The sequence below is a fragment of the Pelophylax lessonae genome, assembly GCF_965119305.1.
Source record: "Pelophylax lessonae genome assembly, chromosome: 13".
NCBI lineage: Eukaryota > Metazoa > Chordata > Amphibia > Anura > Ranidae > Pelophylax > Pelophylax lessonae.
Window position 1 is genome coordinate 200,797,454 of NC_138780.1, and position 72,089 is coordinate 200,869,542.

Consider the following 72,089-nt stretch of genomic DNA (forward strand, 5'->3'; position numbering starts at 1 on the left):
CCCACTCACTCAAATAGTTGCAACATATGCAAAAGAGTGGTACTCATCTGGCAAAAAGGCATATAACAAGAACAAGGACAGCAAAGAGAGGGTGCTGCCCCAAAGCGCCATATCTGGGAAGCCGGGGTATATAAATGTTCTAAATTTCCAAAAAATTACCAACTCAGCAAATAATAAAATTGATACGTTTATTGAGTAGTCAAAATGACAAAAAAACACAACATAATAAAAAACAGAAACCTTCCACCTTGTCACTGCAAAGTAGACTATACAGTCATAAAAACAATACATGCACACCACTCAAACCGCTGCAACCCACCAACAGAGTAATAATGAAAAAGTAAATGTATCAATACAAATAATGATATATCACCTGGTCACAAATAATAACAATGCACATGCCAATTTGTCAATGGAGACTGGTTGTAAAGGGGCTTACCATTATTCATACCGCGGCTACACATATCCAGGCATCGGCGAACAATTGCCGATAACGCGGGAGAAGCCGTCCAGACTGAATAGTGAAAATAGTGAATAGTGAAAATAACAAGTGGAGACCAGCATCCAGGCGCTTCTTGAGAAAAAATCGCCCACCACAGAGGAAAAGAACGCCCAGGCTGAGTATTACTTGGTGAGAGTTTCGGATTTTTAGCGGGACTGCGACATTGCGGCGAACAGATCGGAGAGATCGGACCCCTAACTGACATTTTTTGACACGTTTGGGGGGACCAGTGACATTACTACAGTAATCAGTGCTAAAAATATGCACTGTTACTGTAATAATGACACTGGCAGGGAAGGGGCTAACACAGTGGGTGATCAAGGGGTTAAATGTGTACCTAGAGGCGTGTTTCTAACAGTATGGGGGTTGGGCTTTTGAAATGATCACAGAGACCTGTGATCCTATATAGTAGGATCACAGGGGCTCTGTGATCATTCCAGGGAGAAGAACGGTTGGCTGTGTTTACAATAGCTGACCGTTCTTCTCTCTCAGCGGGGAGCGATCCCGGGTGGCAGGCGGCAATCGGAGCCGCCTGCCCCCTGCATCGGTGTCTCCGCTCCCGAGTGGAGGCAGGAGCGCGCCACCACCGGTACGCACTCCTGCATGCAGTATACGACCGACATAGAGCTACGTTGGTTCGCGCAGGAGGGGCTGCCTGCCACAGTAAAACTGCGGCAGGTGGTCCAGAAGTAGTTAAAGGAACTTTATCCCCCCCCCTTGAAACCATGCAGCGCTGCATTGCAACGTACAACTGCAATATTTTCTTTTTGTTGTTCGTTTATGTTTTTATTCTTATTTCTTGTATACTTGAGGTTCAATCTCTTTCGACTCCAGGTACAAAGCTTCAGAAGCGTCACAGCACACCCAAGCAGAGAGGACCAATACGCAGATCCAAAGCTCCAGAATAACCCGGGACACAGAACCAGCTGCCATCCGACCTTCGTCCCAGTGAGTACAATACACTGCAATGCACCCACTAGTACCAATGGTCATATAAATCCTATCTCTTAACGCCCATGGACTAAATCATCCTGCCAAACAATCATTGCTATGGCAAACTGCACTATCCCAAGCCTGCACAATCCTGTGTACCCAAGAAACCCACTTTCAAAAGAGGGCTGCCCCCAAATGCACCCACAGGAATTTCCCTCACATATATACTGCATCGGGCCCCAAGAAAACAAAGGGAGTTCTGATAGCGATCCATGACTCTGCTAATTTCCAATACATAGACCAGCTTGCAGATCCGCAAGGGAGATACCTAATATTGTCATGCTCCATAGACAACACCATATTCACGATTGTCAACATCTATGCGCCCTATCAACTTTCTCCAAAGGACCCTTACCAAAGCAAGACGCCTCCAACAGGGGCACCTTCTACAGCGTGGCCACTTTAACACCATCCCAGATATATCAATGGACACCACCAACCCTTCTTCCAGAAGAGACAATCAAATGGCCAAATTCATCCACAAAAATGCCACCATCCATCTGAAAAGGGATTTACCTTTTGCTCATCTGCGCACAATACCTACACTCGTATTGTCTACTTTCTGGTAGACAAATGGCTCTTGCATAAGATTAGGCCCATAACGTGGCCCATAACATAATGGCTCTTGCATAGAGCCCATAACGTGGTCGGACAATGCTCCGGTTAGCATTACAATTTTCAACTCAAACTCCCCCTCACCTACTAAACTCTGGAGAGCCAACACAAAAAATATAAATTACCAACCAAATGTAGACTTGATTAATAAGCACCTTCAAGAATTTTTCCAAAACAACGTGGGCTCTGTGTCGGATCCCATGACACTATGGAACGTGCACAACACCTTTGTGCGTGGTATAGTGATTCAACTAAGTTCACAGGCTAGGAGAAGGAGGACGCGGCAAATCGATGACCTAACTAAACAAATATCCCTACTGGATATTCAAAACCAAACCAACCCATCCCAAGCAACATTACATAAGCTACTGGCACTTCGCCAAGAGCTAAGAGGTTTATTACTTGAATCATTTGAGCTACTCCACCGCAAACTTAAGGCAACACACTATATGACTAGCAACAAAGCGGGGAAAGCAATGGCATTGCGTTTCAGAGGCCAGCGCATAAAAATGAAAATACCCTACATCATACTCTCCACTACTAAAGCCAAGCTATTCGATCCACAATCTATAGCAGACACACTTAGCGATTATTACAACTCTCTTTATAATATTTCCAAAGACGCATCTACCCCCCAACCTTCTGATGAAGCTATAGATGAGTTTATGCAACACATCAACCTTCCTTCGCTCTCTCAGAACCAATTCGAGAAACTCAATGCCCCCTTCTCGATAGCTGAAATCACAAAAGTGCTAGCCTCACTCCCTAACAACAAAGCGCCCGGACCTGATGGGCTTCCAGGGGAATATTATAAGCAGTTCCACCATGTTATAACCCCTCACCTATGCCAGGTCTTCGATAAAGCCGCCTCCTCCTTTCCAAATGATATGCTTTCTGCCACTATTATTGCTTTTCTAAAACCAGGTAAAGAACCAGATAGGCCACAAAACTTTAGACCCATTTCCCTTTTGAATTGCGACATAAAGGTATATGCCAAAGCTTTGTCAAACAGACTTATAGATAGTCTTCCCACTCTTATAAATAGGGATCAAATGGGCTTTACTAGGGGAAGACAGTCATATGATGCTACTAGGTGGCTGATAAATGTAATTAATTTGTGAAGAAAACCAAAACACCTTCTCTGCTTCTATCTTTAGACACAGAGAAGGCGTTTGACAGAGTTAATCGGTCATATCTACAGGCTGTACTCCCAAAGTTTGGTTTCACAGACAGAATCTGCAAAAATGGCGCTATATTCTACACTCTCTGCCCAGGTTTATGTCAAAAATATGCTATCTCGCCCCTTCAATATAACGAATGGGACTAGGCAGGGGTGCCCCTTATTACCCTTAATCTTCAATTTAATAATTGAAGCCTTGGCAGAATCAATTAGAAGCAACACCCACATCTCAGGAGTACAAATTGGAGAGGTGACACACAAAACCAGCTTATTTGCGGATGACGCGATTCCCATGCTCACAAATCCGACAGACTCCCTTCCAGCCTTGCAAGATGAACTTAGGAAATTTGGAGACGTAGCGTTCTACAAAGTTAACAAATCCAAATTGCACATCATCGATGTGGGGTTGGACACCATAACGAAACACTTACTAGAACAACGATGCCCTCACCCATGGACTGACGAAGGTATAGACTATCTAGGTATCATCATTCCCAAAAACAATAGACTACTATTTAATTGTAATTTTCTCCTGTTTAAAAAAATATTTCATAAGGAATTAGACTCCCTAGGTAAATTTTAACTATCCTGGACAGGTCGCCTAGTGGCCTTTGAGATGCCTACCCTCCCCAAACTACTGTATCTTTTCAGATCTATTCCCATAAGCATTCCTAAATCGAATATCACATCACTGCAAACTATCTTGAACAGATATGTATGGAGGGGGAAAAAAATGTAGGAGCGCTTTTACCACCCTTACCAAAAGTAAATCAGCAGGCGGGTCCAAGATGACAAATCTATTAGACTACTATCATGCCTCCTTATTGGCGCCACTAAAAGACTGGTTTAGTCCTACCCCCAGTGGCGGCCCGTCCATTGGGAGCGCAGGGGCGTCTGCCCCCCTATCCATGCATCCGGCCCCCTAATCTACATGCAGGGCGCCGGAGGCATGGATTCCAATGGGGGTTTTTTTTTTTTTTTTGAAGCATGTGATTAGAGCCAGAGGTTTTAATAAGCTTCAAAAAAGGGTGGGCTCGGGCGCAGCGTGTACTTCCATAATCAATCTTCACTGTACATTTTCCACACAAAAATGGAAGGAAGCACTTAGCACTATTTATCGAGCTACAAAAAACGCAACCCTATGGGAAATGACTCAAAAATTAACTCATAGATGGTATCTCACACCCTCAGTAATAGCTTCTTTCGAAGGGAATGCCACCTCTAATTGCTGGAGGGCCTTCGGTCAAAGAGGAACTTTACTCCATGCATTATGGAAATGGCCCCTAATGCAACTATTTTGGAAAGAAATGATCGACTTCATATCTGAAGTAACCAGTGGCGGCTGGGTTCCATGGGCCGGGGGGGGAGTGTCAGATGGACCACACCATACCCCCCCCTCCGGACCACACCAGCTCCAGCCCACACACCTAACCCCCCCCCTGGTCACTGGCTCACCCACCCTGGGCAGGCAGTGGTGGCGGCGGCGGCTTCCCCCTCAGTCTCCTCCGTGGGTTGGGCTTCCCCTGTGTCTCCTCCCTCCTCCTTGGCCAATAGCATTGCTTCTCCTTTCGGCCAATCGGGAAACGAGTCTCAAGACCCACTTCCTGATTGGCCAGGAGGAGAATCGATGTGACAATAGTGAATATTCATTTGCTATTGTCACACAAATGGGTGGGCTCAGGGCGCAGTGCTCTGCGCCCCAAGCCCACCCTTTTTTGAAGCCTATTAGAGCCTCTGCCTCTAATCACGTACTTCAGGGAAAAAAAAACCCATTGGAATCCATGCGTCAGGCACCCAGCATGTAGATTAGGCGGCCAGACGCATGGATAGGGGGGGGGCGGCACCCCTGCGCCCCCAATGGATGGGCCGCCACTGGAAGTAACGGGTTCCCAATTGTCTCCCTCCCCCCAAATTAGCTATTTTAAACTTGAATATAGACACTGTTCCATCTCCTGTGAGAAAGGTGACGGCACCTATTACTAGCGGCCAGGCTTTCTATAGTGAGAGTATGGAAAGCGCAGTCACCCCCTGACATATTAGTGGTGAATGGTGATCAACTTGGACTGGTTTGGCAAATTGGCTAAATGACCCTCTGGACTGTTTATTGAAGTGAAGGGCCAAGAGGAGTGTAAGAATTATAGAACTTTTTTCAGGGAGGCATCATTTGAAGGTCACCTATGCTCTTCCCCTTTTCAACAATGTCATGAAGGGGATGCCAGTCACTGTGCGAGCTGCATCTCGCGAGTATTTATTTTTAAAAGGGAAATGGCAGAATTTATTTTTAAAGCATTTGTTAACCTACAAAAAAAAAAAAAATGGTCCTGTTTCCTTAAAGCATGTTACGCAGCACAGTGCTTTTGCAGTGTCATTTGGCCCCTTCTATCACCTAAAATACCTGGCTGATCCTGCCTGGCTATGTCCTCCCCTCTGACTACGGTATACCATGGCTGCTGAACCCTGACACTGTGGTCAGTTTACTTGCCTCTGTCATCTGCAGCTCTCCTGTCCTCTCTCTCCAGTCCCTCCCTGCCTGTCTGCTCCTGTGTCAGTGCCCGCATCCTCCCTTCCTGCTGCTGTAGTTTCTTTTAAAGTTTCATATCCTGTCTGTAGTCCGTTTAACCACTTTACCACTAGAGCATTTTGCTGTCTTACGTCTGGGCCACTTTTTGCGATTCGGCGCTGTGCGACTTTAAATGACAATTGCGCGGTCGTGCGACGCCGTACCCAAATGAAATTGACGTCCTTTTTTTCCCACAAACAGAGCTTTCTTTTGGTGGTATTTGATCACCTGTGCGATTTTTACTTTTTGCGCTATAAACAAAAAAAGAGCGTTTATTTTGAAAAAATAACAATATTTTTCACATTTTTTATATGAAATTCCCCCCAAAAAAGATGTAAAAACCTATTTTTTTTAAAATTTTTGGCCAATTTGTTTTCTGCTACCCATGTTTGGTAAAAAAAAAAATCGCAATAAGCGTATTTTGATTGGTTTGCGCAAAAGTTATTGCGTTTACTAACAAAGGGAAAGATTTATGTCATTTTTGGTGTTTTTTTTTTTTAACGAGTAATGGCGGCGATCTGCGATTTTTTTTTCGGGACTGCGACATTGCGGCGGACAGATTGGACCCCTAACTGACATTTTTGACACTTTTGGGGGTACCAGTGACATTACTGCAGTAATCAGTGCTATAAATATGCACTGTTACTGTAAAAATGACACTGGCAGGGAAGGGGTTAATTTTATTGGAGAGGGAGGGGTTAATGTATGCCTGGTGCTTACTGACGTGTGGGGGGGGGGAGGTGACTGTGTGAGACAGGGACAGATGGGATGTCCAGCTATGCTGAACACTCCGATCTGTCACTCCCTGTCACTGAGGAGATCCGCCCGCTTGTGTTTACACAGGCGGGCGGATCTCCACACTAGATCCCCGACGATCGGGCAGAGCAGCGGCGATCGCCGCTGCTCCTCCCCTGGCCCGACTCCCGCTGTGAACGAAAACAGCGGGAGCGCGCCTCCGGCGGCGCGCGAGCGCCGCCTACAGGGGAGGAGTCTGGCGACGTAGGTCTACGTCGTCAGACGGGAACGAGCCACTTTGCCGCAGTACTATTCCAGTACTCAGCGGTAAAGTGGTTAATTATCCTGTGTGCCCCTGTGTCTGTGTTTAATGAAAATAAGCCGTTCTTTACCAGTTTTCAGAGCGCCGCCACCTCTCCTCTTCTCTGCCTCTCCTGCTCCCCTCCTAACTGACGTCAGCGGGGGAATCCTTGACCCGCTCACTGCAGGCAGCTGTCAGACAAGGAGAGGAGGGAGCCTGGGGGGTCACGTGAGCGACGATCAGCGCTCGGAAAACCAGTAAAAAACGGTTTATTTTCTTAAAACACATACACAGACACAGTCACACAGGATAATTAAACAGACCAGATGGGATGGTATAAAGCGGCCTAACAACCACTTTAAATGGGAAGTTAAGATTCTGGGGGGGGAGGGGGGGAACTTGCCTCCCCTTGCCCCCCCTTGCGGACGCCCATGCTCACAGTGTGGATATTCAGCAGTCCATACGGGGGGGGGGGCAGTGCTGTTTACATGTGATCAGCTGATCACATGGCAAAGGGCCACTGTGATTGTCTGAAGGACACAGCCGTCACAGAGCATGCTGGATGCACGCCCCAGGGGGCACGTGGGAGGAAGGATTCTGGGAGGATGTCCATGGATGCCCTCCTAGAACTGAAAGCCCGGAGCTCGGATGGAAGGGGGGTTAGGGGGGGCCCTTCATGGTTTCTTGCATTGGGGCCCTGAAGTTTCTAGTTACGCCTCTGGTCCTTAGTGTAAATTGTTCACCTACTACCTACTTATTATTCCAGGGAAGGGCTAATGATGACTCCATAACTGCAGGCTGCTGGGCATTGTTCAGCCAGGAAAAAACATAATAAGACGATTATTTCATAATTTTTTCATTTGCATGCATTTTCGTGTTGTCACAGTAAAAAATTGTATTTCTTGCTAACACCTCCCTGTTTCTTCCACCTTCCAACAGACTTGTAGATTTGAGAATCCCCAAGTTTTCTGTTTCTGGCTCCGTTGACCTAAAAGAAGTTCTGCCTAAAATGGGAATAGTTGATGTGTTTTCCAACAGCGCGGATCTTTCTGGAATCGCTGGGACTCCTGACTTGAAAATTTCAAATGTGAATAGTTATTGTTTGTTTAATAATTATAGTTTTCTGGATATAAAATCAGGGGGAGGGTGAAGAGTGAGATCATCAAAGACAAAAAAGATAAGAGTGACGGTCATTCTAAATTCGGAAAAGTTGATGTGTTTTAAAATTATGGAAATCATGATCTGAACATTTACAAAGTGACCTTTTACATGTATGTGCATGTTGCACTAAATTGCATAAATGTCAGGATTTAATGCATGACGGGTAAAAAACCTTCTCTGTGCAGCAGCCCCACCAATACTTACCTGAGCTCCATCTCGATCCAGCAATGTGCACGAGAGCATCAGCTTTTTGGACACTCTCTCTCCTCATTGGCCAATCACAGCCTGTGAGCCAAGAGAGGGGGCGGGTCCGAGCTGTCGCTCCATGTCTAAATGAACACGCAGAGCAGTGGCTCGAGCCATTGCAAGCTGCTTGCTCTAGGAGCACTCGACAAGATTGAGGGGCCAGGAGGACCTGAGAAGAGGAGGATCCAATGTTGATGGGGACAAGGGCCTCTTCCTGACAACCCTGGGCTGTGGTTATGGGGGTCTGCGGGTGGGGGGCTTATTGGAATCTGGAAGCTCCCTTTAACAAGGGGGCCCCCAGATGCCGGGCCTCCCCCCCCATGTGAATGGGTATCTGGTACATCGTACCCCTACCCATTCACCAAAAAAGTGTACAAAACAAATACACACAAAAGACAGTTTTTGACAAGCCCTTTATTCAAAAATAAAAATAAAAAAATAGTGTCCCCCAATGTAAATCCTTTGTCAATCACAACGCTCGCCACACCATTCACAGATGCTTCCGCCTCTTTTGAGGCGTCCCGCCGAAGGACGCTCTTGAGCTTTGACAACTCTTTTATAGGCAAGGGGTGGAGCCACCCAGTTACATAACCCGGTGGCACCGCCCCTTCTGAGGTCACATGATGTCACGTCAAGTGACATCACTGTCAATGCTCAAGAGCATTGTGGCAAACATCGCCACTTACAGAGTATTCTGTCAGGAATGATTGTCCAACTGTATTATGTGTGTATTGTATGTGCAAACGTAACCCGTGCAGCACCTGTAGGATTTTGTATTGTGTTAGCTGCTGGCTCATGAATGTGTATTGGAAACCCCTGCTGTCCCTCTGTGGAGACCCCGTGTGGCAAATACAGCCACTGGACATTGTCCTATTGTTTGTCTGGTAGAGTAAGGTATTATGGGATGTTCAGTTTTGTGTGTGGAATGTCTCGAAGAGGGAGGGGTTTTGGCTGAGTGTAATCCCTGTGTTTTTCAATAAACAAGGCAGTCTAGTTTTGACCTTCAAACCATGTGTCTGCTGGTTATTATAGGGTTGTTAATATTATACGCTACCAGGATTATTGTATGCTCTGCCTGACTACCAGTGGAGATATCGTGGATCGTACGGCTACTCCGCTACAAGCATCAGTCGGTGGGACGCCTTTAGAAGATCCGGAAGCGTCCTTGAATTTTTTTATATTTTTTGAGTGCGGCGAGCATCGTGATTGACGATGGATTTACATCCAAGGACACTATATTTCTATTTTTATTTTTGAATAAAGGACTTGTCAAAAACTGTCTTTTGTGTGTATGGGGTATGATGTACCCGATACCCATTCACATGGGGGGGGGCTGGGATCTGGGGGCCAAGGTATAAGGTAAGAGGAGGAGGTATTATGTAGTCCATGGGAAGCTCAGCTAGGACTGACAACACCTTAAATTTCAGTGCAGCCAAGACTCTGTGTTGTCAGCTCAAAGAGGAAGTTGTGAGCCTAGTCTTGATCCAGCACTGTGCCCTAGACCAGTGGCTCTCTCTGCCCTCTCCCTCCTCACAGATTACCCATTGACTCCTTCTTCTGTCAGTCAAATTCTGTGATGAGGGATTGGGGGGCTGAGCCTGAGCTGCACTATCTGTGTCTATAGACGCAACCAGCGTGGCTCAGGATAGAGCCAGTACGAGTGCCCCCCATAGGAAGTCACTTCCAATGGGGGCACTTGCAAAAGACAGGTGCTGGCGGGGGACCCCAGAAATGGAGGATTGGGGCTGCTCTGTGCATAACCATTACACAGAGCAGGTAAGTATAACATGTTTATTATTTAAATAAAGAAAATATTTACAATCACTTTAAAGTAGAACTGTGGGCAAAACTTTTTTTTTCATTTTGGAAAGAGCAATGGAGGGTTATCACCCCTATCAGATTTTATTTTCACCATCTGTGTCCCATTTCGGAGATTTCCCTTCAAGTGATTGTAGAATTTTTTTTTTTTTAAATAACAAACATGTTATACTTACCTGTTCTGTGTAAGGGTTTTGCACAGAAGACCCCCGATCCTCCTTTTCTGGGGTGCCCTGTCGGCACTCCTGGCTCCTCTTCTTCATTTGGTGCCCCCATGAAGAGCCACTTTCCATGGGGGCACCCGTGCGGGTGCGCTCACGAGTCCTGCTGCTGCGTCCATTGACAGAGACAGCAGGACTCGGTACCGCCCCCACCCCGCTTATACTTATAACTAACAATATGCAACTATAAAGCTGGATGAAGTGCTGATATTGCTATACATAGCCTAGCTGAAGCAAACACTTCCAGGTGTACAGGGGAAATATTCCGAGACCCCCCACCACCAAAGAAGTGCAGGAGGGGGATCAGAGGGTACCTCTCCCTCCCATCCAGGAATACTGACCCCCCTACATAAGGAGAATGCTGAACAGGTAAAGTGCATGGAATACAGATAAAAACATGGAGACCCCCCCCATCCAGTAATACAGGCACCCCCCCCCCTCCAGTTAATCACTTGCCGACCGCCGCACGCCGATCTACGTCGGCGGTCAGCCCCTCACAGGCAAAGTGACGTAGGGCTACGTCACTAGCTTGTGAGGGCCTAGGGAGCGAGCGCGTGCCCCCGGAGGCGCGCTCCTGCTCCCACGTGGTCACGGACCCCCCCGCGCGTGTGACCGGCGGACCCGATGTCCGCCGGCCACTCTGCGATCGGCGGGGGAGAGGGAGAAAGTCAGGCAGCTTGTGTAAACAAGCTGCCTGTCATTCTCCCCTCTGTATGAGAGCTGATCATATGGATCTACTATGTAGATCCGTTGATCACTCTGCATACAGCTGAAGCCACAGCCAATCACAGTAAGAATCACGCCCCTAGGGACACACACAGCCCCTCCCTCTCAAATAAAGTTAACCCCTTCACTACCAGTGTATTTTTACAGTAACAGTGCATATATATAGCACTGATTACTGTAGAAATGTCACTGGTAACCCCAAAAGTGTCAAAAATGTCAGTCAAGGGTCCGATCTGTCCGCCGCAATGTCGCAGTACCGCAAAAAAAAATCGCAGATCGCCGCCATTACGCGTTAAAAAAAAAAACAACAAAAATGACAAAAATCTTTCCCTTAGTCAGTAAACGCAATAACTTTTGCGCAAACCAATCAAAATACGCTTTTTGCGATTTTTTTTACCAAACATAGGTAGCATAAAACAAATTGGCCGAAAATGTTAAAAAATTTTGATTTTTACATTTTTTTTGGGGGGAATTTCATATAAAAAAAAGGGAAAAATATTGCTATTTTTGCAAAATTGACGCTCTTTTTTTGTTTATATCGCGTGATCAAAAAATCGCACAGGTGATCAAATACCGCCAAAAGAAAGCTCTGTTTGTGGGAAAAAAAGGACGCCAAATTCGTTTAGGTACAGCGTCGCACGACCGCGCAATTGTCCGTTAAAGTCACGCAGTGCCGAATCGCAAAATACCCCCTGGTCGTTTAGCAGCCAAATCCTCCGGGGCTTAAGTGGTTAAAGGAGATCCTGGATTAGGGGGAGAGAACGGGGGTGATCAGAGGGGACCGGTCCCTCCTGTACAGAAAGATGTGAGCTCATTAGATTTCTGGCAGATCAACAGGTATTCCTCTGTACTTGCATCAATGTAAAAGGGAGAAAACATGGGGAATTGTTACATATGTTGCAGAAATGTATTGCAAATTTTTTATTTATTTTTTCCTAAACTTTACATAAAGTAACGAATCGCCATACAAACAAGATGTTCATTTGGTGTTTCTTCTCTGCAGGCTCTTCACAAAGCTAAGATAAGCGTGGATGAGAAGGGGACGGAGGCTGCTGGGACCACGGTAATGGAGGCCATTCCAACGTTACTTCCTCCGATGATTTATTTTAATCGTCCGTTCTTATATAGTATTTATAGCCACAATACCAAAAGTGTTCTCTTCATGGGTAAAGTTGTAAACCCAGCAAAATAATTCCCTGGACGTGTCATTGCTGTGCCTATAATAAAGATTATTCTTTGGTTCACAACTTCTTCACTCCTTTATGTTATATATTGCTATATATTTTGTGGGCGGTCTTTAGGGCAATGTGTCACATTTGCATTATAGCCATGTAGATGGTTGGGGTTTCTGGTGACAGCGACCCCCTCAGGCAATACCGCCCCATCTGACTCACCAAGGCCGGAGGAAAAGATCTCCAAAAAACAAAAAAACATTTATTGCACTTACTAAGGTAAACTCAACTCCCCAATCAAAACTAAGCCCCCACCACAGTGAAAGTTAAAATAATGACAGTGATGTAATCCGTTCTTACAACGCACATACCCCACATACACACAATCACCACACCGGTACATGTCAATGGTATTACTACTTCAGCCCCGGAAGGTTTTACCCCCTTAATGACCAGGCCATTTTTTTTGTGATTCGGCACTGCATAATTTTAACTGACAATTGCGCGGTTATGCGACTCTGTACCCAAATACAATTGATGTCCTTTTTTTCCCCACAATTAGAGCTTTATTTTGGTGGTATTTGATCACCTGTGCAATTTGTAGTTGTTGCGCTATAAACAAAAAAAAGAGCGACAATTCTGAAAAAAAAAACAAACAAACAATATTTTTCACTTTCTGCTATAAAACATTAAAAAAAAAAAAAAAAAGAATGTAAAAATCTATTTTCTTCACCTTTTTAGGCCAATTTGTTTTCTGCTACATATTTTTGGTAAAAAAAAATCCCAATAAGCGTATTTTTTCATTGGTTTGCGCAAAAGTTATCGCATCTACAAACTAGGGGAAAGATTTTTGCTATTTTTATTTTATTTATTTATTTTTTTACTAGTAATGGGGGCGATCTGTGATTTTTAGCGGGACTGCGACATTGCGGCGGACAGATCGGACCCCTAACTGACATTTTTGACACTTTTGGGGGGGACCAGTGACATTACTACAGTAATCAGTGCTAATAATATGCACTGTTACTGTACTAATGACACTGGCAGGAAGGGGTTAACCTAGTGGGTGATCAAAGGGTTAATTGTTTTGATCCTAGGGGGTGCTTTCTAACTGTGGGGGGGATAAGCTTGTGAAATTATCACAGAGACCTGTGATCCTATATAGAAGGATCACAGGAGCTCTGTGATCATTTCAGAGAGAAGAACGGTCAGATGTGTTTACAACAGCCGACCGTCCTTCTCTCTCAGCGGGGAGCGATCGTGGGTGCCCAGCGGCAATCGGTGCTGCCGGCAGGACTGGCCCAACACATTATGCTGCCTGGGTCAGAGAATTAAATGCTGCCCCCCCCCAAAAAAAATAAAAATTCACGCCCTCCAAGAGGCCCCCACATTCTATAGGACTATGAAAGCAGTCAGAGGGGTGTGAGTGTGTACGGAGTGACAGCAGGAGCAGGACAAAGCAGTAGACGCTGGGCAGATGAGTGCACCAGGCTTTCTACTGTCTATAGTGCCACAGTGCCCTGCAGGGCTGCGGGCATGGTACAGGAGAATGCAGTGCTGCGGGCATGGTACAGGAGAATGCAGTGCTGCGGACATGGTACAGGAGAATGCAGTGCTGCGGGCATGGTACAGAAGAATGCAAGGCTGTAAGCATGGTACAGGAGAATGCAGGGCTGTGGGCATGGTACAGGAGAATGCAGGGCTGCGGGCATGGTACAGAAGAATGCAGGGCTGCGGGCATGGTACAGAAGAATGCAAGGCTGTAAGCATGGTACAGGAGAATGCAGGGCTGTGGGCATGGTACAGGAGAATGCAGGGCTGCGGGCATGGTACAGAAGAATGCAGGGCTGTAGGCATGGTACAGGAGAATGCCGGGCTGCGGGCATGGTACAGAAGAATGCGGGGCTGCGGGCATGGTACAGAAGAATGCGGGCTGTAGGCATGATACAGGAGAATGCAGGGCTGCGGGCATGGTACAGGAGAATGCAGGGCTGCGGGCATGGTACAGGAGAATGCTGGACTGTGGGCATGGTACAGGAGAATGCGGGTCGGCGGGCATGGTGCAAGAGAATGCGGGGCTGCGAGCATACTACAGGAGATGCAGTGCTGTAGGCATGGTACAGGACAATGCAGTGCTGCGGGCATGGTACAGGAGAATGCAGGGCTGTAGGCATAGTACAGGAGAATGCAGTGCTGCGGGCATGGTACAGAAGAATGCAGATAACAGGAGAGGTGTATGGCGCTGCCAAAATATGTTAAATATTCCGTGTGTCTTACAATGATGCTACATAAATATAAGATGTGTGTCTCCACTGTAGATGTTAATAAAGTGTCAAGTGCATAAAATAGGTGACTGGTGAAAGTAAATTTGACTATAATGAGTGATCCACCCTGTGAGGGGTATATGATGGTTCTAGAACAATTGGAGAAATAAAAATAAGTGGATGGAATGTGAAAAAATGTGAGTAAAAATAAATTGATGTAAGTAGTGTCAGCCTAATAAATAGGGCAATTGGTAAAAAATTGGTAAAAAATCAATTGAGTTGGATCCACTTAAAAAAAATACAATGTGGTGAAGTGTTAGAAAAATATAAAAACATTTAAAATACTGTGAAGTATAAAACAAGGTATTATACAATAAATAGTATCATATACAGACACAAGATAAAGGAAAAATCTTATAAAACCACTCTAAAATCTGACACCGATAGTCCAAGTATTGGTAAGTCCGTAATGACTAGAAAGGTCAAAAAGGAGGGAGGGTGGTCCCACAATGGAATACCCTTCTTAAAGAGAGAGAGCAAAAAGTGACTTGAGTGCAGGTGCTCTAATGGAGAATTTTTTAGAGGTGCTCGGATGTCGTGACAATTCAGTGCTCCCCGCACCCCTTGGACCGCACTCACCAGAGTTGAACACCCCTACAGGGGTATCAGGCCTTAGGTAAATAATCCTGGGGTCCCCTTCTCTGGTTACTAGGGTGGTCCAATATTCTCCCCGAGTCCTGCGTACCAAGGTCCTTTGGGGTTAGGGTCCACGGGTATAAGGTATATGTGGGGGAAGAAGGCTCACATAGAGTAGTACCGCTTTAAAATTGCTTTATTTCAATCAAAAAAAGGGGTACTCACAAACAAGAAAGGAAAATTGGCATGTAAACGGCAATAGAAGCACACTTCCGTGGACCCTAACCCCAAAGGACCTTGGTACGCAGGACTCGGGGAGAATATTGGACCACCCTAGTAACCAGAGAAGGGGACCCCAGGATTATTTACCTAAGGCCTGATACCCCTGTAGGGGTGTTCAACTCTGGTGAGTGCGGTCCAAGGGGTGCGGGGGAGCACTGAATTGTCACCGACATCCGAGCACCTCTAAAAAATTCTCCATTAGAGCACCTGCACTCAAGTCACTTTTTGCTCTCTCTCTTTAAGAAGGGTATTCCATTGTGGGACCACCCTCCCTCCTTTTTGACCTTTCTAGTCATTACGTACTTACCAATACTTGGACTATCGGTGTCAGATTTTAGAGTGGTTTTATAAGATTTTTCATTTATCTTGTGTCTGTATATGATACTATTTATTGTATAATACCTTGTTTTATACTTCACAGTATTTTAAATGTTTTTATATTTTTCTAACACTTCACCACATTGTATTTTTTTTAAGTGGATCCAACTCAATTGATTTTTTACCAATTTTTTACCAATTGCCCTATTTATTAGGCTGACACTACTTACATCAATTTATTTTTACTCACATTTTTTCACATTCCATTAACTTATTTTTATTTCTCCAATTGTTCTAGCACCATCATATACCCCTCACAGGGTGGATCACTCATTATAGTCAAATTTACTTTCACCAGTCACCTATTTTATGCACTTGACACTTTATTAACATCTACAGTGGAGACACACATCTTATATTTATGTAGCATCATTGTAAGACACACGGAATATTTAACATATTTTGGCAGCGCCACACACCTCTCCTGTTATCTTATTATCTTACTATATTTCTAGGAATATAGTGTATAGGTGGGCTGCAGCCAGTATTTATTATAACAGAGGCTTAAAATTATCCTAAGCGTGGATTTCTCATTTTTCAATTTTACAGAACAATGCAGTGCTGCGGGCATGGTACAGAAGAATGCAAGGCTGTAAACATGGTACAGGAGAATGCAGGGCTGTGGGCATGGTACAGGAGAATGCAGGGCTGTGGGCATGGTACAGAAGAATGCAGGGCTGTAGGCATGGTACAGGAGAATGCCGGGCTGCGGGCATGGTACAGAAGAATGTGGGGCTGCGGGCATGGTACAAAAGAATGCGGGGCTGTAGGCATGATACAGGAGAATGCAGGGCTGCGGGCATGGTACAGGAGAATGCGGGGCTGTGGGCATGGTACAGGAGAATGCGGGTCTGCGGGCATGGTACAGGAGAATGCGGGTCTGCGGGCATGGTACAGGAGAATGCGGGTCTGCGGGCATGGTGCAAGAGAATGCGGGGCTGCGAGCATACTACAGGAGATGCAGTGCTGTAGGCATGTACCATGCCCGCAGCACTGCATCTTCTGTAGTATGCCTGCAGCCCCGCATAATGGCAGCTGCAGCCTTCTTCCATCACCACCCACCAAGCCTGGACTCCTCATCCCACACTATAGGTCATTCCTAGTCACACCTTCCCTCACCACCTACCATGCCTGCAGCCCTCTTTACTTACCACCCACCAAGCCTGCACCTCCCTTCCCTCACCATCTACCATGTCTGCGCCCTTCTTCTATTAGCACCCACCAAGCCTGCAGCTCCCCTCAAAGCTGCACTGCACATATCACCGCTCTTTTGTTTTTTTCTTTACCTTACCACCACAGCTGGGCCACCCCTTTGCCACCATTTCTGTTCCCCTTCTCTCACCAAGACTGTACATGCTTTCCCCTGCTCTCACTCCTGTGAGTATAGTGGTTAAAGTGGTTCTTAAGGCTTAAGTGTTTTTACATTAATGCATTCTCTGTGCTGCAGGATTACCCCCAGCCCCCTCCCTTATACTTATCTGAGCCCAATCTTGATCCAGCCCTGTGCCCAAGAGGAGTGTCTCTCCTCGCCCTCTCCCTCCTCACAGGGCAGATTGCCCATTGGTTCCAGCTGCTGTCAGTCAAATTCTGTCACAGATCAAGGGCAAAGAAAACCGCTCCGGTGATGCGGTAATCCCAAAAACATCCAAGAACAGGTGCAGGCAAGGATCCGCAATCCAGACAATAGGTATGTGTAAGGAGAAAAAGTCGCACTCCGAGTTGAAGATGAAGATGAATAAAAATCTGTTTATTTGTATCAAAAAAATGATAAAAACATCTCAAAGTTCATCCATAATAGCCAGAGACACAGGGGGGGGGGGGGGGGTGCACAGCGGTTGACGCGTTTCACGGAAAACGTCCGCTTAGTTGTAACCAGGACGTTTTCCGTGAAACGCGTCAACCGCTGTGCACCCCCCCTGTGTCTCTGGCTATTATGGATGTACTTTGAGATGTTTTTATCATTTTTTTGATACAAATAAACAGATTAAAATTCATCTTCATCTTCAACTCGGAGTGCGGCTTTTTCTCCTTACACATACCAGTCAAATTCTGTGACAAGGGATTGGGGGGGCCAAGCTGCACTGTCTGCGTCTATAGAAAAAAGTAGCATGGCTCAGGATAGAGCCAGCCCCCACAGGAATGCCGCATCCTTTGGGGGCACTTGCCGAAGCAGAAGAGGAGCAAGAAGTGTCGGTGGGGGACCCCAGAAATTTAGGATTGGGGCTGCTTTGTGCAAAACCATTACAAAGAGTAGGCAAGTATAACATGTTTATTATTTTGAAAAAGAAAAGATTTACAATCACTTTAACTAACAATATGAAACTATAAAGCTGGATAAAGGGCTCTTTTATTGCTGATATTGCTATACATAGCCTAGCTGAAACAAACACTTCCAGGTGTACAGGGGGAATATTCTGAGATCCCCCACCACCAAGAAGTGCAGGAGGGGGATCAGAGGGGACCCCTCCCTCCGATTCAGGAATACTGACCCCCTACAATAGAAGGAGATCTCTGAAACAGGAGAAGTGTACAGGGGTGATCAGAAGGGACCCCTTCCCATCCATCCAGGAATACAGACAAGTACAAAAGCCCCCCCTCCAGTTAAAGGAGATCCTTGGTCATGAGGAGGTGGGGAGTGATCAGAGGCAGGCCGGGCTTTGGGTTGTGCAAGCTGTGTGGCCCTACAGGGCGCCATGGGCAACAGGGGCACCGTGCAGCCATCACAGCTCGCAGTCAGTTACTCACAGAACGAGACTCGTCCGACGAGTCACAGCAGGTGCTGCCAGGGCAAGTCCCCCTGCCCTGGGGCTGGCTGAAGATCAACGCAGCATTGCGGCACCGGCACCTGAAAAAAAAATAGCCGCGGCGGCCCGACAGGTACACTGCGCATGCGCCGCCGCAGTTCGGGAAAGCCCGTACATGCTCGGCTATTCTGGGGCAGACGGCGCATGCGCGGTGATGTGTTGGCGCCGGGCGGCGCAATTTTTAAATGCAAAGCCAAGGCGCCTCACCAAGCGGTAAGTGAGACCCCTCCGCAGCCCCTACATCCCCTCAGGAGAATCTCCTGTACTATGCCCACAGCACTGCATCTCCTGTACTATGCCCACAGCACTGCCTTTCCTACACCATGCCCACAGCTCTGCATGTACCATTCCCACAGCCCTGCATCATGCCCGCAGCCTCTGCTTCTCCTGCACCATGCCCACAGCCTCGGCATCTCCTGTACCATGTCCGCAGCCCCTGCATCTCCTGCACCATGCCCACAGCCCCTGCATCTCCTGGACCATACCCACAACCAGTGGCGTACCTAGAGCATTTGGCACCCGGGGCGGATCCTATATCTCGCACCCCCCCCCCCCCCCCCGACTTTAAAATGTAAAAACACCCACAAAAAAATGTAATGTTTTCAAGAATATGTTTTGCACAAATTTCACAGCCCCCCATCACAGTGCCCCTTGCAGTCTGCCCTCCGTCTCTCTAATCACAGTTCCCCCTTTTGCACTCTCTGCCTCCCCTGCACAGTCCTACCTTCAGCATAGATAGATAGCTAATATTAGCAATGTGTTTTTGTAGTTTGAGTAAGAGATTGGAGACTTGCTACAGTAGATGGTCAGAGACTACAGACATGATACAGTAGATGGTCAGAGACTGCAGACGTGATACAGGAGATGGTCAGAGACTGCAGACATGATACAGGAGATGGTCAGAGACTGCAGACATGAAACAGGAGATGGTCAGAGACTGAGGACATGATACAGTAGATGGTCAGAGACTACAGACATGATACAGGAGATGGTCAGAGACTGCAGACATGATACAGGAGATGGTCAGAGACTGCAGACATGAAACAGGAGATGGTCAGAGACTGAGGACATGATACAGTAGATGGTCAGAGACTACAGACATGATACAGGAGATGGTCAGAGACTGCAGACATGATACAGGAGATGGTCAGAGACTGCAGACATGAAACAGGAGATGGTCAGAGACTGAGGACATGATACAGTAGATGGTCAGAGACTGAGGACATGATACAGGAGATGGTCAGAGACTGCAGACATGATACAGGAGATGGTCAGAGACTGCAGACGTGATACAGGAGATGGTCAGAGACTGCAGACATGATACAGGAGATGGTCAGAGACTGCGGACATGATACAGGAGATGGTCAGAGACTGCGGACATGATACAGGAGATGGTCAGAGACTGCGGACATGATACAGTAGATGGTCAGAGACTGCAGACGTGATACAGGAGATGGTCAGAGACTGCAGACATGATACAGGAGATGGTCAGAGACTGCAGACATGAAACAGGAGATGGTCAGAGACTGAGGACATGATACAGTAGATGGTCAGAGACTACAGACATGATACAGGAGATGGTCAGAGACTGCAGACATGATACAGGAGATGGTCAGAGACTGCAGACATGAAACAGGAGATGGTCAGAGACTGAGGACATGATACAGTAGATGGTCAGAGACTACAGACATGATACAGGAGATGGTCAGAGACTGCAGACATGATACAGGAGATGGTCAGAGACTGCAGACATGATACAGTAGATGATCAGAGACTGCAGACATGATACAGGAGATGGTCAGAGACTGAGGACATGATACAGGAGATGGTCAGAGACTGAGGACATGATACAGGAGATGGTCAGAGACTGCAGACGTGATACACAAGATGGTCAGAGACTGCAGACATGATACAGTAGATGATCAGAGACTGCAGACATGATACAGGAGATGGTCAGAGACTGAGGACATGATAGAAGATAGAAGAGCACTAGGAGGGCGGAGAGCACAGACGAAGCAGAGAGCACTGGAGGTGCTGAAGGGCACGGTGGGGGGGGGGGGGGGATGAACTGGAGAGAATTAAAAGAGGGTTTGGAAAGCATTGTAGGGGGGTTGGAAGGTGCAGGGGGTGGATTGCACTGGGGGGGACAGGGAGCACTTGGGGGGGCGAGCAGGGAAAACCAGGGGGGTGGAGAGCACTGGGGGGACAGGGAGCACTTAGGGGGGTGGGCAGGGAAAATCAGGGGGGTGGAGAGCACTGGGGGGACAGGGAGCACTTAGGGGGGTGGGCAGGGAAAATCAGGGGGGTGGAGAGCACTGGGGGGACAGGGAGCACTTGGGGGGAGGGAGAAAGCACTGTGGGGAGTTGAAGAGCATGGGGGGGGGGCTAAAGAACAGGGGGGGTCTAGTGCACTGGGGGGAGAGTGGCTAAAAGCACTGAGGGAGGGATTAGGAGCACTGGAGGAGGTTAAGAACTTTGGGGGGCCAGCAAAAGAAGTTGTATAGGAGGGGGATGGGGCAGCTGCATATAGAGGAATTGATCTTTCCCTATTCTTCCTGCAGGAGGGAGAGGAGGAGAATCAGTTATTCAGCAGGAAGCTGCAGGAAGAATAGAGAAAGATGAATTCCTCTATATGTAGCAGCCCCATCCCCCTCCTATCCAGCACACACTTTTGCAATGGGCACTCACCTTCTTCCCGCCGAGGCTCCGCCCCTTATTCCCGCCGCGGCTCCGCCCCCTTATTCCCGCCGCGGCTCCGCCCCCTTATTCCCGCCGTGGCTCCGCCCCCCACTAGCAGCACGGACTGAAGGAGCTGCCAGCCACTGCAGCTGCCTTCACACTGCGGGATCTGTCTGACTCTGAACACACCGGGCAGGACACCGGCTGACACCCCCCAGTGAGTGGCACCCGGGGCGGGCCGCACCCCCGCCCCCCCCATTGGTACGCCACTGCCCACAACCGCAGCCTTATGCCCTCAGCCTCTGCATCTCCTGCACCATGCCCACAGCCCCTGCATCTCTCTCTTATTTGTTACAAATATTTTTTCTTCTTTGTGCATGTTTAGGTGACAAGGGGGCGAGAGGGTGAGGATGGGGGGCGCAAGAAGATTAGCTTGCAGAGGGCGCCTGAACACCTAAGGCTGGCCCTGATCAGAGGGGACCAGAATACAGACCCTCTTTCATCCTCCTCCTATTAACAGACCCCAGAACAGAAGGGGTGCAGGCAGTGGCACCCCTTCCCACTGCTGGGGAAGATAAATGGAATGAGTGGACACATCCAGAGCCACACACACATAGGAGCCCCCTATCCCAGTACGGAGGAGGAGGCGGGGTCTTTTCTGGATCCAGCTGGCCTTTGTGCAAGAACAGAAGTTGGGCCCCCTTGTGGACCTGCAACAAGGAAGAGCCCGAGCCACAGTGCAACAAGGGCGAGCCCAAGCCATAGTGCAATAAGGACGAGCCCGAGCCACAGTGCAACAAGGGTGAGCCCGAGCCACAGTGCAACAAGGACGAACCCGAGCCACACTGCAACAAGGGAGAGCCGAGCCATAGTGCAACAAGGAAGAGCCTGAGTCACACTGCAACCATTTACACATGTACACCACCCCATACCAACATTTCTTATGGGGAAATTCGCTTTGATATAAGAGTGCATTGGATTACAAGCATGTTTCCTGAACGAATTATGTTTGCAATCCAAGGATTTACAGTATTTTATTACATCTTTCACTGAAGAAATGACACTTTGCTACAATGTAAAGTAGTGAGTGTACAGCTTGTATAACAGTGTAAATTTGCTGTCCCCTCAAAATAACTCAACACACAGCCATTAATGTCTAAACTGCTGGCAACAAAAGTGAGTACACCCCTAAGTGACAATGGCCAAATTGGGCCCAATTAGCCATTTTCCCTCCCCGGTGTCATGTGACTCGTTAGTGTTACAAAGTCTCAGGTGTAAATGGGGAGCAGGTGTGTTAAATTTGGTGTTATCGCTCTCACTCTCTCATACTGGTCACTGGAAGTTCAACATGGCACCTCATGGCAAAGAACTCTCTGAGGATCTGAAAAAAAAGAATTGTTGCTCTACATAAAGATTTCCTAGGCTAAGAGAAGATTGCCAAGACCCTGAAACTGAGCTGCAGCATGGTGGCCAAGACCATACAGCGGTTTAAAAGGACATGCTCCACTCAGAACAGGCCTCGCCATGGTCGACCAAAGAAGTTGAGTGCACGTGCTCAGCGTCATATCCAGTAGTTGTCTTTGGGAAATAGATGGATAAGTGCTGCCAGCATTTCTGCAGAGGTTGAAGGGGTGGGGGGTCAGCCTGTCAGTGCTCAGACCACACGCCGCACACTGCATCAAATTGGTCTGCAAGGCTGTCGTCCCAGAAGGAAGCCTCTTCTAAAGATGATGCACAAGAAAGCCCGCAGACAGCTTGCTGAAGACAAGCAGACTAAGGACATGGATTACTGGAAAAATGTCCTGTGGTCTGATGAGACCAAGATAAATCTGTTTGGTTCAGATGGTGTCAAGCGTGTGTGGCAGCAACCAGGGCCAGTGCAAGGATTTTTGACACCCTAGGCGAAACCTCATTTTGCCGCCCCCTTGGCTCCAACCCTGACTCCACCTCCTTTGCCCCCCCCCCCGGAAAGCCAGCAGACCAGTTTTACATGTATATGAAAACCAGTATATTTATAATAAGAAGGAAACAAGGCATGAAGAACAGGAGGCATAGTATGACGGGGCCATTGCAAGGATTTTTGACTACATAGGCGAAGATACATTTTGCCCCCCCCAACCCAACCCATCCACACCGTCCTCTTGCTACTCCCTGTCTAAAACCAAGTTGGTACCTCCTTCACATCGTGGCTGTAATGTGATGGGGCGCGATGTGAAGGAGGTCACATACCATTGAAAATGGAGCTGTGCTGAACTTCCACAAAATGGCAATGTGTATTGAGGGGGTGGGGTTATGCATTCCTCAATTCCCTCACTGCAGCTGAGGTCAACTAAACTTGCAATGGCTGGGTTCCCCCCATGAGCAAACTCCCAGATCACACCCCCCAGATACTCCCACTTTGATCACACCTCCCCAGATACCCCTACACTGGTTACACCCCCAGATACACACCCCTAGATTACCCCCCAGCCTGACCACACCTCCCCAAATACCACTTCACTGATGACACCCCCAGATATCCCCCACTCTGATCACACCCCTAGATAACCCACTCCATCCTGATCACATCTCCCTAGATACCCCTACCCTGATTACACCTCTAGATACCTCTCTACACACTGAAGAGCACTAGATCTCTACTGGAGAGAGAGTGGCTGAGAGAGAAGGGGTGGCTAACAGAGAGAGAGAGAGAGAGAGAGGGGGGTGGCTGACAGAGAGGGGGGCTGTGTTTAAAAAAAGGGTGTGTGTGAGAGAGAGAGAGAGAGAGGGAGAGGGGGTACTGAGAGAGAGGGGGCTGAGAGAGAAGGGGGGCTGAGAGAGAGATGTGGCTGAGAGAAAGGGGGGCTAAGAGACACTGGGGGCTGAGAGACAGTGGGAACTGAGAGAGAGGAGACTGAGAGAGAGGGGGGCACAGAGGGAGGGTGACGAACAGAGGGTGGGGCTGAGAGAGAAGGGGGTTCAGAGATAGGGTGGGGGATGGAGAGGGTGACTGAGACACAGGGGGCCTCAGAGAGGGGGTGGCAGACAGAGAGGGGGGCTGGGAGAGACACAGGGGGGCTCAGAGAGAGGGTAGCAGACAGAGAGGGGGGTTGAGAGAGAGGGGGGCTAAGAAAGAGGGTGGTGGACAAAGGATGGGGCTGAGAGAGAGGGGGTGGGGGCTCATAGAGAGGGTGGTGGATGGAGAGGGGGGCTGAGAGAGACACAGGGGGCCTCAGAGAGAGGGTGGCATACAAAGAGGGGTGCTGAGAGAAACACAGGGAAGCTCAGAGAGAGGGTGGCGGACAGAAAGGGGGGTTGAGAGAGAGGGGCCTCAGAGAGAGGGTGGCAGACAGAGAGGGGGCTGAGAGAAACACAGGAGGGCTCAGAGAGAAGGTGGTGGACAGAAAGGGGCGTTGAGAGAGAGGGGCCTCAGAGAGAGGGTGGCGGACAGAAAGGGGGGTTGAGAGCAAGGTGCCTCAGAGAGAGGGCGGCGGACACAGAGGGGGGCTGAGAGAGAGAGACAGGGGGGCTCAGAGAAAGAGAGGTGGATAGAAGGGGAGGACTAGAGAGGGCGGCTGAGAGAGACACTGGGGGGCTCAGATGGAGGGTGGCGGATAGAGAGAGGGGCTGAGAGAGAGAGAAAGGATGCTGACAGAGATGGGGGGCTGACAAAGATGGTGGGGGTAACAGAGAGGGTGGGAAGATGAGAGAGAGACCTCAAAACCTGTCCCTAACCACAGTCCCTCCTCTGCCCCCCCCCCCATCCCAGTCTGTATCTGCAGCAAGGTCTGTGTCAGTGTATGATGCCCCATACCTTCTTGATACTGGAGGTGCTCTGCTGCTCCTTCCAGCAGCTCCCTGGCAGCTTCTGCCTCCCGTTTGTCCTTGTCCTTCCAGGCCTTATTGCCGATGCTGGAGCAGAGCAGAGAGGAGGTTGGAGGAGACCGAGTCGAGGCTTTGTGACTGTCACGGAACCATGAACCAGACGTACAACAACAGATAAGTGAAAATAAGAAGGCTTTATTGAAAATCAAGCTGTAAAGCAAAAGTCCAAACGGATGGCGAAACCGAGGCAGAGTCCTTGCGAAGCCAGAGGTCAGGAACCAGGAGGGTAGTCAGACGAAGCCGGGATCAGGAACCAGCAGGGTAGTCAGACGAAGCCAGGATCAGGAACCAGCAGGGTAGTCAGACGAAGCCAGGATCAGGAACCAGCAGGGTAGTCAGACGAAGCCAGGATCAGGAACCAGCAGGGTAGTCAGACGAAGCCAGGATCAGGGACCAGAAGCAGCAGCAGTCTTAGAAGCATGTGAACACAGGAGGACCAAGCAAGGAACTGAAGCCACAGACCTCCTATATATATGAGCTAGGCATCCAGCTCCTCCCAGTGGGAAGGAGGAGCCGCAGGGTGGGAGGCTACAATAAACCCAGAAACCAAGATGGCCACCAGCACATGTCAAACGAAGGAGAACAGCAAGAAGGTAAGACCATGACAGTACCTCCCCCTCAAGGGCCCCTCCTCCGCGGAGTAAAGAACGGTTTCTGAGGGAAGCGTGCGTGGAAGGCTCGGAGCAAGGCAGGAGCATGGACATCTGTGGAGGGAACCCAGGAACGCTCCTCTGGACCATAACCACGCCAATGAACCAAAAACTGCACCCGACGCGGACCAGGCGTGAGTCCAGGATATTGCTCACCTCATACTCCTCACGATTGCCCACTTGGACCGGACGGGGCCGAGGAACCGAGGAAGTGAAACGATTACACACCAGTGGCTTCAACAGGGAGACATGAAACACGTTGGAGATCCGCATGCCAGGAGGAAGCGCAAGGGCATAGGCTACCGGGTTTACCCTGCGAAGCACACGGAAGGGACCAACAAAGCGAGGCGCCAGCTTGGGAGTGGGCACTCGAAGGTTGAGGTTGCGGGTGGACAACCATACACGGTCTCCGGCCTGGTAGGAAGGAGCAGGCGCTCGTCTGCGATCAGCCTGGAGTCTCTGGCGCTGCGCAGAGACCTCAAGGGACTTCTGGATCTGTACCCAAGAAGCACGTAGGACAGAAAGGTGATCCTCCACAGCCGGAATATCCTGGGGAGAGAATACCTCCGGTAACACGGCAGGTTGGAACCCATAATTGGCCATGAAGGGAGACGTCCCAGAGGAAGAGTTCACCGCCGTGTTCCTGGCAAACTCAGCCCAAGGCAGGAGGTCAACCCAATTGTCTTGGTGATCGGAGACATAGCAACGAAGGAATTGTTCCAAGGCCTGATTGGCTCGTTCTGCGGCCCCATTGGACTGAGGGTGGTAGGCCGAGGAGAAGGAGAGATGAATCCCCAACTGGGAGCAAAAGGCGCGCCAGAACCTGGACACAAACTGACTCCCCCGATCCGACACAATCTCCTTGGGCAAACCGTGCAACCGGAAGACCTCCCTGGCAAAAATCGTGGCCAACTCCTGTGCAGAGGGTAACTTCTTGAGAGGAACACAGTGGCACATTTTGGAAAATCGATCCACAATCATGAGAAAGACCGTATGGCCTCGGGATGCAGGGAGGTCCACAATGAAATCCATCCCCAGGTGTGACCATGGGCGCTCCCCGGTGGCTATGGGTTGCAGAAGGCCCAACGGAAGGTGCCGAGGGGACTTACTCTGGGCACAAACGGAGCATGCCGCTACATATGCGGCGATGTCGGAACGTAGGGAAGGCCACCAGAACAGACGTGAAACAGCCCAGGACAGCTGATTCTTTCCAGGATGCCCCGCGGTCTTGGAGTTATGGTAGGTTCGCAACAACCGAGTGCGCAGCTCCTCAGGCACAAAACATCTGCCGTTGGGTCTCTCAGAGGGAGCACCAGATTGAGCCGCCAAAATCTGCTCACCCAGGGGAGAGGTCAGGCTGGTGCGAATGGCGGCCAGGATCTGATTCGGAGGTATGACCGAAGTCGGAATCGACTCCTCCCTGGACAGGTCGGAGTACTGCCGTGATAAGGCATCCGCCCTGATGTTCTTGGAACCGGGTAGGTAGGAGACCACGTAATTAAAACGTGACAAGAACAGAGCCCATCTGGCCTGACGTGGTGTCAATCTCTTGGCCTCCGAAAGGTAGGTCAGATTCTTGTGGTCCGTCAGGATGAGGACCGGAACCACCGAACCCTCGAGCAAGTGCCTCCATTCTTTAAGGGCCTGCACGATGGCCAATAACTCCCTGTCACCAATCTGATAGTTGCACTCCGCGGAAGACAGTTTCCGGGAGTAAAACCCACAAGGAAGCAGAGGACCCTCTGGTGTTCTACGCTGAGACAGAAGGGCGCCTACTCCCGTCTCAGACGCGTCCACCTCGAGGACAAAGGGCAACCCAGGGTTGGGATGCGACAGAATCGGAGCCGACACAAAGGCGGACTTTAGAGCCTCAAAAGCTCGGATGGCCTTGAGCGGCCAGACCTGGGAATTACTGCCCTTCCTGGTCAGATCCGTGAGAGGCTTGGCTAGCATGGAAAAGTCCCTGATGAACTTCCGATAATAATTGGCGAAGCCCAAAAAGCGCTGCAGGGAGCGAAGACCACTGGGCTGGGGCCACTGTAAGACAGCCGAAACCTTCTCAGGATCCATGGAGAACCCCTCAGCGGAAATGATGTAACCTAAGAAGGTTACCTGGGATCGGTGAAATTCGCATTTCTCAAGCTTACCGAACAGCTTGTTCTCTCGTAACCGTTGCAACACTCGTCTTACATCCAGAATGTGGGTCTCCATGGATTCAGAATATACCAAGATGTCATCCAAATAGACCACCACACACTGCTGCAACAGGTCACGGAAAACATCGTTAATGAATTCCTGAAAGACTGCGGGCGCATTGCACAACCCAAAGGGCATAACCAAGGATTCATAATGACCGGTCCTGGTGTTAAACGCGGTCTTCCACTCATCACCCGCCTTGATCCTTACGAGATTATATGCCGCCCTCAGGTCGAGTTTGGTAAAGACCGTGGCCCCTTTAAGGCGATCGAACAGCTCGGAAATCAAGGGTATCGGGTAAGCGTTCTTGATCGTGATGCGATTGAGACCCCTGTAATCGATGCAAGGCCTCAACTCACCGCCCTTCTTTTTCACAAAGAAAAATCCAGCCCCTGCCGGGGACGAGGATTTGCGAATGTGTCCGCGTGAAAGCGCCTCCTTCACGTACTCCTCCATGGCCTCATTCTCCGCTACCGACAGTGGATAGACCTTGCCACGAGGAGGAACGGCACCAGGTTGTAACTCAATGGCACAATCGTATGGGCGGTGCGGAGGTAGGGCAACCGCGCGCACCTTATCGAATACATCCCGGTACTCCTCGTATTCAGGAGGCAACAGAGAGTCCGAGGAAGTACACAGCAACTTGACAGGCCCATGGATGCAACTAGCCCCACACTGCGGTGACCACGAGAGGATCTCGGCCGATCTCCAATCGAAAGTCGGATTATGCTTCTGGAGCCAGGGGTACCCCAAGACCACCGAGTAGTGTGGAGACGAAATAACCTGGAAGCAGACCGACTCTCTGTGAACGGCACCAATGGCTATCCCCACTGGAAGGGTCTCATGAGTCACGTGTGGCGGCAGAAGGGGTCTGCCGTCTATCGCCTCAAGAGCCAGTGGAGAACCTCGGGCCTGCAGAGGAATGGAATTGGCGGCAGCGAACACACTATCAATGAACAAACCACCAGCACCAGAGTCCACCAATGCCTGGGTCGTCACTGAGCCCCCGACCCAGGAGAGGACAACAGTGATCAGTGGTTTGTCAACACGGGAAACCGGGGACGAGGAGACTCCACCGAAGATCTGCCCCCGACAGGATCTCAGGTGCGAGCGTTTCCCGGACAGGTTCGGACATGCCAACCGAAAATGCCCACCGAGACCACAGTACATGCATCGACCCTCGCGTCTTCGGAGTACTCTCTCCCCCTCGGACAGGCGAGCAAAGCCCAGCTGCATGGGTTCACCCCCAGCCAAGTCATCCCCAGGAGGCGTAGGAGGAGAGGGAGGCACGGGTGGGACAGCAAAGGTAGGCGCCAATCTGTTAGGACGCCTCCGCAGGCTCTCCTTAAAGGAAGGTCTCTCCCTGAGTCTGGTGTCAATCAAAATCAAGAAAGAAATAAGAGACTCGAGCTCCACTGGTAGGTCCTTAGCTGCAACCTCATCCTTCAAGGCATCCGAGAGACCATGAGAGAAAGCAGCGTATTCAGCTACGGATCGTGAACCCTGTCTGATGGACATAAGGAGCTTCGCAGCAGAGGCAGCACAAGCCGGCACATCGAATACCCTCCGAAGAGAAGCAACAAAACCGGAAAACTCGGCAACCACCGGATTGTTGTTCTCCCATAAAGGGCTGGCCCAGGCCAAGGCCTTGTCCGAGAGCAGCGAAATTAAGAAGCCCACCTTTGATCTCTCAGTAGGAAAGGCATGTGGCAGCAACTCGAAATAAATGCCCACCTGGTTAAGGAAACCTCGGCACTGAGTTGGCTCTCCCCCAAAGCGCTGTGGAAGGGGGGCAGAACCGGTCATACCCCGAAACACCGCAGGCGCAACAACAGGTGTCGGGGTAGACTCTGGCGCAACAACCGGAGCGGCAGTAGGAGCGGGCCCAGGAGCGACAACCGACCCATCGGCAAGGGGAGCGAAATGAGCCGTGCGTTCAAGCAGGGTTTGCAACGCCACGGCGAACCGACCCAACAGGTGATCCTGCTGATCAAGTCTGGCAACCAGCGTGGGTAGCGAGGATGGCCCTGTACCGTCAGAATTCATGGCTTGGTCCTAATGTCACGGAACCATGAACCAGACGTACAACAACAGATAAGTGAAAATAAGAAGGCTTTATTGAAAATCAAGCTGTAAAGCAAAAGTCCAAACGGATGGCGAAACCGAGGCAGAGTCCTTGCGAAGCCAGAGGTCAGGAACCAGGAGGGTAGTCAGACGAAGCCGGGATCAGGAACCAGCAGGGTAGTCAGACGAAGCCAGGATCAGGAACCAGCAGGGTAGTCAGACGAAGCCAGGATCAGGAACCAGCAGGGTAGTCAGACGAAGCCAGGATCAGGGACCAGAAGCAGCAGCAGTCTTAGAAGCATGTGAACACAGGAGGACCAAGCAAGGAACTGAAGCCACAGACCTCCTATATATATGAGCTAGGCATCCAGCTCCTCCCAGTGGGAAGGAGGAGCCGCAGGGTGGGAGGCTACAATAAACCCAGAAACCAAGATGGCCGCCAGCACATGTCAAACGAAGGAGAACAGCAAGAAGGTAAGACCATGACAGTGACTCTGTGCACCTCTTCGGGACTGAAGGTGGCTGTGAAGCTCTTCTCTCTCCTGGGCTGCCAACTGCCCTTGAAGTTCATCTTCCACACAGGCGCGGCCTCCTTTTGCTGCGCCGCCCACCCGTCATTACAACCAGGGGCAGCTGCTGCAAGCCGCACAATACTATTTGCACTCTGCAATCATCTTATGTGCTGTCGCCGCACCCACTTGTCTACTACCGCCATCACTCACCTTGTCCTTCCCAAATCCCACCGCATCCCACACACACAGTGAAGGGGCCCTTCTAATATTTGCACAAGCAGCCATAGTCCCCAGGTGACCCCCCCCCCGACGCTACATCACGCCACACCATCCCACGCCACTACTGGAATAAAAAAAATTGATTTTGCCGTCCCCTTTACCCTGGCGCTAACCTGCCTATTGCTGGCGCCGACCCTGGCAGCAACCAGGTGAGGAGTAGGAAGACAAGTGTGTCTTGCCTTCAGTCAAGCATGGTGGTGGGAGTGTCATGGTCTGGGGCTGCATGAGTGCTGCCAGCACTGGGGGGGCTACAGTTCATTGAGAGAACCATGAATGCCAACATGTACTGTGACATACTGAAGCAGAGCATGATCCCCTCCCTTTGGAGACTGGATCACAGGGCATTATTCCAACATGATAACGACCCCAAACACCCAAACAACCTCCAAGACAACCACTGCCTTGCTAAAGAAGCTGAGGGTAAAGGTGATGGACTGGCCAAGCATGTCTCCAGACCTAAACCCTATTGAACAGAAGGATACCCAGGGATAGAAATCACAGGGCCCTACAGCCTACCTGGCAGGGCCCCCCCTGGAATATATCAAAACAACATTTTCACTAAAAATATACTAAAATCATTCTTAGAGGACACAAAGATAACAGAGAAGCTGTGTGAATTATCCCTTTTTGTAATAGTTTTTTTTTACATTTTTGAAAAAAAACATTTTATAATTTTTTTTAAAAATGTTCTAAAATTATTTTATTTTTCGATAAATATAAATTTCCCAAAAAAATTATTTTATTTTACAATTTTTTTAATTACTATTTTTACAATTTAGTATTTTTTATGGGACAGGGAAACTGGCAGCTTTTTTTTAGGGGGTGCCCTGTGTCTCTCCCTGCAGCAGCTGAAAGCTCCCAGGAGGGAGAGAAACTGGTTTTCAGCTGCTGCAGAGAGTCGCACAGGGCATTCTGTAATTTCCCCTCCGTCTGACCTCACTGATTCCCTCTGCTGTTGGGGCCCTCCTGTGTTCCCGGGCCCCCTACAGGAGGACTGAAGCCCCCCCCCCCATCACCAGCCATAAAGATACCTGTTGATCTGCCAGAAATCGAATGCGCGCACAACTTTTTGGACAGGAGGGACAGGTCCCCTCTGATCATCCCCGTTCTCTCCCCCTAATCCAGGATCTCCTTTAACTGGAGGAGGGTGCCTGCATTTCTGGATGGTGGAGGGGGGGGGGGGAGGGGGTCTCCCTGTTCTTGTCTGAATTCCACTAGGGTTGTCACCTCATCCCTTTATTCCAGGACACATATTAATTACACAGGTTCTGAGACTGATATAATGCACATAAGGCAGTGAGTTTAATTACCACCTTAATCAGCCACTTTACCCGTGTAATTATTGTGTGCCCTGGTTTAAAGAGATGAGGTGGCAACTCTATATTAAGGTGACCAGATTTTTTTTTAACCACTTGTCGATCGCCCACAGTATATTTACTGCAGCAGTCAGCCTCTCCTGGGCAAACCGACGTAGGACTACGTCGCTCACCCAGGAGCTTGTGTGGGGCGAGCGCGCGCCGCCGGAGGCGTGCTCCCGCCCCACGCTCATTCACGGGCATCCCCGCGCGTGCGACCGGCGGCTCCGATGTCCGCCGGCCACTCGCAATCTCGCTCAGGAGAGGGAGAAAGGCAGACGGCTGATGTAAACACAGCCGTCTATCATTCCATGGACTATTACCGGAAACCAGGGACGTCTGGTCACCCTATCCTATATTCCACCCCCATGCACTTTCCCTGTTCAGTGTTCTCCTTCCATTGTAGGGGGGAACAGTATTCCTTGATGGGAGGGAGGGATCCCCTCTAACCCCCCTCCTGCACTTCTTCTTGGTGGGGGATCTCTGAATATTTCCCCTGTACACCTGGAAGTGTTTGTTTCAGCTTGGCTATGTATAGCAATATCAGCAATAAACTTTGTAAATGTTTGGATCATGATTTCCATCATTTGAAAACACATCAACTTTTCCGAATTTAGGATGACTGTCACTCTTATCTTATTTGTCTTCGATGATCTCACTCTTCACCCCCCCCCCCCCCCCCCCATGAATTTATGTCCAGAAAACTATAAATATTAAACAATAACTATTCACCTGTGAAATTTTCAAGTCAGGAGTCCCAGTGATTCCAGAAAGATCCGCGCTGTTGGAAAACACATCAACTATTCCCAATTTAGGCAGAACTTCTTTTAGGTCAACGGAGCCAGAAACAGAAAACTTGGGGATTCTCAGACTTACAAGGCTGTTGGAAGGTGGAAGAAACAGGGAGGTGTTAGCAAGATATAATAATAAATAAATAATAATAATAATAAAATAATAATATAAAATATTAATAAAATACAATCTTTTACTTTGACAACACGAGAATACATACAAATTAAAAAATTATGAAATAAGAGTCTTATTATGTTTTTTTCCTGGCTGAACAACCCCCCTGCCCGAGCCAAGCTCAGCCAATTAGTAAGCGGCCGGTTCCAGAACTGTGTATGCACAGTTCCAGCCGCTTAGTATCCTGCTGAGCTCATTACCGGCAGCTCAGTCTTGGCTGGGCTTGGGCCGCTGGTCAAGTGTGCGGTGATGCCATGGCGCTTGGCGCCTTTCCCACAAATTTGAAAGCGACAGCAAAGAGAGGGCGTGGGGGGAGAGGAGGACCAAAAGACTAAGCCTGCAGGCAATTAGAGAAGATCAGTGTGTGTGACAGCTCCAAGCCACACAAAGTCTGTGGAGCAGTCAGTCACTCTGTGGGGGAGGGTCACTGATGTAAGGGGGAGTGGAGACCCTAGGGTAAGGGGGGACACTAATATAAAGATCCCCCCTTATATCAGTGTCCTTACTCCCCTCTTACATCAGTGAATCCCTTTACCATAGCGTATTCACTCTGCAGACTCTGGTGTAAAGGGGAAATCTGATATAAGGGGGTCTCTGGTCACCAGAGCTTCCAACCCCCACATCAAGTTCCCAGAATTTCCCCTAAATCAGAGTTCCCAGAATTACCCCTTACATCAGTCAGCAGAATTCACCCCTACAGTGCAAGGGGAAACGTTTCAGAATCTGAGGTAAAGAGAAACTCTGGTGTAAGGAGGGGGAGCTTTGGAGACCAGAGAACCTCTTACATCAAATTTCCCCTGTATACCGTCTGATGCATTCCCCCTTACATCACGGCCCACAGTTTTCCCCTTTACATTAGGGTTTGCAGAGTTACCCTTTACAGTGCAAGGGGGAACTCTGAAGACCCTGATGTAAAGGGGAAATCTGGGAATGCTGGAAACTCTGATGTAAGAGGGGACCCTAATGCAAGGGGGTAACTCTGTGGATCCTGATGGAAGGGGAAACTCTGTAAAGGGCCCCAGGTCCAGTGGGAAGGGCCCTAGGCTTAGGTTAGGGGGGCCTTCATGGTTTCTTGCACGGGTCCCTGAAGGTTCTAGTTACACCCCTGGCTCTGTATATGCTCCACTACTGTGCATACAGTGTGCAGAATCCTCATAGACTTGCATGCAACATGTTATTTCATTTTTGCTACGGCATGTGTCCAGCCCTGAGTAGCTGCATGTCAGTGATCAGATCAGTGGTCTGGGAACAGTAACACCGGGACTCAACCACCTGCTTTTACCACTCCCTGGCCAACTTGTGTGAGCAAACCCATACAGACAGCTAAAAAGATCACTGGTGTTCTACAGTTTGCTCTGCTAAGTGGTATAGGCCCTGTAGTGTACCTATGCAGGCACCATTAAATGGGAGGTCTATCAGCCACAGCTCAAGGAAACCCTGGAAACTTCTGGAGGAACCATTTAGCCCTGGTTGAGAATGGCTGCTCCAGTCCCTCTGAATGAAAACAGGAAATACTTTTTTTCATACGACATATAGAGAGGAAGATGTCTATATAATAAGTTCAAGAAAAGGTGCTCTTACTCTTCATTGTAGGACCTTTTAAACTTCTTCACTATACCCTTCCAGTTAGCTTCCACTTCTCCCAGTTTGCCTTCGTTGGGGAGGATGAATAACGCAGAGGCATTCCCTTTGTAGGGGAGGGTTACGATGGTGGCATCATCCAAGACCGCAGCTTTATAATAGCCAGTTCTAGACAGGAAAGGCACCTTCACAGTCTCATCCTTATTCACATGGAAATCTTCTTCCTTGGTAAATGTCTCATCAAAAGGTTTTTCCCATTGTCCTACCAATGAATGAGTCATAAGATAAATATATATATTTGGAAGAAAAAAAAATGAGTTATTTCAAATTTTTTAAGAGCACTTGTCATGGCAGAAAACCATACACTGAAAATGAGGCTTTTTGTAAGTTTATAGGACATTTGGAAGAGTAATGTTTCATCGCATTTACCATCTCTTGTTGTACATTGCCAATGGGGTAGAAAGTGATGGAAAATGTTGTCACTGGAACAGAAGTTTCTAATGGGGCTCCAGTGACAGCTAACTAAAGAGATTTACATGGGGGCCTTAATCAATTTCCATTGTATCGAAAACAAAAAAAGTGTTGTGTTTAGATATACTTTACCTTGTCTACAAGAATCATCACATCTACACTAAGATGGTAAGGGACCAAGTCCAAGAACTTAAATAAGAAGACTTAACAACAGTATCTTTGGTGGGGTGTCTGGATAAACGTTATGCTTGCCTTGTTTATATTGGGGCAATCGTTGGTCTTAAATTAAACATTATATAGGGGTGCACTAGCCTTGTGCATTCCCATTAGGCACCATTTACAAAAGTAACAAACATACTCACTAAACCCACAAAGAGGCTTGAAGCATAAAACATGATGGGAACCTCAGTCACACAATAGACCAAATCAAGGGACTGGATGAACTGTGGAAGACTTGGACAATGAACCGCAACCAATGTAAAGGCTGACGCTTTTCGAGGGCTAAAAACTCTTCCTCAGAGCTACTAGCTCTGAAGAAGAGAGTTAACTCCTCAAAACATGTTCAGGGCTGCTCACCCACACACCTGTAATCCTATGGCACATTCATGGACTACGGACCACAGCTCCTCTGTGAATGAGGCCTAAGGGCCTATCTCCTGAAGGTGAAGCTACTTCTGAGCCAATAATGATGCATAGGCGAGCCTCAGCTTCTCTGTAAATGAGACCTATGGATACATCGCCTGAAGGTGGAGCTACTTCTAAGCCAATAATGATGCACAGATGAGCCTCGGCTCCTCTTTGAATGAGGCCTAAAGGCCTATCTCCTTAAGGTGGAGCGGCTTCTAGGACAATAATGATGCACAGGTTGGGCCCAGCTCCTCTGCGTTTGAGGCATAAAGGTCTATCACCTGAAGGTGGAGCTACTTCTGGGCCAATATTGATGCATAGGTGGGCCCCAGCTCCTCTGTGCTAGAGGCCTAAGCGTCCATCTCCTGAAGGTGGAGCTACTTCAGGGCCAATTATGATCCACAGGTGGGCCCCAGCTCCTCTGTGAATGAGGCCTAAGGGTCCATCTCCTAAAGGTGGAGCTTCTGGGCCAATAATGATGCATAGATGGGCCCCAGCTCCTCTGTGATTGAGGCCTAAGGGCCTATCTCCTTAAGGTGAAGCTGCTTCTAAGCCAATAATGATACACAGGTGTGCCCCAGCTCCTCTGTGATTGAGGCCTAAGGGTCCATCTACTGAAGGTGGAGCTACTTCTGGACCAAGTATGATCCACAGGTGGGCCCCAGCTCCTCTGTGAATGAGGTCTAAGGATCCCTCTCCTAAAGGTGGAGCTACTTCTGGGCCAATAATGATTGTTGTGTTCTACCATGGAATTGATTCTCAAACATGAAAATTCCATAAAGAACAGAATGTTGTAAACTTCTGTTTTTATTTTCTTGTCAATAATGGGCTTGGGTCTGGTCGGTGAACTCTTGCAAAGCAGTTAAATGCATTTTAGGTGTTAAACGAGAGGAAAAAAGGGTCTAGGAGCAAAATATTCTTTATGTTATAAAATGGACTATGTTGGAGGTTCATTCAGCTTAATGGAGAAAAAATTAAGGAAAACCCCAAATGGAAGCCCTGGATGTTTACATCCTGACAGATGCCATTTACACTCCCTAAAGCTGATCCTGCACCATGTTCATAAGGTCCACTTATTCAGTGTGGTCCTCCAACTTCTTTCTAACTCACCAAATCAAACTTACTAAAACACCTGTGGGGGTAAAAAGTAAGATAATATCCTTATTCTTCCCCTGTTTCTGCCTAGAGGTTTACGTCATCATGCTTCCGGCAAGATCCAAGGGATTGTTGAATAGCCCAATCTCATAAGAAGATGATCCTGCAATGTGCTGCTGTGTCTTCTCATGAGATTTGGATTAATTAACGCTCTACAAAATCTTATTAGCAATATGATGACATCACCCCTCTGCACCATGGAAGCTGGGGTATGGGGAGTATATTATATAACTTTTTCCTGTCTTTTTTTTGTGGCATTTTAGCAAGTGGGAGGGGCTTGCTGGGAATGAAAGTTTTACATTTTCTCATATAACTTCTTGATGACTTACCTCTGAAATAAATAAAGTTGACCAGAACAAAGGCTGCATCTTTTTCTACACTATTCAGCACATCAACGATCTTGCCGTCTGTTTCTTTTTCAACGTAGCTGTTGATTTGTTTCTTGGCCTCTTCAGAATTAGAAAAGTCTACATTGATGGCTTCGGCATCGTAGATGTTCTTGGCCTTGTCTAGAAAGTCATCAAGGAATTTCCATTTCTGACTTAAGAAAAGACCGTTCCCACTGTCGAGATGAAGCTCACTGTCATCTTCATCGAGCACATCCAGCAGATGGTGGAAGCCATCATGAATGTCTTTCTCGGGAATCTCAGAGATGTTGAAACCAATGCCTTCTATGATCTGGTCATGAGTTTTGGCTTTGGCACCAAGGGATAGGAAAGCCAGTGCTACAGATATACTTATTGGGGAGAGGACAATGTTTTCTGATGGGTGGTCCGCTGCTACCTGCCTGTAGAGGTCAAATGAAAATTTGGAATTGCTAGCTGCAAATTTGTAGGAGGCCCATGTTTCAATGAAACGGGGATGGTGCCTATGGTGGTGGTCATGTTGATGGTCATGGTGGTGGTGGTGGCCATGGTGACGGCCATGGTGGTGGTGACCATGGTGATGATGGTCACCTTTGTTCTCATGATCGTCTTTGTGTCCAGATTGCTTTCCCCCACCTTGGTGGTGGTCAGCAAAGACCATTGAGTAAAGAAGAGCCACACTCAAACCCAGGAACAGTAGGACCCTCATTTTCCTTAAAAGAGAATAAAAAAAAAAATTCAGTGATGATATTCAACAACAACTCACCTATAAGTTTTTTTTTTTGTTTTTTTTTTTCTAAGCCCGTGGTGTGTGAAACACACTCAAAAGACTTACACCCGGTGCATAAAAAAGTTCACACACGCAAACGTGAGAACACAAAAAGTGCACAGGGTGTGCGAAATGGTCTTCCCTCCGAAGAGGTAGGACCCTAACCTCGATCCCCCAGGGCGCAAGACTCCTGACAGGGATTTAAGGTACTTCCTATGGTCTGTCTGGCCGAAACCAGACAAACCCCGTTCTCCAGGGGGACTGCCGAAACAGCCCTCCCCAAGTACTTGGTGGGGCTCCCCCGAAGGGAGACCCCATGAGAGAGGGCGGACTAAGCCAAAAGGCCATATCCACCCCCTCCCAAGACTCAAGGCTGGGCCTGAGGACCCACACCCTACAAGTCGTGCAGGAAAAAAGGTGATAGTGCAGTGACAAAACGACAAAGAAAAAAACACACACAAACAAAGAAGTGGGGGAAGGGGAAGTGGGGAAAGTGCTATGGTGCCATGTGAGGAACCAAGGCAGGCCTTCCGGCCGGAATAAAAAATTCCTCTGGTCTAAGCCATAGTCTTACAGATACAACCAACCCTTTGAAGGCAACCATAATGCTGAAATTAAGTTTGACACCCCTGCCCTAGTCCTACCATGCCCAAGCTGTATCCCTACAAATGACCCTTCCCAATTAAAACCCAAATCCAATTCTACATATTAATCTAAGGCAAATAGGACTTTAACTATGCCTCCAACAGCAAAAACAACAAACTATTAAATGCATATATTAGTTCATTATTACAAAATTTCATATTAAAATAATTTTTTAAGGACATCAGCATATAACAAGAATTAAAATACAATACAGAAAGAATATTATGAGGTCAGTAAGAAAGGAGCCCAAATGAGAAATGCAAATAAGGTCAATACGTTGGTTGAGGGAGGACCTGATTCTTCAGGACCTTTGAGACCCCCAATATATCCATGTTATCTAACAAGGATATATGCAACACTCCTCCTAAACAGCCCTACACTGTCAATGCACTCCAAGATTGAGTGGAATGCATTGATCCCCACTCGGCCCATGGGGGGACCTTGAAGGACACTACAAAGACCCGCTGGTCACGCTGGAGCAACTCAGACCAAAGTGATTAAATTCCAGAGACCAAAAAAATAATAATCAAGGCTCAGTATAATAGAGTCCCCTTATACAGCTATAATCCCCCCTTACAAGAAAAAGGAAAATAATTAAATTACCTTCTTCTTCTCAGGCCAATGAACAGGGTGACCTACCACCACTCACCTCCCTGATCCACCCCTCATAAAACTCAACAAATCCTGAGATTACACCCTATGTGAAACACTTTATGGATGCATTTGGACCATTTTTGATAAACGTATAGGAATAATTGTTTTGTTCTAATGTCCTTATGATTACGTATATGTAGCTAGATATCCTGCATAGGAAACAAGCATAGGCGTGCGCACAGGGTGTGCCTGGGCACACCCTAATCATCCTATGTGGCGCAGATTCCCCCTGTTTAGACCCTAAAAATATTGTAAAAAAATAATAAAAATAAACAAAACTAAAAAATAATTAAAAAAAAATGAATAAAAAAAAACTACAGTCACCATCCACTGCCCTACTGACACCAATCTCTGCCCGACTGAAAGTGTCCACAGCTCTACGGACACTGTCAGTATATATACACATGCACACGCACATATGTGTTTGAGCTTTGGGGTGCACACCCTAATGCAATAGGCTGCGCACACCTATGGAAACAAGTAGTCTATCTGGAAAGCAATGGAAAATTATTGAACGCATGATCTTTATATAACATTGTAAAATCAGGAAAATTCAATAAGAATAAGAACCTCCTTTCAAAATATTCCAGGATCATTCAATTTAGAAAGACACATTTGTTACATAGTTAGTGAGGTTGAGAAAAGACATCAGTCCATCCAGTTCAACCTATGATGTGTGTGTGTTTGCTGTTAACCGTACGTTGTATACCCCTGTATGTTGTACATTGTATACCCCTGTATGTTGTACATTGTATACCCCTGTATGTTGTACATTGTATACCCCTCCATGTTGTACATTGTATACCCCTGTATGTTGTGGTCTTTAAGGTGCCCATCTAATAGTTTTTTGAAACTATCGATGCTCCCTGCTGATACGACTGTTTGTGGAAGAGAATTCCACATCCTTACTGCTCTGACGGTGAAGAACCCCTTACGTATTTTAAGGTTAAACCACCTTTCCTCTAGTTTTAGTGAGTGGCCACGTGTCTTATTGTATTCCCTTTCTCTGAATAGTTTGTTCCTTATGCTCGGGTCACCAGTACAGTATTTGTACATTGATATCATATCCCCCCTCAATCGTCTCTTCTCCAGAGAGAATAAGTTCAGTGCTTGCAGTCTTTCCTCATAGCTGATGTCCTCCATTCCCCTAATTATTTTTGTTGCCCTTCTCTGGACTCTCTCCAGTTCCAGCACATCCTGTTTGATGTGATATATGGAAGGAGACAGCACAAGCCAGTACTGTACAGAAGCCATGCTTTACTGAAGTAAACCAACAGGAAAAGGAAACACAACACAGGAAGTAGTACAACAGAGATGCACCATAGAGTTGCATTTAAAGAAACATATCATCCATAACATCTCCCCCTTTTAGTATCAATAAATGAACATGTGAAATTCGATAGAGACACAGTAATAACACATTCTATAGGTTAAGTCTCATAGGTGGTTTTGAACATCTACCACTACGGGTGAAGACTGGCCCTTGTGCAAGGATTCCTTTAGCCCTCTCTGAATTTACTGGGCTTCTCTCATCAGGTACTGGTATGCTCTGCGCTTGACGGTTGTCGGGCATACTTGCTTGCCAAGAACTGTCATTGCCGTTGGTATCAGGCTGTGCCTCTGTACACTCCTCACTGTCAATGGGTGAGTATGTCCTTGTGATACTGGGTGAGTCTGAACTACCAACGGGATACTGAGATTCAGGCTGCTCTGCCACTCTCAAATCCACTAGATTGCGGCGATAACGAGTACCGCCAACGTCCACAAGATAGGAGCGTGGTGCCACCTTTTGCAGACAAGTACCTATTCTCCAACGGCCTGTACGATCGCCAGGCAATGGTTTCATACGGATTCGTTCCCCCATATTCAATTCTGGCAAATCTCTGGCCGACGTGTCATATCGTGCCTTAGACACTTGTCTCTTAATCCTTAATTTTTCTGGAACACCTTGTATGACAGAGGGTTCAAGCAGCCTATTTGCTACTGGTAAGGAGGTCCTCAATCTCCTTGACATCAGTCTTTGTGCCGGACTACTATCCATGCCTTCATTTGGAGTGTTTCTCCAATGTAAAATGGCTTTCCATGGGTCTTTACCATCACTTTGTGCTTTCTTGCATAAATTTTTAACAATCTTTACAGCTGATTCTGCTTTGCCATTAGCCTGTGGATGACGGGGTGAGGAAGTAACATGCTCAAACTCCCATTCAGTAGCAAATTTTCTGAATTGTAGGCTGGCAAATTGAGGGCCATTGTCGGAGATCAATGTATCTGGTTGGCCATGACGTGCAAACTGTGCCTTGCACCTCTTAATTGTAGATTCTGTGGATAAGTCGGGAAGAAGGTCTATTTCCCAGAAGTCTGAATAATGATCAACTAATAGCAGGTATTCCTTGCCTGCGTAGTTGAATAAGTCCATACTGATAATCTGCCACGGACGTGTAGGTATCTCATGTGACATCATGGTTTCTTTTTGTTGTAAGTGGGCATATTCATTGCAGGTGGGACAATTACTGACAAAGTCTTTGATCTCACCATGCATGTTGGGCCAGTAAAGGGTATCACAAGCTTGTCGGTAGCATGCTTCACCACCAATATGGCTGGAGTGTATGCGCAATAACATTTCTGCTCTCAGTGACTTCGGCACGATGACTCTTGGACCTTTGTACAAGATACCATTTTGTATGCTGATCTCATCTCTAAAGGACCAATATTCCCTTACAATTCCAGGTACTGCCTCTTTTACATCCGGCCACCCACTCAAAACAATAGACTTCAAAGCTTGTAAAGTTGCATCACTGTCAGTGTGCTGTATGAGTTGATGTAATCGCTGATCTGTGACATTAAGATAGTCCGCTTGATTGATATCAGCAAAGAAATTTTGTTCCCGTTGCAGCAGACAAATTGTATGATGCTCATGCTCACCTCCAGGTGCCACATCATCTGACGTAGCTCTGCTCAGGGTATCGCTGATATACATATCACATCCTGGCTTGTAGACAACATTGAGGTTGTAATGCTGCAATGTAAGCATCATGCTCTGCAAACGCTTGGGAGCACACAAAAGGGGCTTTTTGAATATGGTTATCAGAGGTTTGTGATCAGTTTCAGCTGTAATTGAATCCCTTCCATAAAGATAATGATGGAAACGCTGGCAAGCAAATACAACGCTTAAACTTTCCTTCTCAATTTGAGCATAATTTTGCTCCGCTGGCGAAAGAGCCCTGGATGCATATGCAACTGGTTGACCTTTTTGCAAAAGGCAACAACCTAGACCATTTTTACTGGAGTCACTTTGTATCGTAACAGGCTTTGCAACATCATAGTATTTTAACACTGGGGCAGAGGTGACCAAGCGTTTTATGTCCTCTACTGCCCGGTCATGCTTGGGAAGCCAGTGCCAAACTGCATCTTTGTCCAGAAGTCGTCGTAATGGCTCACACACCTCAGATAAGTGTGGGAGGAATTTTGCTAGGTATGTAACAAAGCCAATAAATCTCTGTACCCAGGGGCGGACTGACCATTCGGGGATTAGGGCACTGCCCGAGGGCCCAGGGTCAGTAGGGGGCCCCATGAGAGGCTACACACTACAGAAAGAAGCCAGGAACGTCCATGCAGGCTATGCTGTGGTAGATATTTAAATGCCCACTCTATGTGGCTGAGCTGCAATTTGTAGGTGGGGCTTTGTGTGGCTTGAGTGTGGACACAGGGGGCCCCATGATCTCTGATTGCCCGGGGGCCCCATGAGTTGTCAGTCCACCCCTGCTGCTTTGGCATCAGCAGGCAGGGGCATGTCCACAATGGCTTTAATCTTATCCGGGTCAGCTTTTAAGCCTTGTGAAGACAGGATATGTCCATGGAAACGAACTTCTCCCACCTTGAACTGCAATTTCTTTACACTAAGCCTCAGCATCACCTGCCGACAACGATCCAGTAGCGCTATTAACTTTTCATCATGGTCATGCTCAGCCTCCTTATCAGTATTACCGCAGCCAACTATAAGAATGTCATCAGCTATTGGCTCAATTCCATTAAGACCACCTAATAGTTCATGCTGCTTTCGCTGGTATTCCTCAGGTGCTACAGAGACTCCAAATGGTAGTTTGAGCCATCTCTTTCTGCCCCAAGGAGTCCAGAACGTGGTCATGTAGCTACTCCTTTCATCCAGTTTGCACTGCAAAAAGGCATCTCTAGCATCAACAAGTGTGAAGACACGCGCTCTAGGAAGCTCGTGCAAAATATCATCGAGCTTGGCATTAAGTAGTGTGACCGTTTCAGGGCCATATTCAGAAACTTGGGATCAATGCATATTCTGATCTTCTCAGGCTTTCTGATAACAACCATGTTACTGATCCAATCTGTAGGCTCTGATACTGAAGTAAGATGTCCTTCGGCTTCATATTTATCTAGTTGAGCTTTAACCTGTGGCTTAATGGCGATAGGCACATTGCGAGGGGCACATTGTACAGGTTGAATGGTAGGATCCAGTTCAAAACGAACCTCTCCTGGAACAGAGACTATCGGGCCCTCAAACACATCACTGTAGGCGTGAAGAATTTGCTGTTTTGTCAGTGGCCTAGTCAGAGATTTTGCAGGCTGCTTATCCACATTATGTAGCTCAGCAGGAATGGTGAACAGCATCAGTCCAAGGCGCTCACATGTTGAACCCGATAATAGAGGTTCCTGATCCGCGTCTACAATCTCAAAGTTCAGTTTGTGTATACAATCACGTATGCTGCATTCTGTTTGGAATAGCCCCAATGATTCCATTAGTTCCCCTGAATACAATTTTAGTTTGGTGCTACTAGGCTGAAGGGGTGTTCTGGGTGCCAGTTTCATTTTGTCCTTTATACTCATGACATCACATGTTGCACCCGAGTCCAGCTGGCATGGTTGGATTATATTGTTTAATCTGAGGTTTACAAACCATTTTTTGCCCTTTGTGTTTACAGCACCAATGCATTCTGAGGAGTAAACCATATCAGTGCTAAGCAGGTGTGCATCCTCCGGATCGGATATTTGCTCAATTATGTGCAGCTTCCTTGCTTCCATTTTACTGGAGAGACACACCCTTGCAAAGTGATTTGGTTTACCACATGCAGTACAAATTTTCCCATATGCAGGACACTTTTCTTTCTCTTGTACATGCACATTGCCGCAATACTTGCATGATGCAGGCTTCCTCCCAGGTGAGTTGTGTAGGTGACCCTTGTGCTGAAACGTATGCTTGTGGTTTCTGAAGTTTTGCTGTTGTTTCGAGGCTGCATGGATATTGTCAATCAGTTTATCCTGCTCCATAGCTTTCATATGTTTGTCAGTAATTTCTGCAGTGCGACATATCTCAATTGCTGTATGTAGATCTAAATCATGTTTCCTCAACAGGTGGCGACGTGTGCTGTCACTGGTGATACCCAAAACTATTTTATCACGAATAAGTTCATCTCTCAGAGAGCCATACTCACAGCTTGCAGCTTTTTCTCTTAGCCGTGTGACAAACCTGTCTATTGATTCACAGTCTTCTTGCTCACAGCAGCCAAATATATATCTTTCATAAATGACATTTCTAGAGGGTCTGAAGAAAGCTTCCAATGCATTCAGAATGGTTTTGGTGTCACTCTTTTCCTCCTCTGTGAGGTTCAGATTATGCTTGTAGACATGGAGGCATTCACTGCCCATCACCCTCCTCAGTGTGGCTGCTTGCACTGCTGCAGGCTTCTCATTCAACCCTGTGATTAGGGAGTAGTCCTCAAATTCAGCCATGAAATTGTCCCAGTTACTGCTGACATCTCCACTCACCCTCATTGTCTCAGGCAGTGGAATGCTGTTAGCTGCCATGATGCTGTTCTCCTTGCTGCAAATACTCAGTATCCAGGACAGGACTGCAAGTGTTATAAAGCACAATCAGTTCTAAGAACACTCACATCAAGGCTAGCAGGCTCTCTGCATCAAATGTGTAGAAGGAGTATGGATCCAGAAATCTTCTGACACCATGTTTGATGTGATATATGGAAGGAGACAGCACAAGCCATTACTGTACAGAAGCCATGCTTTACTGAAGTAAACCAACAGGAAAAGGAAACACAACACAGGAAGTAGTACAACAGAGATGCACCATAGAGTTGCATTTAACCACTTAAGCCCCGGAAGATTTTACCCCCATTCCGACCAGGGGGTATTTTGCGATTCGGCACTGCGTGAATTTAACGCACAATTGCGCGGTCGTGCGACGCTGTACCTAAACGAATTTGACGTCCTTTTTTTCCCACAAACAGAGCTTTCTTTTGGTGGTATTTGATCACCTGTGCGATTTTTTGATCACGCGCTATAAACAAAAAAAGAGCATCAATTTTGCAAAAATAGCAATATTTTTCACATTTTTTTATATAAAATTCCCCCCAAAAAAAATGTAAAAATCAAAATTTTTAAAAATTATCGGCCAATTTGTTTTATGCTACCTATGTTTGGTAAAAAAAATCGCAAAAAGCGTATTTTGATTGGTTTGCGCAAAAGTTATCGCGTTTACTAACAAAGGGAAAGATTTTTGTCATTTTTGTTGTTTTTTTTTTTAACGCGTAATGGCGGCGATCTGCGATTTTTTTTGCGGTACTGCGACATTGCGGCGGACAGATCGGACCCTTGACTGACATTTTTGACACTTTTGGGGTTACCAGTGACATTTCTACAGTAATCAGTGCTATACATATGCACTGTTACTGTAAAAATACACTGGTAGTGAAGGGGTTAACTTTATTTGGAAGGGAGGGGCTGTGTGTGTCCCTAGGGGCGTGGTTTCTACTGTGATTGGCTGTGGCTCTAGCTGTAAGGACACTGATCAACGGATCTACATACCAGATCCGTTTTATCAGTGTCTTTGCAGCGAGGAGAATGACAGGCAGTTTGTTTACACAAGCTGCCTGACATTCTCCCTCTCCCCCGCCGATCGCCGAGTGGCCGGCGGACATCGGGTCCGCTGGTCACACGCGCGGGGGGGTCCGTGACCATGCGGGAGCGGGAGCGCGCCTCCGGGGGCGCGCGCTCGCTCCCTAGACCCTCACAAGCAAGCAACGTAGCCCTACGTTAGTTTGCCTGTGAGGGGCTGACCGCCGACGTAGATAGTCGTGCGGCGGTCGGCAAGTGGCTAAAGAAACATATCATCCATAACACATCCTTCCTGAGGACCGGTGCCCAGAACTGGACAGCATACTCCAGATGTGGCCGGACCAGAGTCTTGTAGAGTGGAAGAATAATCTCTTTTATTTCTGGAGTGAATCCCCTTTTTTATACATCCCAGTATTCTGTTGGCTTTGCTTGCAGCGGCTTGGCATTGCATGCCACTGCCAAGCCTGTTGTCTACCAGTACCCCCAGGTCCTTTTCCATCTTAGACTCACCCAGAGGTTCCCCTAGTAGCTTGCTTTCGTGTTTCTGATGCCCAAGTTATATCTGCTATATAAATATTTATATACATTTTCTTATAAATATGGGTTCTGATCCTAGTCCTACCATGCCCAAGCTCATCCCTACAAATGACCCTTCCCCATTAAAACCAAAATCCAATTCTACATATTAAACCAAGGCAAATTGGACTTTAACTATGCCTCCAATAGTGTGAACAACAAACCATCAAAATACAGTACATATATTAGTTTATTATTACAAAGTTTCATATTAAAAGAATGTCTCAAGGAGATCGGCATACAAGAATTAAAATACAATACAGAAAGAATATTATGCACTCAGTAAGAAAGGAGCCCAAATGAGAAATGCAAATAAGGTCAATACGTTGGTTGAGGGATGACCTGATGATTCTTCAGGACCTTTGAGACCCCCAATATATCCATGTTATCTAACAAGGATATATGCAACACTCCTTCTAACCAGACCCACACTGTCAATGCACTCCAAGATTGGGTGGCATGCATTGATCCCCATCCTGCCCATGGGGGGACCTTGAAGGACACTACAAAGACCCACTGGTCACACTGGAGCACCTCAGACCAAAGTGATTAAATTCCAGAGACCCAAAAAAAATAATAATCAAGACTCAGTATATTAGAGTCTCCTTACACAGCTTTAATCCCCCCTTACAGGAACAAGGAAAATAAATAAATTACCTTCTTCTTCTCAAGCCAATGAACAGGGGGACCTACCACCACTCACCTCCCTGATCCACCCCTCATAAAACTCAACAAATCCTGAGATTACACCCTATGTGAAACACTTTATTAATGCATTTGGACCATTTTTGATAAACGTATAGGAACAATTGTTTTGTTCTAATGTCCTTATGATTATGTATATGTAGCTAGATATCCTGCATAGGAAACAAGTATCTGGAAAGCAATGGCAAATTATTGAACGCATGATCTTTATATAACATTGCAAAATCAGGAAAATCCAAAGAATAAGAACCTCCCTTTAAAATGTTCCAGGATCATTCAATTTAGAAAGATACATTTGTTAGATCTGCTATATAAATAATTATATATACAGGTATTGGCATATAAATAGAAATATAATATAAATGAATATTTTAGAAATTAGCTTCATAAATTGTTTGGATTTTTAGAGGAAAATATAAAGAATTAGTAAAGAAAAATGTATACTTACAACAAAGTTCTGACGTCCTCAGAGAAGACTGAAATCTTTTGGCTGGACTGACCGCTTATATAGGATAATGTATGTCCGGTCCTTACTATTGAGGAAGCCAAGACCTCTAACCATTAACCGGGTAACCTCTGCTCTGTGGCTTGAGCAAATATTGACCACATGCATTTATTTGCCTGCGTGGTATGTCCAAGGATGATGATTTTTGGACTCATCCGGTTCAAACTAAATTGCAGGAAGATATAAAAAACAAATGACTTTTGTTGGTAATACTTTGGTCATTAACCACTTAAGCCCCGGAAGATTTTACCCCCTTCCTGACCAGGGGGTATTTTGCGATTCGGCACTGCGTGACTTTAACTGACAATTGCGCGGTCGTGCGGCGCTGTACCCAAACTAATTTTACGTCCTTTTTTTCCCACAAACAGAGCTTTCTTTTGGTGGTATTTGAACACCTGTGCAATTTTTTGATCATGCGCTATAAACAAAAAAAGAGCGTCAATTTTGCAAAAATAACAATATTTTTCACATTTTTTTTATATAAAATTCCCCCCCCCAAAAAAAAAAATGTAAAATCAACATTTTTTAACATTTTAGACCAATTTGTTTTCTGCTTCATATTTTTGGTAGAAAAAAAAATCGCAATAAGCGTATTTTGATTGGTTTGCGCAAAAGTTATCACGTCTACAACCTAGGGGGAAAGATTTATGTCATTTTTATTGTTTTTTTTTTTTTTTAACTAGTAATGGCAGCCATCTGCGATTTTTAGCGGTACTGCGACATTGCGGCGGACAGATCGGACCCCTAACTGACATTTTTGACACTTTTGGGGGGCCCAGTGACAATACTACAGTAATCAGTGCTAAAAATATGCACTGTTACTGTAATAATGACACTGGCAGGGAAGGGGTTAACATAGTGGGTGATCAAGGGGTTAAATTTGAGCCTAGGGGAGGGATTCTAACTGTGGGGGGGGGGGTCGTGGCTTCTGAAATGACCATAGAGACCTGTAATCCTATATAGAAGGATCACAGGCACTATGTGATAATTTCAGAGAGAAGAACGGTCTGCTGTGTTTACAACATCCGACCGTCCTCTCTCAGCTGGGAGCGATTGCGGGTGTCAGGCGGCAATTGGAGCCGCCTGACCCGTGCATTGGCTTTCCCGCTGCCGAGTGGGGGCTCGCTGCCTGCTCGCCACCGACGTAGACATAGCAGGGAGCATCGATAATTTCAAAAAACTATTAGATGGGCACCTTAAAGACCACAACATAGAGGGGTATACAATGTACAACACACACATCATAGGTTGAACTGGATGGACTGATGTCTTTTTTCAACCTCACAAACTATGTAACTATGTAGACCTATGTCGATTTGTGCAGCAGAGCCACATTGCCGCAGTATATAGGTGGCGGCCGGTTGGGAACCGGTTAATGTGCCTGTAAAGTGGCGCATTTGTACTATGTATGGAGCCTGCTGCAGCAAAACTAACATTTCTAAAGCAAAAAAAATGTAATTTAAACTTGCTCGTGGCTGTAGAGTATTGTCGTCCCCAGTGCTGTATCTTGGCCTAGGCCAACAAGGCCCAGGCCTAGGGCAGCACTTTGCAGGGGGGCAGCAAAAAAGCTGATGGGACTGCACTGATATGCTGCCCTGATGGGCACTGATATGTTGCACTGATGGGCACTAATAGACTGCACTGATGGCCACTGATGAGGCAGGACTGATAAGCTGCACTGATATGATGCACTGAGAGGCTGCACTGGTGGCCACTGATGGGGCTGTACTGATGGCCACTGATGAGGCTGCACTGATGGGCAATAATGAGGCTGAACTGATGAGCACTGATAAGGCTGCACTGATGGGCACTGATGAAGCTGAACTTATGGGAACTGATGAGGCGGCACTGATAGACTGTGGTTGTGGTCTGTGGTTTACAGATGACAGGGCGGGTCATAAACAAGAAAGGGTGTGGCCTGTACAGGAAGGGGTGGGTCATATTTAAATTAGGGGTGCCCAAGTTTAGTTAGGCCTAGGGCAGCACAAAACTTAAATACACCACTGGTCGTCCCCCTGCAATACAGATAAAAAAAAAAAAAAAACGGCGTAGGGTCGTCCCCCCCCCCCCCCCCAGTCCATAACAGGCCCTTCCCCACGCCAAAACTTAAAAAAAACCTGTGAGGGGAACATGTGTATCTACATGTTCATATAATAAAGTACCCACTAAAGAAAAAAATATTAATAAATCTATGCAATGTAAATCCCTTTTCTTTTATTTCTAAGGACTACATATCCCATGGTACCTTATTACCTGCAAGCAGCGGTTCCTGCACTGACTCCGCATCCTGAAATCCCTCCCCTGAGCACCTCAGTGCCTACTCACAGAGCATATTGAATAACTGTGACAGAATTATGCAGTTATGTGGCCCTCCTGCATGAACCAACGTAGGTCTACATCGGTCGCACGCAGGCAGCTAGGGGGCGAGCGCGCCCTGGCGGCGGCGCGCTCCTGCCCTCACTCGGCAACGGGGATGCCGATGCACGTGGCAGGCAGCTCAGATTGTCGCCTGACACCTGCGATCGCTCCCCGCTGAGAGAGAAGAATGCTTGGCTGTTGTAAACACTTCTGACCGTTCTTCTCCCTGGCATGATCACAGAGCGCCTGTATAAGATCACATGTCTCTATGGTCATTTCACAAGCCTCGCCCCCCCCACAGTTAGAAACACACCCCTAGGTACACATTTAACCCCTTGATCACTTACTGTGTTAACCCCTTCCTTGCCAGTGTCATTATTACAGTAACAGTGCATATTTTTAGCACTGATTACTGTAGTAATGTCACTGGTCCCCCCAAAAGTGTCAAAAATGTCAGTTAGGGGTCCAATCTGTCCGCCGCCAATGTCGCAGTCCTGCAAAAAATCGCAGATCGCCGCCATTACTAGTAAGAAAAAACAATAAAAATGACATAAATCTTTCCCGTAGTTAGTAGAAGCGATAACTTTTGCGCAAACCAATCAAAATACGCTTATTGCGATTTTTTTTTTACCAAAAATATGTAGCAGAACACAAATTGGCCTAAAATGTTAAAAAATTTTGATTTTTACATTTTTTTTTTGGGAATGTTATATAGCAGAATGTGAAAAATATTGTTTTTTTTTTTTTTTTTTTTAAATTGTCGCTCTTTTTTTGTTTATAGCGCAAAAATTAAAAATCGCAGAGGTGATCAAATGCCACCAAAAGAAAGCTCTGTTTGTGGGAAAAAAAGGACATAAATGTTGATTGTAACGCAGTGATGAATCGCAAAATAGGGCCTGGTCAGGAAGGGGGTAAAATCTTCCGGGGCTGAAGTGGTTAATTGCTTTGCACCTTTATTGGTTTACCTTTTCTCAGACTTTGTCTGCTTTAAAAAACAAAAGCACTGCACTGTCATTTATTTATCTTTGCTTGCTGCCTGCAATATTGAGTATTGAACCTTAGCACAGTGATTATTTGTGATTTTGCCACAAACATGCCCTCCGGAAGATTTACCCCCCTTAATGACCGGGCTTTTTTTTTGCAATACAACACTGCGTTACTTTAACCTCCCTGGCGGTATTCCGGAGTGTGGCTCGGGGGTTAATATAGAGCACCAAAAGCGGTAATCCCAAACCACACTCAGGATTACCCCACAATCAAATTTACCTTTCACTGCAATCCCCCGCCGTCCTATCGCAGTCCTCCAGCCATCCTCCTGCTCTGTGCTCGGCTGATGTCGTCACCTGTCTCCTGGGTTCCCTTGCCTGCGAGCGCCGTGACACAGGTGGATGAAACCGGCGGGAGATTAAAAATAAATAAAACAAATGACATGATACAATGTAATCTTTTAGGATTATAACTTTGTACCATGCCCTTTCACCTAGAGCAGGGGGTCTCCAAACTGTGGCCCGAGGGCCAGATGTGGCCCTTTGCTAGTCTTTATCTGGCCCTCAAGGCACTATTCCTCCCTCTGATATGAGGCACTATTCTTATAATTCTTCCACTGATACCAATGATGGGATACTATTCCCCCTACTAATAGGGGCACTGCACCTTTCTCCTATTGACCATCAAACCTGAGGCCATATTTATTCTCATTGATGCCAAGCCCGGGACATTTACTGCCCCTGCGGGCCACAATCCGGCCCTCATAAAGTCTGAAGGATAATAAACTGGCCCTTTGTTTAAAATCTTTGGAGACCCCTGACCTAGAGGCTTTTCCAGTGCCCTGCCTGAACACATTCACACTGCAGAGGCATGACCTCTGCGCGACTTCGGGGGCGACCTCACAAGTCCCGTACACCGCGACTTCGGCGTGACCTTGGGGGCGACCTCACAAGTCCCGTGCACCGCGACTTCAGCGCGACTTCGGGGGCGACCTCACAAGTCCCGTACACCGCGACTTCGGCGTGACCTTGGGGGCGACCTCACAAGTCCCGTGCACCGCGACTTCGGCGTGACCTTGGGGGCGACCTCACAAGTCCCGTGCACCGCCACTTCAGCGCGACTTTGGGGGCGACCTCACAAGTCCCGTGCACCGCGACTTCAGCGCGACTTCGGGGGCGACCTCACAAGTCCCGTGCACCACGACTTCAGCGCGACTTCGGGGGCGACCTCACAAGTCCCGTGCACCGCGACTTCGGCGCGACTTGCACGGACTTCAAATAATGAATTTCTATGCAAGTTGCTCTGAGGTTGCCCCTTAGTAGTACAGGACCCTTTTTCTTGACTTGTGTCGCTCCTATTAGAACGGGTCCTGTAGCACTGCATGGACCACGAGGGACCGCGACTTGTCAGGCTGACAAGTCGCCTGACAAGTCGCGGTAGTGTGAAGTGACGACAGTGAGGATTCTGCAACTGAGCTCAACGATGTGCGGACTTGGTGCTCTATTGACTGCGGTACAGATCAGGTAGCGCCCTCAAGATTCCCATTTACTGGAGCACCTGGTATGAAAGTTGACGTTGACCATGACAACCCCTTGGCATACCTACGATTATTTCTGACTGATGAGGTTATTGAAAAAATAGTTACCGAGACAAACCGTTACAAAGAGCAACAATTGGCTACACATCGGAAGTTTGCAAGATGCCGAAAGTGGGAACCGGTGACCAAAGATAACATTTGGAAATTTCTGGGCCTAATAATTCTTCAGGGAGTGGTGGGGGAAACCCCTGCAGAAGTGGTATTGGAGAACCAATACATTACTTGCCACTCTATTCTTTGGCACAATGTCAGAGTACAGATTCTCCCTCATAATGAAATATCTTCACTTCCAAAACAATGAAGAATTTGATGGGATTTATTATTATTATATTATTAATGATTTTGTGTTTTAAACTTTATCATACCTGGGATGCAGTGGCGGTAGGTGAATGAAAATTTGGGGGGGCTCAAACTTCATCATACCTGGGATGCAGTGGCGGTAGGTGAATGAAAATTTGGGGGGGGGGGGGGGGGTTCGAACTTTATCATACCTGGGATGCAGTGGCAGCAGGTGAATGAAAACTTGGGGGGGGGCGTCAAAACCAACACCACCCCCTCCCCCCCACCCCCGGGGCGGCCGGCAATCAAATCTACCAACCCCTCCCGGAACAGATGGCTGGCATTTGGACCAAAGTCACACAGGACCCTTTTTTTGGTCCACACCACAGTCGGATCACATGGGTGTTCACATCTATGAGATCCGATTCGTGTCCGGACTGACAGTCCGCACTGCGATATGCGAACTGATCTGAGGGTGTCATTAAAGCGGAGTTCCACCCTAAAAATGAATTTTGCACCTTCCTTTACATTAAAAAAACCTGAAAAAGAATTGGATAATGAATTATTTTTTTTTTTGTTTAACTTACCTTGTTTATAATGATAATAAACTTACTTTCCTTCCTATTCCTCCCTCTGCGGCTGCAGCCCCTGACGTCACTTCCTCCTTGCATTGACTCCTGGGAGATGAGCGTCTTCAATCCCAGGAGTCAATGAGCCTGCACTGGTGTCACTCATCACTTTGGGTGCAGGCGCTTCATTCCCTGCTATGTGAAGATGGTACAGCGCCACTAAGTAGAATAATTAACTAAAGGAAAGGAGGTGAACCAATGTCCATGAGTCCATGTGGAGGAAAAGGATTCAAATGCTGAAAATGTAGCCACAGATCCAACAAAAGTCTTGCAAATGGAGTTTCTTGACAGAGATCACACAAACAATAAAGGATATACCCTTACCAGACAGTTGGACCCTCTGTTAAGGAAGGTCAGACAAGCATGTGAAGTCCGTCTCCAGAAACAAGTAAACGACCCAATTCCTCTCCGAACAGCCACAGAACATCCGGATAGGACCATGGAACCGATAAACCTCAATGGACACCAGGTGTACATAAGGGATGACCTCCAATAATACAGATGGGGGCGCACATGGTGAAGTATGTACGGATTTTATTAATAAAAGAAAGGTAAAAAAACTCACATGTAACTGCTTGATATAGACATGTTAATCGATTGATTGGCCGCGGCTGGAACAGCGTGACTGCATGGGGGCTAGCGTGTCTGACGCGTTTCGTCCTGCAAAGGCGTTTTCAAAGGCAAAAGCCCCCCACATGCTGCAGCACACTTTTATAGGGTGCCCCAGATCGTTTGGAATGCGGCTCTGCAACCACTTCCGGTGCGTAATGACGCACTTCCGCTTCCGGTGCGTGATGACGCACTTCCGCTTCCGGTGCGTGATGACGCACTTCCGGTCGCGGCGTGCGTGATGGATAGGTACCGGTACGTCACTCGCCCACGAGCCAATAGAGGGCGAGCGCGCCCGTACATGCTCGGCTATTCTAGGGAAGACAGCGCATGCGCGGTGACGTGTTGGCGCCGGGCGGCGCAATTTTTAAATGCAAAGCCAAGGCACCTCACCAAACAGTAAGTGAGGCCCCTCTGCAGCCCCTGCATCTCCTCAGGAAAATCTCCTGTACCATGCCCACAGCACTCCCTTTCCTACACCATGAGCACAGCTCTGCATGTACCATTCCCACAGCCCTGCATCATGCCCACAGCCCTGCATCTCCTACACCATGCCCGCAGCCCTTGCATCTCTTGCACCATGCCCGCGGCCCCTGCATCTCCTGCACAATGCCCACAGCCCTGGCATCTCCTGTACCATGTCTGCAGCCCCTGCATCTCCTGCACCATGCCCACAGCCCCGGCATCTCCTGCACCATGCCCACAGCCCCGGCATCTCCTGCACCATGCCCACAGCCCCTGCATCATGCCCGCAGCCTCTGAATCTCCTGCACCATGTTCGCAGCCCCTGCATCTCCTGCACCATGCCTGCAGCCTCTGCATCTTCTGCACCATGCCTGCAGCCCCTGCATCTCCTGTACCATGCCCACAGCCCCTGCATCTCTCTCTTATTTGTTTCAAATATTTTTTTCTTCTTTGTGTATGTTTAGGTGACATGGGGGCGAGGGGTGAGGATGGGGGGCGCCACAAGATTAGCTCGCAGAGGGTGCCTAACCACCTAAGGCTGGCCCTGTTCAGAGGGGACCAGAATCCAGACCCTCTATCATCCTCCTCCTATTAACAGACCCCAGAACAGAAGGAGTGCTGGCAGCGGCACCCCTTCCCACTGCTGGGGAAGATAAATGGAACGAGTGGACACATCCAGAGCCACACACACATAGGAGCCCCCTATTCTAGTGCATAGGAGGAGGCGGGGTCGAGCCACAGTGCAACAAGGGCGAACCCGAGCCACAGTGCAACAAGGGCAAGCCCAAGCGACAGTGCAACAAGGGCGAACCCAAGCCACAGTGCAACAAGGGTGAACCCGAGCCACAGTGCAACAAGGGCGAACCTGAGCCACAGTGCAACAAGGGCGAGCCTGAGTCACAGTGCAACAAGGGCGAGCCTGAGCCACAGTGCAACAAAGGCGAACCCGAGCCACAGTATAACAACGGCGAGCCAGAGCCACAGTGCAACAAGAGCTAACCTGAGCCACAGTGCAACAAGGGTGAGCCTGAGTCACAGTGCAACAAGGACGAGCCCGAGCCACAGTGCAACAAGGGCGAGCCTGAGCCACAGTGCAACAAGGGCGAGCCCCAGCCACAGTGCAACAAGGGCGAGCCCGAGCCACAGTGCAACAAGGGCGAACCCGAGCCACAGTGCAACAAAGGCGAACCCGAGCCACAGTATAACAAGGGCGAGCCAGAGCCACAGTGCAACAAGGGCTAACCTGAGCCACAGTGCAACAAGGGCGAGCCTGAGTCACAGTGCAACAAGGACGAACCCGAGCCACAGTGCAACAAGGGCGAGCCTGAGCCACAGTGCAACAAAGGCGAACCCGAGCCACAGTATAACAACGGCGAGCCAGAGCCACAGTGCAACAAGGGCTAACCTGAGCCACAGTGCAACAAGGGCAAGCCTGAGTCACAGTGCAACAAAGACGAGCCCGAGCCACAGTGCAACAAGAGCGAGCCAGAGCCACACTGCAACAAGGGCTAACCTGAGCCACAGTGCAACAAGGGCGAGCCTGAGCCACAGTGCAACAAAGGCGAACCCGAGCCACAGTATAACAACGGCGAGCCAGAGCCACAGTGCAACAAGGGCTAACCTGAGCCACAGTGCAACAAGGGCGAGCCTGAGTCACAGTGCAACAAGGACGAGCCCGAGCCACAGTGCAACAAGGGCGAGTCTGAGCCACAGTGCAACAAGGGCGAACCCGAGCCACAGTGCAACTAGGGTGAACCTGAGCCACAGTGCAACAAGGGCGAGCCAGAGCCACAGTGCAACAAGGGCGAACCCGAGCCACAGTGCAACAAGGGCGAACCCGAGCCACAGTGCAACAAGGGCAAACCCGAGCCACAGTGAAACAAGGGAGAGCTCGAGCCACTGTGCAACAAGGGAGATCCCGATCCACAGTGCAACAAGGGAGAGCCCAAGCCATAGTGCAACAAGGGAGAGCCCGACCCACACTGCAACAAGGGTGAGCCCGAGCCACAGTGCAACAAGGGCGAGCCCAAGCCACAGTGCAACAAGGGCGAGCCTGAGCCACACTGCAACAAGGGAGAGCCCGAGCCATAGTGCAACAAGGGAGAGCCCGAGCCACACTGCAACAAGGGAGAGCCTGAGCCATAGTGCAACAAGGGTGAGCCCAAGCCACACTGCAAAAAAGGAGAGCCCGAGCCATAGTGCAACAAGGGAGAGCCCGAGCCACACTGAAACAAGGGCGAGCCTGAGCCACAGTGCAACAAGGGCGAGCCCGAGCCACAGTGCAACAAGGGCGAACCCGAGCCACAGTGCAACAAAGGCGAACCCGAGCCACAGTATAACAAGGGCAAGCCAGAGCCACAGTGCAACAAGGGCTAACCTGAGCCACAGTGCAACAAGGGCGAGCCTGAGTCACAGTGCAACAAGGACAAACCCGAGCCACAGTGCAACAAGGGCGAGCCTGAGCCACAGTGCAACAAAGGCGAACCCGAGCCACAGTATAACAACGGCGAGCCAGAGCCACTGTGCAACAAGGGCTAACCTGAGCCACAGTGCAACAAGGGCAAGCCTAAATCACAGTGCAACAAGGACGAGCCCAAGCCACAGTGCAACAAGGGCTAACCTGAGCCACAGTGCAACAAGGGCGAGCCTGAGTCACAGTGCAAAAAGGACGAACCCGAGCCACAGTGCAACAAGGGCGAGCCTGAGCCACAGTGCAACAAAGGCGAACCCGAGCCACAGTATAACAACGGCGAGCCAGAGCCACAGTGCAACAAGGGCAAGCCTGAGTCACAGTGCAACAAGGACGAGCCCGAGCCACAGTGCAACAAAGGCGAGCCTGAGCCACAGTGCAACAAGGGCGAACCCGAGCCACAGTGCAACTAGGGTGAACCTGAGCCACAGTGCAACAAGGGCGAGCCAGAGCCACAGTGCAACAAGGGCTAACCCGAGCCACAGTGCAACAAGGGCGAGCCTGAGTCACAGTGCAACAAGGGCGAGCCCGAGCCACAGTGAAACAAGGGAGAGCCCAAGCCATAGTGCAACAAGGGAGAGCCCGACCCACACTGCAGCAAGGGCGAGCCCGAGCCACAGTGCAACAAGGGCGAGCCCGAGCCACAGTGCAACAAGGGAGAGCCTGAGCCATAGTGCAACAAGGGTGAGCCAAGCCACACTTCAAAAAAGGAGAGCCCGAGCCATAGTGCAACAAGGGAGAGCCCGAGCCACACTGCAACAAGGGAGGGCCCGAGTCACTCTGCAACCATTTATACATGTACACCACCGCATACCAACATACAACCTTCAGTATTAAAATCTAATAGACACTGACAACACTCAGCACAACTGGCTTCAGGCAGCAACCAGGCTGCAAGGCAATAATATCTTACCAACCTTTACACCCCCCCCCCCAATTTATATCAGCACTCTCCCCCCCCCCCCTTACATTTGAGTTTTCTTTTACATCAAAGTCTCATTTTTGCATCAAACTCTAATATCAGAGTTTCCTATTACATAATATAAGTCTTCTTTGTATAAGTTCTGCATTTTATCCATGTCCCTCCTTACATCAGAATACCTTCATATGGGAGTCCCCTTTAGATCAGATTCCCGCCATATATCTCCCCTTAGATCAGACCCCAATGTAAATCAGGGGTGCTCCCCCCCCCCCTTAGATTAGGAGTTTTCCCATAAATCAGGTGTGCTCATCCCTTAGATCAGGAGTCCCCACATATACGGTATTAGGAGTCCTCCATAGATAAGGAGTACCCTTCCCTTTAAACAGGACCCCCCCCCCCCCATAGATCAGAAGTGGCTCCTCTTAGACCAGGAGCCCCCTCCCCCATAAGTCAGGAGAGCTCTACCCTTAGATCAGGAATTCCCCCATAAATCAAGAGCCCCCCATAGATCAGGAACTGCCCCATAGATCATGAGTCCTTCCATATATTAAGAGTTCCCCTCCCTTAGATCAACATTCCCCCTATAGATCAGGAGTCCCCCCATATATCAGGAGTGTTCCTTCCTTACATTAGGAGTCCCCAACACCCCCATAGATCAGGGTGGCCCCTCCGTTAGATCAGGAGTCTCCTTATATATAAGGAGTGTTCCTTCCTTACATTAGGAGTCTCCTCAAAGATCAAGGTTGCCCCTCCCCTAGATTAGGAGTATCCCCATGTATCAGGAGTGCCCCTCCCTTAAATCAGGTGTCTCCTCCCCCATAGATCAGGAGGGCATTTTCTTCAACCAGGGGAGCCCCCCCATATATCAGGAGTGCTCCTCCTTTAGATCAGGAGTCCCCCCATAGATCAGAAATGTTCCTCTCTTAAATTAGGATTCCTCCCCCCGTAGATCAAGAGTGCCCCTCTCTTAGATACCCCTCATCAGGGCTATAGATAGAGAAATGCCACCAGTAGACACAATACTGGATGAGGGTACAGCGATAAATAACAATGTAACATTATATTAGATGAGAGAAGCATAGTAACACTTCACATCATTGAACAGGCTGTAATTGCTGCATGTGTACATAGGAAGTTACAGGGAACATGGACACATCTTCAGTTGAGTTAAGACGGTTAGAATGTCTGTCGGTGGTTTATTCTTCTCTGTGCCTTCCTGCTCCAGTGTGAACTTCTCATTTCTTAGGGGATCCAGCGCCAGTTCTTCTCTCCATCATACTGCTGATGGCACTTACAAGTTTCACCCGGAGTGTTGACACCACAGCCAGTCAAAAAACAATGAATGTTATCAGTGAAAGTGAAAGAAAATCCCAAGTGTGGAACCTTTCAATAAATGTAACCATATTGCTACACTTTGAGGCGCTCTCTTCTCTTTTATACTCTGTAGCTCCTGCTGGATTTTGCTTCTAATCCCCTTGTGGAGGCGCCATTTGTGGATGGACATTTTATGGTTACACAACCAATCACATTGCTAGTAGGGATGATCGAACTTTTGAAAAGTTCGGTTCGACCAGAACACCCGAATTTCCCAAAAGTTTGGTTCGGATTCCTGAACCCCATTGAAATCAATGGGACCCAAACTTCTGGAATCAAAAAACACAATTTTGAAGCCCTAAAACCCAATAAATGCCCCTAAAAAGTACCTAGGGTTCTGGGTCATGCCCCAGGGACTATGAATCAGGCAAAAAAAAAGTTCTCAAAAATTGTTGTTTTTAATATATATATATATATATATATATATATGTATATATGTATAGCGCTAACCCAGAATCTGCATAGTGGGGTCACCCTGACATGGCAGAGTTCGGTCACCCTGACATGGCAAAGTCAGTTCACCCTAAACTACACTATGGTCACCCTGACATGGCAGAGTCAGTTCACCCTAAATTACACTACGGTCACCCTGACATGGCAGAGTCAGGTCACCTAAACTACACTACGGTCACCCTGACATGGCAGAGTCAGTTCACCCTAAACTACACTGTGGTCACCCTGACATGGCAGAGTCAGTTCATCCTAAACTACACTACGGTCACCCTGACAATTAAAGCTATCCCTACAAAAACTAGATTTTTGAATCTAACTATAGTGGTATATAGTACCCTAACTACACTGCATATCCCTTTCCTCACACTAATAATTGGAAAATGACACTGGAGCTTTACAAGCAGCAGGAGAAACACAAATGCTTCCACTCTCTTCCACAGCCTCTGTATTACAGTGCTAGAGTTTTGGCGGGGCTATGTTATATACTGGGGGGCGTATTAACTCCTGATTGGCCTCTGGACCCCGTAGTCACTCCAATCACATTTTACTGATGTTTCGGGGGCAATCATGTGCTTTTAAAGCCCAGTTCCTGTCCCATTGCATTTTGGGCGGTTCTGGTGGCCGAATTCCGAACTTTAACCGCAAACAGTTCGGAATTCGGCCGAATTTCGAACACCCAATGTTCGGGTCGAACCGATGGTCGACCCGAACCGTTCGATCATCACTAATTGCTAGAATCTTTATATACGGCCTATAAACTGAAGGATTTATGAATAGTTGTGGAACGAATCATCTAAGTTTCCATTATTTCTTATGGGGAAATTCGCTTTGATATAAGAGTGCATTGGATTACAAGCATGTTTCCTGAACGAATTATGCTCGCAATCCAAGGATTTACTGTATTTTATTATATCTTTCACTGAAGAAATTACACGTCGCTACAATGTAAAGTAGTGAGTGTACAGCTTGTATAACTGTAAATTTGCTGTCTCCTCAAAATAACTCAACACACAGCCATTAATATCTAAACCGCTGGCAACAAAAGTGAGTACACCCCTAAGTGACAGTGGCCAAATTGGGCCCAGTTAGCCATTTTCCCTCCCCGGTGTCATGTGACTCGTTAGTGTTGATTTTCAAAAAAACGTATAACGTAGCTTAATGCTGTATAAGCAACAATAAGCATCATCCATTAGCAGGTTCAGATATTTATACAGCTTGACGCTGCAGCTCCAGAACGCACAGGTCCTGGGTTTTCTTTGCAGCTCAAAAACGCCTATGCCACTTGGAGCTCCTAAGAGCCTGTGTCTGCATGAGGCCATAGAATAACATGAAGGGGCATTTTAGGCTGCAAAAAAAGAAAAACGTCTGACGCTCCTAACAGCAGCTGCAAAACGCCCTGTGTGCATGGGGCCTAACAAGCAAGGTTTGCAAGAAAAATGAAATACATCACAGGTGATAAAATTTGCTGCTCAGTGATTGCAGTATTCTAGTCTGCATCTCCCCAAGGTAATACGGAGTTGAGAAACACTGGCCTAGGCTATAAGAAGATGCCAAGACCCTGAAACTGAGCTGCAGCACGGTGGCCAAGACCATACAGCGGTTTAAAAGGACAGGCTCCACTCAGAACAGGCCTCGTCATGGTCGACCAAAGAAGTTGAGTGCACGTGCTCAGCGTCATATCCAGAGGTTGTCTGAGAAATAGACGTATGAGTGCTGCCAGCATTGCTGCAGAGTTTGAAGGGGTGGGGGATCAGCCTGTCAGTGCTCAGACCATACGCCGCACACTGCATCAAATTGGTCTGCATGGCTGCCGTCCCAGAAGAAAGCCTCTTCTAAAGATGATGCACAGTTTGCTGAAGACAAGCAGACTAAGGACATGGATTACTGGGAAAAATGTCTTGTGGTCTGATGAGACCAAGATAAACCTGTTTGGTTCAGATGGTGTCAAGCGTGTGTTGCAGCAAGCAGGGCCGGTGCAAGGATTTTTGACACCCTAGGTGAAACCTAATTTTGCCGCCCCATTGGCACCGCCCCTGACTCCACCTCCTTTGCCTCCCCCCGGAAAACCAGTAGACCAGTTTTAAATGTATATGAAAACCAGTATATTTATAATAATAAGGAAACAAGGCATGAAGAACAGAAGGCATAGTATGACGGGGCCATTGCAAGGATTTTTTGTGTTTACAAAAGATTTTATTAGGAAGTCATATACAAACAAAAAAATTGCAAGTATTTTTGACTACATAGGCGAAGATACAATTTGCCCCCCCAACCCAACCCATCCACACCGTCCTCTTGCTACTCCCTGTCTAAAACCAAGTTGGTACCTCCTTCACATCACGGCTGTAGTGTTATGGGGCGCGATGTGAAGGAGGTCACATACCATTGAAAATTGAGCTGTGCTGAACTTCCACAAAATGGCAATGTGTAATGAGGGGGTGGGGTTATGCATTCCTCAGTTCCCTCACTGCAGCTGAGGTCAACTAAACTTCCATTGGCTGGGTTCCCCCCATAAGCAAACTCCCAGATCACACCCCCAGATACTCCCACTTTGATCACACCTCCCCAGATACCCCTACCCTGGTTACACCCCCAGATACTCCCCACTCTGATCACATCCCTAGATTACCCCTTAGCCTGACTACACCTCCCCAAATACCACTTCACTGATGACACCCTCAGATATCCCCCACTCTGATCACACCCGTAGATAACCCACCCCATCCTATCCTGATCACATCTTCCTAGATATCTCTACCCTGATTACACCTTTGGATACCTCTCTACACATTGAAGAGCACTACATCTCTACTGGAGAGAGGGGTGGCTGACAGAGAGGGGGGCTGTGTTTAAAAAAAGGGCATGAGAGAGAGGGGGTACTGAGAGAGAAGGGGTGCTGAGAGAGAGATGTGGCTGAGAGAAAGGGGGGCTAAGAGACACTGGGGGCTGAGAGACAGTGGGAACTGAGAGAGAGGGAGACTGAGAGAGAGGGGGGCACGGAGGGAGAGTGATGAACAGAGGGTGGGGCTGAGAGAGAAGGGGGCTCAGAGATAGGGTGGGGGATGGAGAGGGTGGCTGAGACACAGGGGGCCTCAGAGAGAGGGTGGCAGACAGAGAGGGGGGCTGGGAGAGACACAGGGGGGCTCAGAGAGGGGGTAGCAGACAGAGAGGGGGGTTGAGAGAGAGGGGGCTTAGAAAGAGGGTGGTGGACAGAGGATGGGGCTGAGAGAGAGGGGGAGCTCATAGAGAGGGTGGTGGGTGGAGAGGGGGGCTGAGAGAGAGAGACACAGGCGGCCTCAGAGAGAGGGTGGCAGAGAGAGAGGGGGGCTTAGAGAAACACAGGGAGGCTCAGAGAGAGGGTGGCGGACAGAAAGGGGGGTTGAGAGAGAGGGGCCTCAGAGAGAGGGTGGCAGACAGAGAGGGGGGCTTAGAGAAACACAGGGGGGCTCAGAAAGAGGGTGGCGGACAGAAAGGGGAGTTGAGAGCGAGGTGCCTTAGAGAGAGGGTGGCGGACACAGAGGGGGACTGAGAGAGAGAGTGACAGGGGGGCTCAGAGAAAGAGTGGTGGACAGAGGGGGCCTAGAGAGAGAGAGAGAGACAGAGGGGCTTAGAGGGAGAGTGGTGGACAGAGGGTGGGATTAAGAGAGAGGGTGGATGACAGCGAGGGTGGCTGAGAGAGACACTGGGGGGCTCAGATTGAGGGTGGCAGATAGAGAAAGGGGCTGAGAGAGAGAAAGGATGCTGACAGAGATGGGGGGCTGACAAAGATGGTGGGGTTGACAGAGAGGGTGGGAAGATCTGAGAGAGAGACCTCAAACCCTGTCCCTAACCACAGTCCCTCCTCTGCCCCCCCCCCCCCATCCCAGTCTGTATCCGCAGCAAGGTCTGTGTCAGTGTATGATGCCCAATACCTTCTTGATACTGGAGGTGCTCTGCTGCTCCTTCCAGCAGCTCCCTGGCAGCTTGTGCCTCCCATTCATCCTTGTCCTTCCGGGCCTTATTGCTGATGCTGGAGCAGAGCAGAGAGAAGGTTGGAGGAGACGAAGTCCAGGCTTTGGGACTCTGTGCGCCTCTTCGGGACTGAAGATGGCTGTGAAGCTCTTCTCTCTCCTGGGCTCCCAAATGCCCTTGAAGTTCACCTTCCACACAGGCGTGGCCACCTTCTGCTGGACCGCACACTCATCGTGTGGGGATAGATGCCCATACCCTGAGGACGGCGGCGCCCACCTGCCCATACAACCAGGGGCAGCTGCTACAAGCCACACAATACTATCTGCACTCTGCAATCATCTTATGTGTAGCCGCCGCCCACCTGTCTGCTCCCGCCATCACTCACCTTGTCCTTCCCGAATCCCACCGCATCCCACACACACAGTGAAGGGGCCCTTCTAAATTTTGCACAAGCGGCCATAGTCCCAGGTGACCCCCTCCAACGCTACATCACGCCACACCATGCCACACCACTGCTGGAATTAAAAAAAAAAGATTTTTCCGCCCCCCCCCCCCCCACCCTGGTGCTCTAGGCAGCTGCTTAACCTGCCTATTGCTGGCGCCGACCCTGGCAGCAACCAGGTGAGGAGTACAAAGACAAGTGTTTCCTGCCTTCAGTGAAGCATGGTGGTGGGAGTGTCATGGTCTGGGGCTGCATGAGTGCTGCTGGCACTGGGGAGCTACAGATCATTGAGGGAACCATGAATGCCAACATGTACAGTGACATACTGAAGCAGAGCATGGTCCCCGCCCTTTGGAGACTGGGCCGCAGGGGGGTATTCCAGCATGATAACGACCCCAAACAACCTCCAAGACAACCACTGCCTTGCTAAAGAAGCTGAGGGTAAAGGTGATGGACTGGCCAAGCATGTCTCCAGACCTAAACCCTATTGAGCATCTATGGGACATCCTCAAATGGAAGGTGGAGGAGTGCAAGGTCTCTAACATCCACCAGCTCTGTGATGTCATCATGGAGGAGTGGAAGAGGACTCCAGTGACAACCTGTGAAGCTCTGGTGAACTCCATGCCCAAGAGGGTTAAGGCAGTGCTGGAAAATAATGGTGGCCACACAAAATATTGACACTTTGGGCCCAATTTGGACATTGTCACTTAAGGGTGTACTCACTTTCGTTGCCAGCGGTTTAGACATTAATGGCTGTGTGTTGAGTTATTTTGAGGGGACAGCAAATTTACACTGTTATACAAGCTGTACACTCACTACTTTACATTGTAGCAAAGTGTCATTTCTTCAGTGTTGTCACATGAAAAGATAGAATAAAATATTTACAAAAATAAGAGGGGTGTACCCACTTTTGTGAGATACGATTTATGTTAGTGTTTGATGTATGTGCGGGTATATATGTAGATGTAAAATGCCTCATAGGGGCACTACTATGCACTAGGGTGTCTATACTCCGGATCTCTGCACTCTATAGTCCCGCTCATGACTCCTATACATAGTTTATTATATACACCTTACCTCTGCACTCTGTATGTTTTCCTCTCCTGTCTCCTGCACACTGTACATTATTTTTGCTGCTGATCCTTGTACTTTTTAATTTATCCAATCCTGACCTCTGCACTTTATATGTAGTTATAATGATCAGGTGTGGGTAAGATAGTTGGTCATGGGGTGGTGGGGGCCAGTGCCGGGACAAGGTCATCTAGAGCCCAGGGCAAACATGCCAAATCGCGCCCCCCCCCCCCCCCAGATTTATGAGCATTATGTGTCAGAAAAAATGCAAATGTAACACGTTGCCCTAAAGACCGCCCACAAAATATATAGCAATATATAACATAAAGGAGTGAAGAAGTTGTGAACCAAAGAATAATCTTTATTATAGGCACAGCAATGACACGTCCAGGGAATTATTTTGCTGGGTTTACCACTTTACCCAAGAAGAGAACACTTCTGGTTTCATGGCTATAAATACTATATAAGAACGGACGATTAAAATTAATCTGCAGGGGAAGTCTCATTGGAATGGCCTCCAGTACCGTGGTCGCAGCAGCCTCCGTCCCCTTCTCATCTACGCTTAACTTAGCTTTGTGCAGAGCCTACAGAGAAGAAACACCAAATGAACATCTAGTTTGTATGGCGATTCGTTACTTTTTGTAAAGTTTAGAAAGAAATAAATAAATACATTTGCAATACATCTGCAACATATGTAACAATTCCCCATGTCTTCTCCCTTTTATATTGATGCAAATACAGAAGGATACCCAGGGATAGAAATCACAGGGCCCCCATACAGCCTACCTGGCAGGGCCCCCCCTGGAATATATCAAAACAACATTTTCACTAAAAATATACTAAAATCATTCTTAGAGGACACAAAGATAACAGAGAAGCTGTGTGAATTATCCCTTTTTGTAATAGTTTTTTTTACATTTTTGAAAATAAATTTATATAATTTTTTGTAATAGTTTTTTTTTACATTTTTGAAAAAAACATTTTATAATTTTTTAAAAAAATGTTCTAAAATTATTTTTTTTAATAAATATAAATTTCCAAAAAAAAATATTTTATTTTACAATTTTTTTTAATTACTATTTTTACAATTTAGTATTTTTTTTATGGGACAGGGAAACTTCCATGGGGGTGCCCTGTGTCTGTGTCTCTCCCTGCAGCAGCTGAAAGCTCCCGGGAGGGAGAGAAACTGTTTTTCAGCTGCTGCAGAGTCACACAGGGCATTCTGTAATTGCCCCTCCATCCGACCTCACTGATTCCCTCTGCTGTTGGGGCCCCCATGTGTGCCCTGGCCCCCTACAGGAGGACTGGTGCCCCCCTATCTACAGCCCTGAGGATACCTGTTGATCTGCCAGAAATCCAATGAGCTCACAAATTTCTGGACAGGAGGGAGAGGTCCCCTCTAATCACCTCCATTTTCTCCCCCTAGTCCAGAATCTCCTTAAACTGGAGGGGGGTGCCTGTATTTCTGGATGGGGGAGGGGGGGGTCTCCCTGTTCTTATCTGTATTCCAGTGGTGACCAGATTTTTTTTTTTAAATAAAATCTGGGGACATTTTTTTTTTTTTTTATTGGCAAATGGTAAACTATTTTATAAGCAGATTTTCCTCAAACTATATATGCAGTATATGTGTCTATGGAATGATTGTATGACTTATACGTTATTTCTCACATTTTGTCCATGAGTTAAAAAAAAAAAAAAAAGGATACTTAATTTTTTGGGATATGACTACCAAATGTTAAGAAGGTAAGATAGAGAAAAAAAACTTTTCAATGCATATTTTGTATTTTATTCTTACCAAAGAATTTTGTTTTAACAATAACAATATAAATTAACAAATATTTCATTGTAACAAACTGTAGGATAACTTCCAATAAATAATATAATATAAATAATCCGATATTAATAGCTAACTGTTCTAAGATTACAATCAGGCTTTTGTCTTTAGTGAATGTTACTTTTATTACTTATGGCAGAATAATTAGTTTAATTTTAATTTCTATAAAAGGAATTCATGGAGGGTTGGGGCGCCAAAATTAAAATTCATCCTGCCGAATCCGTGGACAAAACTGGGGACAGACTTGGTCCGGGGACAGTGTCCTCAGTCCGGGTACTATTCCCGGAAACCGGGGACAGTCTTGGTCTGGGGACAGTGTCCTCAGTCCGGGGACTATTCCTGGAAACCGGGGACAGACTTGGTCCGGGGACAGTGTCCTCAGTCCGGGGACTATTCCTGGAAACCGGGGACAGACTTGGTCCGGGGACAGTGTCCTCAGTCCGGTGACTATTCCCGGAAACCGGGGACAGACTTGGTCCGGGGACAGTGTCCTCAGTCCGGGTACTATTCCTGGAAACCGGGGACAGACTTGGTCCGGGGACAGTGTCCTCAGTCCGGTGACTATTCCCGGAAACCGGGGACAGACTTGGTCTGGGGACAGTGTCCTCAGTCCGGGTACTATTCCTGGAAACCGGGGACAGACTTGGTCCGGGGACAGTGTCCTCAGTCCGGTGACTATTCCTGGAAACCGGGGACAGACTTGGTCCGGGGACAGTGTCCTCAGTCCGGGTACTATTCCTGGAAACCGGGGACAGACTTGGTCCGGGGACAGTGTCCTCAGTCCGGTGACTATTCCCGGAAACCAGGGACAGTCTTGGTCTGGGGACAGTGTCCTCAGTCCGGGTACTATTCCTGGAAACCAGGGACAGTCTTGGTCCGGGGACAGTGTCCTCAGTCCGGTGACTATTCCTGGAAACCGGGGACAGACTTGGTCCGGGGACAGTGTCCTCAGTCCGGGTACTATTCCTGGAAACCGGGGACAGACTTGGTCCGGGGACAGTGTCCTCAGTCCGGTGACTATTCCCGGAAACCAGGGACAGTCTTGGTCTGGGGACAGTGTCCTCAGTCCGGGTACTATTCCTGGAAACCGGGGACAGACTTTGTCCGGGGACAGTGTCCTCAGTCCGGGGACTATTCCCGGAAACCGGGGACAGACTTGGTCCGGGGACAGTGTCCTCAGTCCGGGTACTATTCCTGGAAACTGGGGACAGACTTAGTCCGGGGACAGTGTCCTCAGTCCGGGGACTATTCCCAGAAACTGGGGACAGACTTGGTCCGGGGACAGTGTCCTCAGTCCGGGTACTATTCCTGGAAACTGGGGACAGACTTGGTCCGGGGACAGTGTCCTCAGTCCGGTGACTATTCCCGGAAACCGGGGACAGACTTGGTCCGGGGACAGTGTCCTCAGTCCGGGTACTATTCCTGGAAACCGGGGACAGACTTGGTCCGGGGACAGTGTCCTCAGTCCGGTGACTATTCCCGGAAACCGGGGACAGACTTGGTCTGGGGACAGTGTCCTCAGTCCGGGTACTATTCCTGGAAACCGGGGACAGACTTGGTCCGGGGACAGTGTCCTCAGTCCGGTGACTATTCCTGGAAACCGGGGACAGACTTGGTCCGGGGACAGTGTCCTCAGTCCGGGTACTATTCCTGGAAACCGGGGACAGACTTTTCCGGGGACAGTGTCCTCAGTCCGGTGACTATTCCCGGAAACCAGGGACAGTCTTGGTCTGGGGACAGTGTCCTCAGTCCGGGTACTATTCCTGGAAACCAGGGACAGTCTTGGTCCGGGGACAGTGTCCTCAGTCCGGTGACTATTCCTGGAAACCGGGGACAGACTTGGTCCGGGGACAGTGTCCTCAGTCCGGGTACTATTCCTGGAAACCGGGGACAGACTTGGTCCGGGGACAGTGTCCTCAGTCCGGTGACTATTCCCGGAAACCAGGGACAGTCTTGGTCTGGGGACAGTGTCCTCAGTCCGGGGACTATTCCTGGAAACCGGGGACAGACTTTGTCCGGGGACAGTGTCCTCAGTCCGGGGACTATTCCCGGAAACCGGGGACAGACTTGGTCCGGGGACAGTGTCCTCAGTCCGGGTACTATTCCTGGAAACTGGGGACAGACTTGGTCCGGGGACAGTGTCCTCAGTCCGGGGACTATTCCCAGAAACTGGGGACAGACTTGGTCCGGGGACAGTGTCCTCAGTCCGGGTACTATTCCTGGAAACTGGGGACAGACTTGGTCCGGGGACAGTGTCCTCAGTCCAGAGACTATTCCCGGAAACCGGGGACAGACTTGGTCCGGGGACAGTGTCCTCAGTCCGGGGACTATTCCCGTAAACCGGGGACAGTCTTGGTCCGGGGACAGTGTCCTCAGTCCGGGTACTATTCCTGGAAACTGGGGACAGACTTGGTCCGGGGACAGTGTCCTCAGTCCGGGGACTATTCCTGGAAACCGGGGACAGACTTGGTCCGTGGACAGTGTCCTCAATCCAGGGACTATTCCTGGAAACCGGGGACAGACTTGGTCCGGGGACAGTATCCTCAATCCAGGGACTATTCCCGGAAACCGGGGAGAGACTTGGTCCGGGGACAGTGTCCTCAATCCAGGGACTATTCCCGGAAACCAGGGACGTCTGGTCACCCTACCCTATATTCCACCCCCATGCACTTTCCCTGTTCAGCGTTCTCCTTTTATTGTAGGGGGGTCAGTATTCCTGGATGGGAGGGAGGGGTCCCCTCTGATCCCCCTCCTGCACTTCTTCTTGGTGGGGGATTTCTGAGTACTTCCCCTGTAAACCTGGAAGTCTTTGTTTCAGCTAGGCTATGTATAGCAATATCAGCAATAAAAGTGCCCTTCATCCAGCTTTATAGTTGCATATTTTTTAGTTAAAGTGTAACTAAAGGCAAAACTTTAGTTTTTTTTTTTTTGTTTTTTTTTGTTTTTGTTTTTTTTGTACAGAGTCTTAAAGGAATAGAACCCCTGTCAGTTATTATTGCTGTCTGCGCCCCTGTTAGGGTGATTCCCAATTTCCCCCTCTTTATTTGTCCTGTTTACCATTATCATTGAAAGTCAAAGAAAACCCCAAATTTTGGGTTGTCCCCAGAAAAGTAGTGGAGGGGAAATCTTCCAATGGGGACACTAGTTTTGGTGACCTGGGAATTCCCTTAATTTGCAGGGATTTCCTCTCACTTCCTGTTTGGCTATGGGACAGTAAGTTAAAGGAGTTGTAAAGTCTCAGAGTTTTTCACCATAATAATGCATTCTTTGCAAGAAAGTGAAAAACCTTTTGGTTGCAGCTGACCCCCCCAGATCCCCAAATATTCTTACCTGAACCCGAACACAGCCCAGATCCTCCTTTTCTTGGGTCCCTCTTTGGTGGTCCTGGCTCCTCTCTCCTGTTGAGTGCCCCCACAGCAGGCAGCTTGTCATGGGGCACCCGAGCCGAGCAGCAGCTTCCTGTGCCCATTCAGACACAGAGCCGTGACCTTGCCCCGCCCCCTCTCTCTCCTCATTGGCTCACTGAATTTGATTGACAGCCATGTTAGCCAATGGTGCCGCGCTGCCCTCTCATTCAATGAGAAGGGAGAGTCTCAGGCAGGTGAGACACTTCTGCAAAAATCACTGGACAGAGATGGAGCTCAGTTAAGTATGAGAGGGGGCTGAGGGGGGCTGCTGCACACAGAAGGCTTTTTATCTTAATGCATAAAAGGCACCTTCTGCCTTTACAATCCCTTTAAAGTGATGTTAAAGGCTATTTTCTTTATTATACTTACCTGCTCTGTGTAATGGTTTTGCACAGAGCAGTCCCGATCCTCCTCTTCTCGGGTCCTGGCCCCTCCCTCATGTCGAGTGCTCCCAGAGCAAGCAGCTTGCAATGGGTCGAGCTGCTGCTCTGCGTGTTCATTCAGACACAGAGCCACGGCTCGGGCCCGCCCCCTCACTCTTCTAATTGGCTCACTGGCTGTGATTGGCCAATGAGGAGGGAGAGTCCCCAGAGAGCTGATGCTCTCGTGCACATCGCTGGATCGAGATGGGGCTCAGTATTGGTGGTGCTGCTGCACAGAGGTTTTTTACCTTCATGCATAACATCCTGCCTTTTATGCAATTTAGTGCAACATAATATAAAAGCACATAAATATAAAAGGTCACTTTGTAAATGTTCAGATCATGATTTCCCTAATTTGAAAACACATCAACTTTTCCGAATTTTGGATGACCGTCACTCTTATCTTATTTGTCTTCGATGATCTCACTCTTCACCCTCCCCCTGAATTTATATCCAGAAAACTATAAATATTAAACAATAACTATTCACCTGTGAAATTTTCAAGCCAGGAGTCCCAGTGATTCCAGAAAGATCCGCGCTGTTGGAAAACACATCAACTATTCCCAATTTAGGCAGAACTTCTGTTAGGTCAAAGGAGCCAGAAACAGAAAACTTGGGGAGTCTCAGACTTACAAGGCTGTTGGAAGGTGGAAGAAACAGAGAGGTGTTAGCAAGATATAATAATAATAAATAAATAATAATAATAAAATAATAATAAAAAATATTAACAA

General features: G+C 48.1%; 3 protein-coding genes across 4 annotated transcripts in view; 1 reads left to right on the forward strand and 2 right to left on the reverse strand.

Annotated features, from left to right (window-relative positions):
- Positions 1-12,306, forward strand: part of LOC309569506 (alpha-1-antitrypsin-like) — a 28,163-nt gene extending 15,857 nt beyond the window's left edge. The window contains exons 4-5 of the mRNA XM_082275372.1: positions 7,826-7,973; positions 12,062-12,306. Of these exons, the coding sequence (XP_082131498.1) occupies positions 7,826-7,973; positions 12,062-12,250 (337 nt within the window). The 3' untranslated portion in view covers positions 12,251-12,306. The remainder of the gene's footprint in view (positions 1-7,825; positions 7,974-12,061) is intronic.
- A 3,775-nt stretch (positions 12,307-16,081) lies between these two features.
- On the reverse strand, positions 16,082-48,249 carry LOC309569871 (alpha-1-antitrypsin-like; the record flags this gene model as incomplete). The annotated part of the gene is made up of 5 exons (XM_082275863.1): positions 48,084-48,249; positions 37,323-38,071; positions 34,741-35,002; positions 32,926-33,073; positions 16,082-16,123 (listed from the first exon to the last, which is right to left on the reverse strand). Exons 1-5 carry the CDS (start codon positions 48,194-48,196, stop codon positions 16,082-16,084), a joined length of 1,314 nt encoding a protein of 437 aa, XP_082131989.1. The 5' UTR covers positions 48,197-48,249.
- A 17,786-nt stretch (positions 48,250-66,035) lies between these two features.
- LOC309569505 (alpha-1-antitrypsin-like) overlaps positions 66,036-72,089 on the reverse strand; it is a 19,098-nt gene continuing 13,044 nt past the window's right edge. For both annotated transcript variants that reach the window (XM_082275370.1, XM_082275371.1), the window contains exons 4-5: positions 71,848-71,995; positions 66,036-66,279 (exon numbers count right to left, since the gene is read on the reverse strand). In XM_082275370.1, the coding sequence (XP_082131496.1) occupies positions 66,091-66,279; positions 71,848-71,995 (337 nt within the window). In that variant the 3' untranslated portion in view covers positions 66,036-66,090. The remainder of the gene's footprint in view (positions 66,280-71,847; positions 71,996-72,089) is intronic.